Raw genomic sequence first — 71,145 nt, forward strand, 5'->3', positions numbered from 1 at the left:
ATTTTCATCATACAACACATGCTAATGCGTTGGCCGACTATGCTCCGGGAGAGTTCAGTTATATTGGATAAAGTTAAACAAGTAATGTTTTACTGTTGATGTTGGCTAGGTTTTTTTGGGGGTCTTATTTTGTTTGAATATGAAACTTATGTCTTGTTGTTGATGTTGATGCTTGTTGTGCAATCCTCCTGGTCGGTCATAATGTTTACGTAATACAAAGAAAGTCGAATTAGATACAATTAAATTAAAAATATAATAAGAAAAATAGAATTTAAAAAAAATAGAAAATACCGGAAATTTCAAATATTTTAAAATTTCTGGTACTGGATAAAATACCTGAAATTTCATAATTTACGGTATTTTGAAGAATTTATAAAGTTACCGGAAATTTTAAAATTTCAGGTACAAAATGCCGTAAATTTCAAAATTTCCGGTAAAAAGTACCAGAAATATCCTAAAAATACCGGAAACTTACAAGTATTCGCGAAAATTCTGGTAAGTTTCTCAAATTTTCGATATCCTCCAAGAATTTGAAAAAACTGAGATTTTGAAAGAAAAAAAGTGTTAAATGATTTTGGATGGACATTTGGGTTTTTTCATGCTTTATGGGGGTGCCAAGGATAATTTGGAGGGTGATAAGACAAATTCTCCCAGTAAAGGTGATGAGGGTGCAACCCAAATGAAGGGATACTTAATATATTTTTAAAAATAAACAATTACAAATGGATATGTACAGACGGTGGAAAATAATTTTATATTGTCATCTAATAAAAAATTATCAATCTGCCATGTCATTAAAATATTTTTGAAACAAAAAGTGATTTAATTAAATATGTGGTTGTAATTGGTTAACAATATAAAATTATTTTATAATATCAGTGCAACATCCCTTTTTCTCTATAATTTATATACTTAGATAAAATTAAAAATTAATCTTTTTAACAAAATAATTTAAATAAAAACTAGTAAATTACTTAGATTGGAATAAATTTATCATGCCTAAAAAGGATGGTTCATGATTAAAGTAAGGGGAGCAATATTGGCCTGGACGCCCAAATTGGGATTGGTTATCCTAATTGGGCATGGGTGTCATAATCCATAATTATTCATCCATTTCAGCATGTACGTGGCTTGAGTTATAATTTTTCGACATACTAGGCATTTTGATTAAGGTGGTGAATTTGAATCGTTATTAGTTGTTTTGAAATTCAGTGTATTCTTGAATACAAGGATTAGATAACTCAGAGTCCATTAAGCCTAATTTGGAGGAATCTCAAGAATATATCCACAAGATTAGGATGGAGGAATCTCAGGAACAAATCTACAAGATTAAAATCACTCTCTCTTCAAAACATGTTCAGAATCTCAAAAAGGGTTGCAGTGATTTAGTTTATCCGACAAGGACAATTAGAAAACTTGGAGATGTTTTTTATATAAGCATTTAAGATATTAAAAGAGCAGTTTTCGACCCGTGCAACAGTTTAGAGGTAGTTCAAAGACTATGGACATGTGGAAGCAAAGCAGAGACAAATGGCCACATAATAGGATGAATGTCGAGTTCTAGGGTAGTAATTGTTATCTACGATTATTGATGTATGTAGTATATAAGTCAATTTTAGTTATGGAATAAAGGTTCACATGTTTTATTAATAATATCTATGGAACTTGAATATCCAAGTCACAGAGAGAATAGAGTTTGTGAGAAAACATGTATGAATTTAAGTCCTTTTTTCTAAATCTTTAATTAAAGCACTTTATTTTCTTTTTACTTTATTTGTGTTCTTTGTTTACTTGATCCCTTCACACAATTCTACATTGTCCGTATTGAAAGATTTTTCTAATTTATCCATATTCAAACACCAAAATTCAAGCACAAACTTTTTTTTTCAAACTAATTTACACAAATTGTCCTTAGAATTTAACTAAAACTTATGATTTATTTATTGGAAATACTTGTAACCACTATGCAAGAAAGATCTCTTGCCAATGGGCATGCTGAAATCAGCCAAAAAATCAGCCATAACCTGTAACTTAATGCTTCAACTTCCCAAAATACCATTCTTCCGGCCAAATTTGGCTTCTTGAGGACCTGACATACACGATAGTATGTCTTTTCCAATATTTTATGTCCTTGAAAATAAGGCCTGAGCTTCCTTGGAGTCACTGCTACCGCTAACGCACGCCATTCTATCATCTAATAACGGGCCTCATCATCCCTAAACACTTTGCTATCAGAATAGACAGATTGCCTAACCTTATATGTTTCTTGGACGAGTACTAAGTTTAACGCCAGGTCAATAATAGACAAGTAGAGATGTAAGATGAACTTACTACTTTGCATGTTAGAATGGGCGGGGACACTAAGAACTCCTTCAACTTTAAAGACGCCTGGTCACATTCATCTGTTTATTCAAACCTGTCATTTTTCTTCAACATGGCAAAAAAGTGGAAAGCCTTGTCTATTCTATCATCTAATAACGGGCCTCATCATCCCTAAACACTTTGCTATCAGAATAGACAGATCGCCTAACCTTATATGTTTCTTGGACGAGTACTAAGTTTAACGCCAGGTCAATAATAGACAAGTAGAGATGTAAGATGAACTTACTACTTTGCATGTTAGAATGGGCGGGGACACTAAGAACTCCTTCAACTTTAAAGACGCCTGGTCACATTCATCTGTTTATTCAAACCTGTCATTTTTCTTCAACATGGCAAAAAAGTGGAAAGCCTTGTCACCTACATAGGAAAGAAAATAATAAAGTGCGACTAAACACCCAATTAGCTATTGAATCTATCGAAAATTTAAATGGCTCGTCTATGATGGCTTGACATTTGTATGTGTTCGTCTTTATGCCCTTTTTGGTGAGCATGAAACCCAAGTAATTGCCTATTTGTATGTGAAATGAGTGCTTGGCTAGATTCAGGCGTATCTTGCGATTCCTGACCGACCTCAAGTTATCTTCTAAGTTTGTCTCATAACTCTCCCTTTCTAATGTCTTCACGATCAGTCATCAATGTAGACCTCCAGGTTCTGTCTTTTTTTCTTTAAGAAAACTGCGTTCATTAGCCTCTAATAGGTGGCTCGGCATTATTAAGCCCAAAAGGCATAATATTGTAGTTGTAGTTACCATGGTTGAACATGAATTTCGTCATGGGCGCATCAATGGGATCCATATTAATCTAGTTATACCCTAATGATTCATCTATCATCCATGAAACTCAATGTTTGGTAACCAAATGATTCATCTATCATGCAATCTATGTTGGGGAAAAGGTATAAATATTTGAGACATGCATCATTGAGGTCAGTGATATCAACGCGCATACGCCACTTGTTCTACACCTTTATTACCAAAACCTTGTTACCCAACCACAAAGGGTATTTGGCTTCTTTTATGAACTTGACGCCTGTCAGCTTATGAACTTTCTCGTCAATGGTGATTCTATTCTCTTTGCTAAACCTGTGTTTTCTTTGACATATTGGCTTAACTAAAGGATCTAATGTTATTGAGGTCCAGTTGAAGCCCCTGGAAGACGCTATAGAACAGGATGTATGTCGAATTGCCAAAGTCAATTAATACTCGTTTCACGTCCCAATTGACGTATTGAATCCTGATGACCATGAGGTCATTGTTGTGGGGGCATATTTTGATTGCATATTCTCTTGAAAAGTGATTTTAGGCTCCTAGTCCCTACTGGATGCACTGAGATCTTTTATAGTGTGGTGTTTGTTGTTAACACATGTGGGGCGTACCTCCTACAAGAGTAGCTAGATCCCCTACCTTGGAAAAACCCCTGACAATGTTGTTAGTGGTCGGTCTTCTTAGAATTGTGCTCTAACATCATCGTAAAAATACGGTAGAAAAAATTGTGAGTAAATGATAGGTGTGACTCATGTTTGTTTTATCAGGGGCGCACATGGCGACAATTGTACTCGCTAAAAGTAAAAATGTGTGACAACCCCTAGTAGATAAGGGTTCTTAGAGGCTTTAGGGTTGTTATTGAAGGATAGAAAAACACTTAGAAAGGGGGGGGTTTGAATAAGTGTAGCTTTAAAAACTTGACAGATAAAAATAAATTGCACAGTTATTTTTATCCTGGTTCGTTGTTAACTAAACTACTCCAGTCCACCCCCGCATAGATGATTTACCTCAACTGAGGATTTAATCCACTAATCGCACGGATTACAATGGTTCTCCACTTAGTCAGCAACTAAGTCTTCCAGAGTCTTCTGATCACACACTGATCACTCCAGGAACAACTGCTTAGATACCCTCTAAGACTTTTCTAGAGTATTCTGATCCACACGATCACTCTAGTTACAACCTGCTTAGATAACCTCTAAGACTTCCTAGAGTATTCTGATCCACACGATCACTCTAGTTCCTTACAACTTAATGTAATCAATTCTAAGAGTATTACAATTGCTTCTTAAAAGCTATAATCACAAACTGTGATATTTCTCTTAACGTTTAAGCTTAATCTCACTAATATATTACAACAGCAATGTAGTGAGCTTTGATGAAGATGAAGATTCTGAGCTTTGAATAGAACAGAGTTTCAGCAAGTTAATATGAGTTGTTTTGTGCAGAATCGTTAACCTTGCTTCTCATCAGAACTTCATATTTATAGGCGTTGGAGAAGATGACCGTTGAGTGCATTTAATGCTTTGCGTGTTCCGTACAGCATCGCATTTAATGTTATACGCTTTTGTCAACTACCTCGAGCCTTGTTCACGCTGTGTCTACTGACGTTGCCTATTATAGCTTTTAACGTTCCTTTTGTCAGTCAGCGTAGCTTGCCACTTGTACTTCCTTCTGATCTGATGTTTGTGAATACAACGTTTGAATATCATCAGAGTCAAACAGCTTGGTGCAAAGCATCTTCTGATCTTCTGACCTTGAAGTGCTTCTGAGCGTGATACCATCAGAACTTCAGTGCTTCTGATCTCATGTTCTTCTGATGCTTCCACAGACCCATGTTCTAATTCTGCTTCGACCATCTTCTGATGTCTTGCCAGACCATGTTCTGATGTTGCATGCTGAACCCTTTGAGACAAAGCTTCTGAGCGCTGAATTATGCTTACTCTTTATATATTTCCTGAAAAGGAAATTGCATTGGATTAGAGTACCATATTATCTTAAGCAAAATTCATATTATTGTTATCATCAAAACTAAGATAATTGATCAGAACAAATCTTGTTCTAACAATCTCCCCCTTTTTGATGATGACAAAAACATATATAAATGATATGAATTTGCGATCAGAAAGAGCAGACGGCAAAAGACAAATTACACAGCTATAGCATAAGCATATGAATATGTCTCCCCCTGAGATTAACAATCTCCCCCTGAGATAAATAATCTCCCCCTGAAATAAATACTCGAAGAACTTTAATAAAAGACTTCCCTGATTATTTCGGTAGAGACGATCACATAAGCTTCTGTCTTCAGAGAATTCATAGCTTCTGACTCCTGCTTCCATTGGACAGCTTCAGAACTAGAATTTCTTTAGATCCCTAAAACACTCACAGCTTCTGATTCCTGCTTCCATCTAGGACAGCTTCAGAACTTGAATTTCTTTGATCTTCAGAACATTCACAGCTTCTGATTTCTGCTTCCATTTAGGACAGCTTCAGAACTTGAATTTCTTTGATCTTCAGAACATTCACAGCTTCTGATTTCTGCTTCCATTTAGGACAGCTTCAGAACTTGAGTTTTCTGGATCTTTAGAACATTCACAGCTTCTGATTTCTGCTTCCCTCGGATAGCTTCAGAGCTTGAATTTCTACCAACATCACTTCATGCTAGATTTGTATCAGAACATTGTTGAATGTACCAGAGCATCATCAGAGCATCTCTACATCCTGAAATGTTACAGAACAAAAACTAAACGACAAAAGTCAGCATGAACGAGTCAGAACATAAAATGTATATGAGAACACATGATATGTATCAGAGCCATATAGGCTAAAATAATGTATCAGAGCAAATAGAATTTTGTCAGAGCAAATAGACAAATATGGATCAAATTCTATTATCAGTGCTTCTGATTCATTCTTCTTTCTTGCTTCTGATTTCTGAAGCTTGATAGCACTCAGTTTGCTTCAGTTTCCATGAGTTTATTCTTTTTACAGAATAACACTTCTTATGGTTTTGCTTCTTGTGTTTGCTTTGAAGATTCTCTTCACTTCTTTATACCTGCAAAACACTTAAACCATATAGAACTTGCAGTTCTTGTTAGTAAATGTGTGGGAGCTTTACCCAGCAACTGATAGATTAATCAAATCATTTATCATTTATCTTCTCCCCCTTTTTGTCATATCATCAAAAAAACAAAAAAGATTCAGAGACAAACAAAACGAAACACACGGAGGAAGAAGATGATTTCATTTGAAGTTCAAACAGCAGGTACAGAAGTACATGAAGATAAGTAAGATCAGATGCACAAAAAAAACAGATGCAACGAAAAGAAAGAAACAACACAGACTCAATCTAAGATGGCCCTAGTCTTGACAAGATCTTGGCCAGCATCTCTTGAACCTCATTGTTGTGTCCATCTTGCCTCACCATGAAAGCTCTATACTCAGCATTGAGTGAGCTTTGCTCATCCTGTCTCCTCTGAATTTCTTCCAGAGTCCTTGCAAGACGAGAAGATTCATCAGAAGAAGCTTCACCGCTTTCAACTACAGGAATAGCAACTTGATCTGTAGCTTCCATGGATAGATCATTTGCAGGGATTTCCTCAACAGGATCTGATTCAGCAACATGATCTTCAACATCTGCTTCTTGCATAGAAGCATCTCCATATTCTGCAGCAGGAATTTCCGAGTCTCCATTCTCAAGTGCCTGAAGAATGGCAGCTAGATTCCTGGGAGCAGAAGGACCTTCAACTTCTGGTGGGTCAACAACTTCTGGAATAACCAAGCTTGGGTCTTTCTCAGAAGGGTTTTCCCTCAGATAGTCAAAGAGAGTCTTGAAGTCTCCGAGCAGAACAGGATAATCAGGAATAAAGATAACAATATCCCTGCATGGATTTGCTTCCATTTCAGCAGCCAGTCTTGCTACTTCCAATTCATCCACAAAGGGCTTCTCCTCAGCAGCAACACAATTTCTGAGAGGATGGTAGTATATACCATTATCATCCTCCAGAAGGTAACCAGGGTAACCAGGGGCAGCAGCCACTAGTCTTTTCTGTACTCCCATTGCTTCTACTTGAAAATCCTTGCGAAATCTTCTCCAGAGATTTCTTGTAGAAACATCATCCAGACCATTTAGAAATGCATCCTTCAGAAGGTCTAGACTGCTAATCACCTCATGTCTGAAAAGTTCCAGGTAGGTATAGGGTTCAGGTTCAGGCGGATTGAAGGTGAATTTGTAGTCAGGGTAGAGAAGACAGTAAGGTTTGGATTTTCTGGTAGGTAAGGGATGGGATATAGAAGGTGGAGGTGCGGTGGATGAGGAAGAAGGGATATCTGAGAGAATGATTGATGAGGATGGAATATCAGAAATGATAGATTGAGACGAGGATGGAGTATTTGTAAAGGGAATTGGTGAGAAAGATTTATCAGAAGGAGTTGGGGGAAGAATACTCAAAGGTGTGGGGTTTAGAATGGGAGAGGAGAAGGATGATGGAGAAGGATTTGGTAAGGTGAAGTTTATTTTTGGTTCAGACGGAGGTGATTGGAAAGATGGTTTAGGGACAGAAGGAGGTGGAGTAAAAACCTGTCTGGAGATTTGTACAGAAGAAGAAGATCTGGTTCTGCGAAAGGAATCTCTAATCCTTTTCTCCCTTCGTTCTTCAGAGTCCACCTTGTCAGGATCAAAGGTGACTCTCAACTTCTTGGCCTTCTTAGCCTCATCTTCTCGGGCTTTTCTTTTAATCCTAGCCTTTTGTTCCTTCTGATCCTTCTTCAAAAGGTCAGCCTTGGACGGAAGTACTCTGCCACGGATCCAAGCAGGATCAATATCTGATTGCTTCCTAACACAATCTTCCAGGTAAGACTTGACAACCTGATGCAGTTCTTCTTGAAACAGGGAGGCAAAACCTTCAACAACAACTCTTCTTGAGAGAATGTCAGGAAAGCTTGGGCACACAGACGGTACATTTTTAATGAGTTATAATCTGAACAAATCCACACCATTAAAAATGGGACCTTGAACTACTCCAAGCAAATGGGATGCATTGAGTTTTCTGATGGAGTCCAGCACTTTGCTTTCAGTAAGAATGTCTGAAATCATTCTTCCAAACGGAATAGTCGTTCTTGAAAGATGAGGGTACTTCGCCCTTTCCTCTTCTCTTGACTCAAGGATTGAAGTCTTTAGATTCTCAAACAGAATGTGAGAAATGTTGATCTCAGTCTTTTTGCCAATGCAGAAAAGAGTGTGCTTGTGATCTGGACTGATGTAAGAAGAGGAGAGCATCCTTTTTCTGTGGTGAAGAGAACCCAGAATAATCTCAGCTCATACTCTATAAAATGGCCTCAAGGTGCCTGTGTTATTCGAGTCAATCCCAGAAGACTTAGAGATTTGTTTTTCAACTATCGACCAATCAACAGATGCATGTCGAAAACCAGACCAACCTTCTTCATCATTCAGATTGTATAGCTTCCTGATCAGTTTTTCAGAGATAACCACTTCATGCCCTAGCACGAATGAAATGATGGCCGTTGGGGTAACCGTTGCATGTACCCAGAAATCCTTCACAAGATCAGGATAAATTGGACCAACCAATCTATTAAGGTACTTGGACCATCCTTGCTCAAGGATTCTTGCATCACACTTAAAGCCATTCGCTTTAAGATTGTTTAAGTCCACAGCAGTTTCACATAAAACCTCCAAGTCCTTCGTGGGTATCAAGCAAGTTTTCAAAGGAGCATATTCATAATTTCGTAGAAGGATTTGTGAAGAAGTAAGTCTTTCTTTTGAGGAAGATGAACAAGAGGAAGAGTTCATGATGATTATGTCGTAAGATTAGAACAAAGACTAGGGTTTGAAAAAGACAAACAGATGCAGCGAAAAAAATGTACAGCAAAATAGAGAGAAGGAGAAAAGAATGAAGTTGAAGCGGGCTATTTAAAAGTTTTGAAAATAATTTAAATCATTTTGCATTAAATGTGAAATGACATTAGGAGAGATAGCATGGTAAATGAAATGATTTAATACAGTTACCTAGGTCGGCGTCTTTTCAACTGCACGCTTCGTACTGACCATAGAGACACGTGTTCATCATCAGATAATGGATGACAGGTGTGAAATATTCAATAGGCTTTACGCCTTCTGATTCCGATCACTGCTTCTGAATTGATCAAGTTTCTCTTCTGGAGACACTCCTTCTGAAGTGTGCTGATATAAATCTGAATGATCTTCTGATCCATTACTTCTGATATACACAGCTTCTGGAGATTCACTTCTTTGTTCTGCAGCTTCTGATAAGACAAAACTGTATCTGCAGAAATTCTTAAGCTGCTTTGTTTCATCAGAAACAAGTTTATCATCAAACCAGATATTTATTGATTCGTCCACAATCAATGTTTCAATATAGTATATTCTGTAGCATTTAGAGCATTCAGAATACTTAAGAACGAAACATCATTGCTTTTAGAAACAAACAAAACAGATGGTTCCAAGACTAATAAACTTTCTTTACTGATCTCCTGCGAATATAGTTTCTTCCACAGATTTAAGTACCAGAACTTGGAAGACAGTCCTTCTTCCCTTCAAGTGTTGAGACCAACTTGAGTCCAAGTGACATGTCATGTTGACTTTTATCTTCTTTGTCGCCAAGAGAATATGCAAAAGAAATAGTCTTTTTCTTTGGTACCCACATCTTCTTGGGTCCTTTCTTGTTAGATTTTCTCAAGTTCTGATTGAACTTGGGTTTAACATTGTAAGCAATAGGAGGAACAACATGATAATTTTTAATGTGAGTTTCATGATATTTCCTAGGTTGTGTCACATGCTTTTTGGTGTGTGTTATGTGAAAACTTTGAGCATGTGAAGTGTGCCTAATATCATGGGAGTGGCCATACTTGAACTGATCATACAATGGCTTGTATGTGAATTTCATTTCATCAACAGGTTCAAGTTTGTATGGGGTTTCACCCTCAAAACCAATGCCGACTCTTTTGTTTCCAGACACAGCATATATCATAGAAGCTAGCTGACTTCTGCCAATACTTCTAGATAAGAACTTCCTGAAACTTAAATCATATTCTTTCAGAATATGGTTTAGACTAGGAGTGGATTTTTCTGAATCAGAAGGAGATCCAACATTATTGGATAATTTTAAAAGTTTTTCTTTTAATTCAGAATTTTCCAACTCAAGCTTCTTTGTTTCAGATTCAAATAGCTTTTTCAGCTTTTTGTATTTGAGACTAATCTGAGACTTGAATTCCAGAAGTTCTGTTAGACCGGAAACTAACTCATCTCTAGTAAGTTCAGAAAATACCTCTTCAGAATCTGATTCTGATGTAGATTCTGATCCGTCATCTTCTGTCGCCATCAGCGCACAGTTAGCCTGCTCATCTTCAGAGTCTGAATCATCTTCTGACTCATCCCAGGTTGCCATAAGACCTTTCTTCTTATGAAACTTCTTCTTGGGATTTTCCTTCTGAAGTTTTGGACATTCATTCTTGAAGTGTCCAGGCTCATTGCATTCATAGCACATGACCTTCTTCTTGTCAAATCTTCTGTCATCAGAAGATTCTCCACGTTCAAATTTCTTTGAACTTCAGAGGCCTCTGAACTTCCTTTGCTTGTTCTTCCAGAGTTGATTTAGCCTTCTGGAGATCAAGGACAGTTCATCTTCTTCTTCAGATTCTGATTCTTCAGGATCTTCTTCTCTAGCCTGAAAAGCGTTAGTGCATTTCTTGATATTGGATTTTAATGCAATAGACTTACCTTTCTTTTGAGGCTCATTTGCGTCCAGCTCTATTTCATGGCTTCTCAAGGCACTGATAAGCTCTTCCAGAGAAACTTCATTCAGATTCTTTGCAATCTTGAATGCAGTCACCATAGGACCCCATCTTCTGGGTAAGCTTCTGATGATCTTCTTTACGTGATCAGCCTTGGTGTATCCCTTGTCAAGAACTCTCAATCCAGCAGTAAGAGTTTGAAATCTTGAAAACATCTTTTCAATGTCTTCATCATCCTCCATCTTGAAGGCTTCATACTTCTGGATTAAAGCGAGAGCTTTAGTCTCCTTGACTTGAGCATTTCCTTCATGAGTCATTTTCAAGGACTCATATATGTCATAGGCCGTTTCCCTGTTAGATATCTTCTCATACTCAGCATGAGAGATAGCATTCAGCAAAACAGTTCTGCATTTATGATGATTCCTGAAAAGCTTCTTCTGATCATCATTCATTTCTTGCCTTGTCAGCTTTACGCCACTGGCATTTACTGGATGTTTGTAACCATCCATTAGAAGATCCCATAGATCACCATCTAGACCAAGAAAGTAACTTTCCAGTTTATCTTTCCAGTATTCAAAGTTTTCACCATCAAATACCAGCGGTCTAGTATAACCGTTGTTACCGTTGTGTTGCTCAGCAGAGCCAGATGTAGATGCAGGTGTAGACTTTGCAGTTTCATCAGCCATCTTTTACTGAAGCGTTTTTCTCTTCCTGAATCTTTTCTAAACACGGTTAAGTGCTTGCACCTTAGAACCGGCGCTCTGATGCCAATTGAAGGATAGAAAAACACTTAGAAAGGGGGGGTTTGAATAAGTGTAGCTTTAAAAACTTGACAGATAAAAATAAATTGCACAGTTATTTTTATCCTGGTTCGTTGTTAACTAAACTACTCCAGTCCACCCCCGCAGAGATGATTTACCTCAACTGAGGATTTAATCCACTAATCGCACGGATTACAATGGTTCTCCACTTAGTCAGCAACTAAGTCTTCCAGAGTCTTCTGATCACACACTGATCACTCCAGGAACAACTGCTTAGATACCCTCTAAGACTTTTCTAGAGTATTCTGATCCACACGATCACTCTAGTTACAACCTGCTTAGATAACCTCTAAGACTTCCTAGAGTATTCTGATCCACACGATCACTCTAGTTCCTTACAACTTAATGTAATCAATTCTAAGAGTATTACAATTGCTTCTTAAAAGCTATAATCACAAACTGTGATATTTCTCTTAACGTTTAAGCTTAATCTCACTAATATATTACAACAGCAATGTAGTGAGCTTTGATGAAGATGAAGATTCTGAGCTTTGAATAGAACAGAGTTTCAGCAAGTTAATATGAGTTGTTTTGTGCAGAATCGTTAACCTTGCTTCTCATCAGAACTTCATATTTATAGGCGTTGGAGAAGATGACCGTTGAGTGCATTTAATGCTTTGCGTGTTCCGTACAGCATCGCATTTAATGTTATACGCTTTTGTCAACTACCTCGAGTCTTGTTCACGCTGTGTCTACTGACGTTGCCTATTATAGCTTTTAACGTTCCTTTTGTCAGTCAGCGTAGCTTGCCACTTGTACTTCCTTCTGATCTGATGTTTGTGAATACAACGTTTGAATATCATCAGAGTCAAACAGCTTGGTGCAAAGCATCTTCTGATCTTCTGACCTTGAAGTGCTTCTGAGCGTGATACCATCAGAACTTCAGTGCTTCTGATCTCATGTTCTTCTGATGCTTCCATAGACCCATGTTCTGATTCTGCTTCGACCATCTTCTGATGTCTTGCCAGACCATGTTCTGATGTTGCATGCTGAACCCTTTGAGACAAAGCTTCTGAGCGCTGAATTATGCTTACTCTTTATATATTTCCTGAAAAGGAAATTGCATTGGATTAGAGTACCATATTATCTTAAGCAAAATTCATATTATTGTTATCATCAAAACTAAGATAATTGATCAGAACAAATCTTGTTCTAACAGTTATCGTATTGATAGCTTGCTCGTGTAAGGTGAGAAGTTATTGTATATTGTCATACCCCAATTTTTGACCTAAGATACCACCTCATATCATTGCATATGCATCATTTGCATCTCTAACAAACTGCATAGCTTGTGTTTGCTACTTGTGACTCAGCAGGATTTAATCAGGAAATCACTCATCAGTGCAAATAACAATCAATTAGGGTTTTGTTCTCCCTTCATCTCAAAAGAACTATCTTCATCAACAATCAACATTTGGTCCTCAGAGATCCATTTCAACAAGCTCAACAGCTTTGAGTCGACTGAATTAGGGTTTTGACTGAAGACAGCACACCCCTGACTTTTGCTCAGAATTTGACCTAATGGCTTGGGACATGACCTCAAGGCCCCAAGTACATCACTTTGACCTAATCCATTGGCTCATAACATCTCCTACACAAAGATTGATCAGACAAATCCTCAGATCAGGGTTTTGAACTATCAGGGACTGAAATCAGGGATCACATTTGGGAAACCATAAAAACCCCCAGGAAGTCAATCAAAGGTTTCAATCATCCTCAAATAATCCCTATGACAATATCCCATGGAAATTACATCTCAATTCAAGATCCACAGTCATCAATTTCATCAGGTCGACAATTAGGGTTTTTGACCTAATCCACTGAACCACTGACTTTTTAATCAGGACATGGTGTCACAACTCAAACCATGGCTCAATATCCTCTAATGCTTCAATGTGATCCATTCATACCATTCATTTGATGAGGATAGCCTGTTTCATTTGAAATCTCCAGAAACGCGATTCGTCTGAAAAAGTCAACTGTACAAGATCACCATTGACTTTTGGGAAATTTTGGTCAACCATGACTTTTGAAGTTTTAAATCATCAATATATGATATGAGAAGTCATTTGATCAAGAAAAATCAAGAAAATCAATCAAGAATCAAAAAGTCAAAGTTTGACTTTCATACTTAGAAAATTTTTCTAAGTGTTTTTCATGGTTTTTTCCAAACTTTGAAAGGGATTTTCTCAAAATTTCACCTACAAACTGAAAAAAACTTCCAACATGAAAGTTGTAGATTTTGATCCAATAAACAACTTTGACACATATAAATTTTTTCCATAAGATCAACCATTTAAGAGATATGGTGCTTCAAAGTTGGTACTTTTTGAAAACTTCACTTGAAATCTCATTTTTCTCAAAGTTCATGGATCTTTTTCACCCATTTCCTTAAAGAGTTTGAAGAAACTTTCAACTAGGGTTTTGAAGTATGCAACATGAGCTTTCTAAAATGTCCAAGAGCATGAAAAAATATGGAGTGTAGCTATGGTTTTGAATTTTGCCATTAGTGAACTTTTCACTTGAAATTTCAAGCCATTTTTGCAAAGTTATGAACCAATTTGCCAAATGGTCCAAGTAATGATGCATAGAAGCAATGATTGAATGATATTTTTCTGATTTGAGATCAGAATGGAAAGAGATAAGAAGCTTAGAGTTTTAACCATGGTTTGGTCACTTTAACCATTTTGCATTAATGTAAAAGATTCCTTTCTATCCCTTAAGCCAAATCATCAAACTTTGAAGCAACTTGCAAAGGTCTGAGTTCAGAACTCTTGGCCTATAAATAGAGGTCATTTCCACTCTTCAATTCACACCAAAACCTCACAATTATAGGTTTTCTCTCTTCTTTCTTGAATTACAAGTCATGTGTTTCAAAGTGAGGTAGAAAACTCAACCTCCATCTCTTGCAAGTTCTGACCAAAGTGATGCTTCCCACAAACCACAAACATCATATGGGATGTGTTTGATCCATCCATACACCCCAAATCACCCTAAATCTCAGAATCACTCTTCAACCACCATATTTGCATAAAATGAGCCTTAACATATCAATTCTCATACCAGGCCATATCTGTCCAAGTTAATCATCTAAACACACTCCATATACTTCACATGAACTGTTCCAACCATCATACATGATCTGAAACATCAAAATCAACTAGCTTGATCCTCACTTGAGCTAAACTGCAGTTCGGGTACCACAAGGTGATCAAGAGGGTTCCAGTTCATTCCAGGCATTCAAACACATCACATAAGGTCCATTGAAGCTATCCAGATTGATACAAAGCATCTGTAACACCTCCAGGCACGATTTCAATTTCCAGTTTGGCCGTTTTTGAGGTAAGTGCTCATGAACTTCAAACTCCATCATACATGCATCATAAATGAAAAATGAACATGCCATCTTGTTTCTGCACCTATGAGGACCATTAACCCTCAATCAATTGCATCATAACTTGCACATACACGATTTCACATTGAATTTCAGTTTTAGGGTTCTTCATGTTCATGCGAAAATTGACCCCCTTAGAGTGAAAATAAATGAAATTAAAGACCACCATCATGTTCGTCATGAAAAACCAAGTGGAATAGACCCTTTACCTGATCAAAACAACACAGATTTGAAGAAATTCAAAATTCAGTTAGGGTTGTGTTCTTGGCGCGTTTTTTGGTTTGGAAATTTCAAATATTTGTTTTAAAATATAATTCCTTGGAAGCGTATGAATAACAAGCTGCACGCGCAGCTCGCTTGGTTCATGTTTTGAGTAGTAAGCACAAGGGCGTGGGTTCAAGCCCTTTGGAAGACAAAACCAATTTTTTGACACTATTTTTCTCTATTTTCTTTACAACTTTAACCCATTAATTAACCAATCAAATTAATTTATTTTCTCTTCATTTTTTTTACACTCTTTATTTAATATATATATTTTAAGAATATCAAAAAAAATCATCAAAAAATATTTATTTGATACATTTTTAATTGGTTTTAAAATGACTTGTTTTTAAGTAATTTTAATACTTTTAAATATTATTTTTCATTTGATTTTCAAATTTAATCACTTGTAAATATTTTTTGAAGCAAACCCTAATCATCTAAATGTTATTTGAAGACAATCTTCTTGTTTATCTTGATTAAATTGATTTCTTTCAAAATTCAAATCGTTTTAAAAACGAGCGATCACGATTCTTTTCAAAAACGGTAAACCATTTCTTTTTGATTTTCAAAGGAAACTATTGATTAAATCTTTTTAATTGATCAATTGATTTTCAAAACGATGTGGGGCCTCTCGAATATTAGAGAGTATAAGTCCCTTTCGTCTTTCTTTGTACAGTTTTTGTTTTAACAGAAAACTTTTTTCCAAATAAACTTCCAAACAGTTTTTTTAACAAACAAATCTTTCAACTCTTTTTTTAAACCATCCACCATGTTTTATGAAAATAAAACAGGGGCCTCTCGAATATTAGAGAGTATAAGTCCCTTTCGTCTTTCTTTGTACAGTTTTTCTTTGTACAGAAAACTCTTTCAAAACAAATCTTCAAACAGTTTTTCAAAAGCGAAACCTCGCGTCTGTAAATAAACAATCAACCATGTTTTGTAAATAACGCCATGGGCCTCCATGTAGGTATAAGTCCCAAGCCCTTTTGTACATACCCACTCTAGTACATGAAATTAGGTATTTCATTGTACGCCTTTTGTACATATCTCAATCAATGTGTTTTTTAACTTTGAATAACAAACCAAAAATGAAGGTTTTCTTTAAATCTTCCCGAAAATATACCATGGGCCTCCATGTAGGTATAAGTCCCGAGCCCCTTTGTAAATACCTGTTTACATAGCTGTTGAATAAATTCAAATGGACTTCTCCCCGAGTGTGAGTCCCAAACCCTGTGTATACAAATGGATCATGCTTACAGGTATATTTCCTTCATAAACTCCATTATATACACACACTTTGTCATATATGTATAACTGTTCATATCTGTTCATGTACTTGTTCATATTTGTTCGTACTTGTTCATACTTGTGATTGTGTTATATGCTTGTTCAACTTAGTACAACACTAGGTTCCCCATAGCCTCCTATTGGGCTTCGTGCAAAGAATCTCCCTAGTTTAGGTTAGGACATAGAGTATGGTTTCCCGGTGAAATCGCTCTAAGAGCTCAAACCAACTATACCATGCCTCCCCTTGGGCTTTGTACAAACGAGTGACCCTCCCATAGCCTCCTCTTGGGCTTACAATGCAAGGACCCTCGATTGTCCCTCCCATAGCCTCCTCTTGGGCTTACAATGCAAGGACCCTCGGATAGCCTCCTCTTGGGCTTCGTACAAGGACCCACGGGCTTCTTATAAGCATCCCCAATATCCAAATCAAATACCCTAGGAGATTAGACATTTTTCATCTCTATGCTAGGAGTATCTCTTATATATCATCACAAATAATCAATCAATCAAACTTTTTTGCCACAAGGCTGGCTAATCAATCAAATTTCTTTTTGCCACAAGGCTGGCTAATCAATCAAACTGTTTTACCACCGTACTGGATGATTAATCAAAGTTTTTGTCACAAGGCTGACTTCATTGAAACTTTTGCCACGAGGCTGGCTGATTAATTAAAACTTTTTGTCACAAGGCTGACTTCATTGAAAGTTTTTGCCACAAGGCTGGTTAAACAAAAACATCTTTGTCATTCTAAGCACCCTAAGTGGCATGGCCCCGGGCTTATAATGAAAAGATTTTTAAACAAAATCAAACAGATGTATGTGATGATATAGATTAGATACATCTAGCATTTAGACAACATTTGTCTATTTTTCTTTGCTTCCACTAGCATAAGTGGGAACTACGATTGCTCTGACTTTCTCAACATCCCTTTGAGAATACGTAGGCACAAGGTCGATCCTTGGCGAGCAAAACAAAACAAAAAAAAACCATTCAAACCTTAGCACCCGTAGACCCCGAGCTACAGATGCTCTGATTCCCTTTAGGGGATATGTATGCAGAGGATCGCGATGATCTTTGCGAGCATAATCAAACAAACACCTTAGGTCCCACCTCTTTTTCACAAGAACCTCCACCACAACAAGAATGGAATAAAACATAACAAAGAAACCTATAGAGTACTATAGATACGTTGGGTGCTAATACCTTCCCTTCGTATAACCAACCCTCTTACCCAAAGATCTCTTCCCCCCACTTTTAAGGTTATTGCAACTTTTTTCCTTTTCCTCCTTTGGAAATAATAAAAAGTTTGGTCGATACAAAAGAAAAATCATTTTTTTGAGCACTCGAGCCCAAAGAAGGCATCAGGTGTCTCATCCACAAAAAAGAGGAACAAAAAACGATTTTTCGCCCGCGACATATATGTGTAATTTTGTGTTGTTATTAGGTTGTCCTTAAGTATCACGATGTTGATGTATTTATAATCCTAAGGGTCTAAACCCGAATCTTCCTAGAATATAGCAATCACTCTAGGAATGAGTGGTTGATTTCTTGAAATCTAAGGAGTGTAGTTAAGTTTCACGACTTCCCATAAAACATTTGTTGACCCAGTATACACTTTAGGCACGATCATACAATATGAATAAAGTCGTTAGAGGTATGAGCGACGTATCTGCAGAAGGGGCGTTTTAACCAAATAAAAGGCGGCATGATAGGAAGATAGAGCATGTGTATACCTCTCGCCTTTCCCCAAAGTCCCTTCCAATTATACCACCAGAATCCTTATTCACATGTCAAAATTAGCATAAACTTCAGTCATTCATGTAGTAGAAAACTTGTTTGTATTACTCCACCCAGTACAATTTTATGCATAGTTGGATTTTGAATTCATCCTTATATCAAGCTCCACATCTATAACCTATTTTCATCAAGCAGTTCTGCAAATTAGGTTTATTTTAAAGGTTATGAAATTTGTAAGTTTAAATCCTTTAACCTCAGCCAATATTAATTAGGAGTGGCAATTGAATCCATTAAGCTAAAATTCATCTAATCCATCCACCAAAAATCCATCCACCGCATAAAAAATAAGTTAATGGATGGATTGAATCCATCCATTTATATACATGGATAGATCCAATCTATCCAACACATTTTGATAATCCAATGGATTATTTTTATTTTATACTTTAAATTATTTTTTTCAAAAATAACTAAAATAGTTTTTTTATTTTAAATAGAAAATTTTGAAAATACAAAAAATCGAATTTCTTCATAAAATTTAAATATCGAGTTTTTTTTTTCAAAAAAACAAAAAATTAAGTTATTTTTTTTAAAAAAGGAGGTTTTTTGAAAAAACAAAAATCGAGTATTTTTCGAAAAAACAAAAAAATTGAGTTTTTTTTTGAAAAACGAAAAAGTCGAGCTTATTTCGAAAAACAAAAAAATCGAGTTTTTTTAGGAAAAACGAAAAGTCAAGTTTATTTCAGAAAAATGAAAAGTCGAGTTTTTTAGGAAAAACGAAAAGTCGAGTTTTTTGGGAAAAACGAAAAAAATCGAGTTTTTTTCGGAAAAATGAAAAGTCATTTTTTTCAGAAATAAAGAAAAATTCGAGTTTTTTCGAAAAAACGAAAAGTCGAGTTTTTTCAGAAAAATGAAAAGTCGAGTTTTTTTCGAAAAAAATGAAAACATCGAGTCTTTTTCGGAAAAACGAAAAAAAAACGAGTTTTTTTTAGAAACACGAAAAATCGGGTTTTTTTTCTCCAGAAAAACGAAAAAGTTGAGTTTTTTTCCGGAAAAACGAAAAAATCGAGTTTTTTTTGGAAAACGAAAAAATCGAGTTTTTTTTGGAAAACGAAAAAATCGAGTTTTTTCGGAAAAACGGAAAATCGAGTCTCCACCTGCCAATTATGTTATAATATCCGGAGACGGTGATTTTTCGTATGCGGTTCATAATCTTAGAATGATGAGATACAAGGTACTTCTTATTCAACCAAAGGTAGCTGCAGATACTTTAGTAGCGTCTACGCAGGCGTTTTGGAAATGGAACGAATTTGTAGATAGAGTACATAAGTTGGTGAATCCTATGAACCTGAAAACACCACCATCTCTCGATCGGACTTATGACATTAAAGACCTTGAATACACCACATCACCTATTTTTATCTTTGGGGATGTTGGAAGCTTCCCTGTTCCGGATAATCTAAATCCATAGGATGTATCACTCAACATTGACTTGGCACTTTCCAGAATCCAGTTAAAAGGCCGTGTATATTTCCACTGTTACGGTTGTTCTGATTCTACTACGTATGATCGTCGTCAAATTCTTTTGAATACAGGAATTGAAGAACATGAAATTTTTGAAGGTTAATTTTAATTTTAATTTTAATGTGTTTTTATTTTCATTTATATTGATTATGCTATAAATTGATATTTTCATTTATACTAATTATGCTATAAATTGATATAGATCTTAAAACCGCTGATAAGATAAGTTTTACGAAACTGCTTTTGTGGTCTTTGGACCACCATCCACCCGCAAGCTATGCAGTGATTTCAAATGATCTAGATTTGTGGATTGCATTCTCGAGATTAAAAGAAAAAGGCTATAATATTATGGCCGTTCAAGATCAACAACCTTGTCCGCTGCTGGTAAGCAAATTTGCTACAAAAATATGGGAGTGGTCTGTCCTCTGTAAGGGAGGAGTCCCTTTAACCAAGGAAGAAGTTGCAAGCCAACACCCAAAGCCAAAAACCCAAGTGTCCAAGAAACAAAATGTAGGAGATTCTTCTTTTGGGTTGCAAGACAATAGTTTCTGTAGTTATTTAGTGATCCACTTTCTTGCTTTTGCTTATTTTTCGTTTGGATATTGAATGATATGGAATTACAATTTTCAAGGTTGAGATATAACTCTGCAAATCTTGCCATGCATACTTTTGGTGTTATACACCATTCTGCATCACTCTTTTGCAATATATGTTCACTGTTATAATAGTTGATGATGAGAAAATCAGTGTTATAATTATTTTAACAGTAAATTTTATGCAATGAGTTCACTCTAGTCTTAAATTAATTCAAGAGTAGCTGAATTTATTTCGCTTAAAAAAGCAAATGATTGAATAGAAAGAAAACAGTGTATAATGAACAAGTGTTATTGCATATGCCAGAACACATGTCTTAACAAGTATCCAGTGCTATTTACTTGTTAGTTAAGGTAGGAGTTAGTGAGCAGTTTATATTTTTGTTAATTTATTAGATTTTTAGCTCATCTTTTTGCATATATGCATGCATTCCTGAATTTTTGGATGAGTTTTAACAATCGCTTTCCAAAGATTTGAATTGGAGCTCTTAGCCTTCAAATTACCTTACGTATCATCAACCTTATACTTACCTCTCAAGATGTTGCACCAAAGATCATCATCACCATTTATAACCTAACAACCTAAATTCATAATGCACACTTGATTCATAACAATGAGATCACGCAGCCCTAAACCACCATCACACTTGGCCAACTTTCTCCTAGCTAACAGCATGAAACTTCTTGATATCGATATTGAAAAGTCGAGTTTTTTTGAAAAACGAAAAAAAATGAAATCATCGAGTTTTTTAGAAAAACGAAAAAAATCGAGTCTTTTTCGGAAAAACGAAAATATCGAGTTTTTTTTGGAAAACGAAAAAAATCGAGTTTTTTCGAAAAAAATGAAAGGTCGAGTTTTTATTTGGAAAAACGAAAAAATCAAGTTTTTTTTCGAAAAAACGAAAAAGTTGAGTTTTTTTAAGAAAAACGAAAAAATCGAGTTTTTTTTAGGAAAACGAAAAAAATCGGGTTTTTTTTTTAAAAACGAAAAAAAAAGTCGAGTTTTTCCGAAAAACAAAAAAACGGGTTTTTTTGAAAAAACGAAAAAAAATCGAGTTTTTCCGAAAAACAAAAAAATCGGGTTTTTTTTAAAAACGAAAAAAAGTCGAGTTTTTCCGAAAAAACAAAAAAGTCGGGTTTTTTCGGAAAAATGGAAAATCGAGTTTCTTTTTTAAAAATGAAAAAATCGAGTTTTTTACGGAAAAAACGAAAAAAATCGAGTTTTTTCGGAAAGACTGAAAAAAAAATGAGTTTTTTTAGAAAAACGAAAAGTCGAGTTTTTAAAAAAAAAAAGAAAAGTCGAGTTTTTTTTCCGAAAAAATATTTTTTTTTGGAAAAATATAAATTCAACTTTTTTCGGAAGAACGAAAAAAATATTTTAAAATATTTAAATTATTATTTTTTTATGAATTTTTTATTTATCTTTTGGATGGATGGATATTCATCCATTAAAAATAGGTTAATGGATAGATTGGATGGATTTATTCTGTAATGGATGAATTGGATTGGATTTTTATTAAGAAAGTTTAATGGATTGGTAATGAATTAATGGATTGATTTGGTCCATCCATTAACCATTCAATCCATATTGATCCAATTCATCCATTTTGCCACCCCTAATATTAATTCATATATTGTAACAAAAAGCCACACTTTTTCTATTTCCGATAAACCAAAGGCGCACTTTAACGTTAGCCAATACTAATTTGTGAAGACAAATCATAAATATAAATAATTAAAGTAAATACACAAGATGAAATATAAAATTATCATGCAATTAATATTTATAAATGCTCATGAGTCAAAAATTAGTTGATTATTTCTTATTACAGAAAACAATGATAACAAAGAGATGAATTAATCACAAATGTCTTATGAATGAAGACATCTTTACTCAATTCACACGAACTGAGTCTAGAATGAAAGAACTTTTCTACTACAATACTAGTTGTGATCAAACAGAAGCCATAAAGAAGAAAAAAATTCAAAATTCTAGTGCAACTAGAATTTTTAAAATATCAAAATGAATGACTATCAATTCTATTTATAAACCCACTTATGCACACTATATTATATGATGGATCATATTTTTCTAATTTGCGTGGGTGCATTATAAGCACACCTTACTACCTCATTAGTGAATATATTCCTTTAATTAGTCTTATATAAAAAAAAAAACACCCAACTTCTTATTTACCTTTTCTTTTTTTTTTTAATCTTCTAAGAAAAATATTTAGGTATACGAGTAACCACCATTGGATACATAGATATGCTTATATCAACTTATACCTAAAGTCACCCTCCATGTAAAAGAAAAGACAGTTGATAAATAAAAAATATTTTGTATTATCAAGCAAATATAAAAAAGTCTTCCTCTATGTCTCTTAACAGCCTTCTCTTCCTTCCATTAGCTAGTTGCTTTTTTTTCAAAGGTCACTCCTTTCCTCCAAGCTTGCAAATAAGACTTTAAAATATTAAAATAATATGGACCAAAATCACACACCATCGAAATTACATATGCCAAAAATATAGCCTTGAGTAGATAATATATTTTTTAACTATCAATTTCTCTATTCCTTTAGTGTCACAAATGGATAACACAAACCACTTTTAATTTATTTTATCAAAAAAATCATTTTCTCATTTGTCTAATGAAATGATAATGGGAGTTATTAATCTAATAAGAATAACACACTTAAACAAATAAGAGTGATAAGTATCACCTAATTAAACAACAACCAAAAAACTTGTAACTTGAAAATATTTAAAGTAAATATTTGTCACAAGTGTGATTTACCAAAATATCAAGATTTTAAGCCCACAACTACCCCCTCACATAGTCACATACCGACATCAATGTTGAAAAACAAAAAAGTTTAAGATAAGAGTAGTGGCTACAAATTAAGACCCTACGTGGTTCCAAAAACAATATAATGACGCAATGCTCTTGAATTATCTCCTATAGACACATTTCCATGACCCACCATTATTTTAATTCTTTAGTTCAACAAGAAAGGAAGCAATCAAAAAAAGCATGATAGTTTGGAAGCTAACAGGTATGGAAACAAATAATAATAATAACAACACATTTATGACATTTATTTATCATCATTAATTTATGCAAACTCAATCACAATATTAATATTTACTATGTTTTAGAAATTTCATGTTTGATGAAGAAGAAGCATAATTGAGTTGAAAGTGTGAAACTTTAACCAACCAAAGAGGTTTTGGAAAAATGGGTTCATCTTGTTTTTTCTTAATATGTGTTCTTCATTCAACAATAGCTTTAACATGTGGATCATTGATGGTTTTTTACTCCAAGGAGATACATGTCTTAGGACATGGATCAAAGACAGCAATTAACCTTCAAGGGTCAACTCCACATGATCAGTTGTTGATTCAAACATCAGATTCCTTCTCTGGATTGTTGTTGTTCACTATTGGATTTCTTGTGTTCATGGTTGCTTGTGTTAAGGACATGGAGTTTCAGAGTTTCTTTGCTAAAGGGTGTGTGTTGCTTCATATTTCTATGGCTGTTTGGAGATTTTACTTTGTAGGTAAGGTTGAAGATCTTGCTTGTGATTGTTTAAGACATGTTGTTGGGGATATTGCTTTGGCTATTTCTTGGGTTTTTTTTCTTGTTTATGTATGGAGGGAGAAATATGATTAGTAGTAGTTAGTTACTTAAAGTGAAATGTAAATTTTGTGGGGTGGTTTATAGAAATAACATATGAGTACAATTTTAGTGTAAATTTTTGTTGTGCTTTGCATCCATAGTATTGATCAAATGTGTTTGTTTGCTTATGATTTTTGAGTAATGTTTCAAGAAGCTAAATTTTTAAACTTTTTATATTATCATGTACATTATTTGATTATTTGATGTTATAATTTTATGTTTATATTTAGATTCTTCAATTCAACTATTCTATATATAAAAGAAAAATACTTTTTTTCATCTCAAATGAATCCGGCCATCTTTATTTTAGATTGTAAAAAAAGACCTCAATATGGAATGGAATAAAAGTACAAGTTCCTATTCTCCTTATTCTTTTACCAGAATCTTTTTACCATGCCAGATTGCCACTTGTTTGTCTTTTATAATTCTAAAGCAATTTAAATTATTCAATTGAAATTTATTTATTTTTAAACTATTTTATTTGAAAAAATATTAAGATAATTCATTGTTAAATTTTTTAGGTCAATTTTTATAAAATTAATTTTTTTGGACCAAAATAAAAAATTAAAAAATAGGGACCAATTTTCAATTTTTGAAAATTTGAAGGATTAAATTGTAAATTTTATAAATTATTAAAGACCAATTTGCAATTTTTTGGAGTCGATTTAGTAATTTTGGAAAATATGAGGACCAATTTCCAAAATTTTGAAGAAATAATAGTAACAAATAAATTCAATAGAGTATGAGAGAAATTTCAAATTCTTTGATCTTTGGTGTCATTTCAAAATGATTAAATTTAACTTAGATAAAATACTCCATAAATTTCTATCATATTAACAATTCTTCATTTTTGTATCCAAACAATAAATTTTGTACAAATCATTTTAAATTCCTTCAAAACATTACATTACCTCGATAAAATGCTTCATCCAAACACACTATTATAGTTTGTGAAGATGAAGAATTGTGGATTCTGTTGCTTATGTTAGGTAAAATTCAAAAATTAGTTGTGGAAATTACCTAATGTTCCAATTTTAAGTGTAAAGATCATGACTTTCCATATGTCATATATAGAGCTGTCAAATGGGTCGGTCCAGTGGGCCAAGACGTTTAAATGGGCTGGCCCGGGCCAGCCCGGTTGTTTAATGGGCTACAGAAAATGAGCTCGACCCGTTTTTCAAAAGCCCGTGAAGCCCGATGGGCCATCCTGGCCCGTATTTCAATATTATAGTTTTAATTTTATGAAAAAGGATGTAATAGATAAAAGCTACATAACATAAGTAGAGAGTGATCATAGATTTAGTTAAATGATATTTAAAATATTCATCAAATTAACATCCATATATATATATATATATATATATATATATATATATATATATATATATATATATATGAATACCACAAAAACATCCATGAAAAGTACAAATCAACTTAATATTATCACAAATACCTATCAAATTTTCTCTTCATCTCACAACTATTTCCTTGATCACATCATCTTAAAAATATATTTTCATCCTCTTTAACTTTTCTTTATCACTTGGAAACACATTTATGCAATCATATCTTATCTCAATCTTTTTTTCCCAAAATCTTTTTTTAATGGGCCAGCTCAAAGCCCGCTTGGCCCGACCCAACCCATGAAAAACATAGGGCCGATGGACTGGCCCAAAAAGATAGGGTCGTGTTCTTTTAAGGTATTTTATGGCCTGACCCGCGCTAAATTATTGGGCTTGTGGGCCGGACCGATGGGCCGGACCCATTTTTACAGCTCTAGTCATATATCATATAGTTTAACTAATTGGTAACTGTCAAATTTACGTTCAATATGTCACATTGATTTATTTTGTAAGAAATTGTTACGAAATATCTCGACTTATCTATGAAAAGTAAAGAAACAAATGTTTAGCCTTTTCTTGCATGCGTTTATAAAAAAATAGGTGAAAAGAACCAAAAAACCACGAATCAACACAAAGAAAATAGACAAATGCATAACCCTGAAGAAACAAGTCTCGCTAGGCCCATACTACATGCGAACTAGGCGTAGAGTAGGATTAGATGGCAGCACTAGGTGCAAGTACTTCTTGGTGAAATAAGTGTTAGTGCGCTAGTCGGAGGGGTGGTGCGTTAGGAGAGCAGAGGCGGCCAATGACACATGGAAGACATACAAGTACTGATTTCTAAAGAAGAAAAATTGATTGGTTAAAGTCTCAGAGCAGGGTAAGCGCGTTTGGCGTAAGGGAGGTACGCCAAGTGAAATCCTTAAAGTTTTATCTATAAATAGAAGTTTTTCAGTTCAGTGTAAAGGGAGTTTTGGTGGATCGGAAGGAGTACATAATTAGAGTATGTTCACTCAAGTCAATAACATGAGAATAAGAAACGGAGTCTGAAGGCGAAATTGCTGCTTAGGTGACAGGGCATATCCCACTTCCGAAGTCAACTTCTCTGAAAAGGCCAACTATTACGCTAATCATGTGTAAGTGTAACTAAAATTTCTATTCTTGGGGTTAAATGCAGTCATCATGTTCATGTAATAAATATGTCATGCCATTCTATGTAAATCTACATAATGTAATATTGGTGACTCTTTAATCTTAATGCTTGTTTTAGCTTTGCAACTTAAAATATGTTTTCATGGTGTGACATGACATCTAAAGTTGCTTGTCATTGCTAGATCTAATATAATCATATATTAAGTACTAAGCCTAGAATGAGTATAAGTTCAATATTCACGTGTATTGTAGCAGGATTCGTGTGGAGTCTTACTACTCTACGATTGTTGGAACTTAATACTTTGTGATGGTTAATAGTAATACATATCATTTTATGGGGAAACACATTAATCTCACGACAAGGAGACTGAAAGGAGATACGAATGAGAGTGACAAGTGGTAGTATTATATGCTGAGTAGATGAGCATATTACTGACCTGTGGATGTGCATGATAGATATGTAATAATGAAATATACCCCCAACAAGCATTCTTATTATTAACATCGATGTTGGAAATCTTGTTGTGAATTACGACAAAATTCAATATCAATTTGTGAGGCAAATAATAATAGCATCCAAAATATGGTGTACAATAATAATAATCCGTACACTGATAATATAACAGAGTAAAGCGAGAAAAAAGATGAAAATTTGTTTACCCAGTTCGATCAAACGATCTACTCTGAGGGAGAGAATAACTCTCCAATTTACTATACTCAGAAAGTTGTTACAAAAGATTACAGATGAGTTACAAGAAAATAGTCTTCACAGTTCCTAAAGAACAAACTTTTACCTAAGTGTTTCCCAACCTCTCTAACTCTCAATATAAGAATCACTCAAACCCAAGGTGTTTAGAAGTATTTCTCAATCCCCTTAGATAACTCCAAAGGTTTCCCAAAAACATTTGTCTTTCTAAGTTTTCCCTTGAAATTTCCTAAACCCTTATTCTCCCTTTTTCTCTAAAGCTCTAAAACTGTCACACTATAATAACAGAAGAGATACATATTTATAATAGGCAACATCCAACAAATTCATAACAAATCTAAAAACATATTTCCTTAATTGTTAGAATAAAAGATATTATTATATTATAATATCTCTCAAATATTATAAATATCTTATAATATCTCTTAGACTTTATAAATATATATCTTATAATATCTTATAGAATACGGTGACCTATATATTTATAGGTGCGTTTTTATACATTATAAATAGGGTGACATATATATATATATATATATATATATATATATATATATATATATATATATATATATATATATATATATATATATATATATATATATATATATATATATATATATATATATATATATATATATATATATATATATATATATATATATATATATACACACACACATATATAGAGAGAGGAATGTTATATTTACTCCAAGAGTAAGTTATTATAACTTACTCCAAATATAGACCATTGATTCTTTTCAATCTAGTGGTTAAAAATAATAAGTAATAATTTTCTCTCTCCACATTTAATTACTTATTATTTTTAACCACTAGATTGAAAAGAATCAATGGTCTAGATTTGGAGTAAATTATAATAACTTACCTTACTCCTGGAGTAAATATAACCCTCCTCATATATATATATATATATATATATATATATATATATATATATATATATATATATATATATATATATATATATATATATATATATATATATATGGGGACGTATCAAATGAGAACTTTGGCTATAATGAGAACTGAGAAATATATATATATATATATATATATATATATATATGGGGACGTATCAAATGAGAACTTTGGCTATAATGAGAACTGAGAAATATATATATATATATATATATATATATATATATATATATATATATATATATATATATATATATATATATATATATATATATATATATGGGGACGTATCAAATGAGAACTTTGGCTATAATGAGAACTGAGAAATTTTAATAATAACCGTATGATTAAAAATCAATGCTCAGATTTGTTTTAATGTGATATGTATTTAAACAGAATCTATCTATTAATTACTGTCTCTTAAAATTTAAGTAAAATCTGAGTCATTGATTTTAAATCATACGGTTATTATTAAAAGTTCTCATAATAACTAAAGTTCTTATTTGATATGTCCCCTAGAGAGAGAGCTGTCAAAATGGACTACCCGACGCTAAATAGGCTGGCCTTAGTGGGCTTGAGCTTTTTAGGGTTGGGCCAATTAAACCTGTTGTAATATGGGCTAAAAAATTACTACCCGAGTCTGGTCCTAGAAGGACTTCGGGCTACCCGACTGTAAATGAGCTTTTTTTAATTAAAAATTAAAATAATAACCCCATAATATTTATTATAGATAAAATTAAAACTTATATTCTTTTAAACATAATATTTTTTTAAGTATTATATTATTTTTTATAAATAATATAATGTGTTTCTAAATATAGTACAGGTCTAAATTGTATACAATGATATTCAAATATTTAGCAAAAGTGAAACTAATCGAATTCGAGGAAAAAATATTGATTGTATTAATTTATAATATTTAAAAGGGAAATATTTAACAGAATAAATATGAAATTTAGTGAAAGGAGAAAAATCAATGTGATATTTTAGAACATCAGTATTAATATAATTTTTTTATAAAAAAATTACAGGAGATAAATCAGACATAACATATATGACAATAAAGTAAAATGACATATATGACAATAAAGTAAAATGGTAATATAGCTTATTTCTATCCTATTCGACCATTAAACCATTTTTAAAAGTAGTTAACTATTTAATTGAATTTCGTAAATGAAACTAATTATTAAATATTAATTACGAAAGAGTACGTCCAATCAAAATTTCTTAAATAGATTTAAATGGTCTCAAAGTGTCAAAGTTATGGTAAAAAATAAAACATCTTTAACATTTTTTATATTTTGTTCCATTCCCTTTTAATATTGTTACAAGTTACAACCCCTTACTTTCTAACAATTAAAAAAAGTGGAGTAATGGGCACGCCAAACTTGAATAGAAAAAGATTTAAGAGTTTCTTCAACCCAAACGCAACAAACCCTGCCGTTTCGTCTTTCTAATACACGTTCTTACGCGATCAAAAAGGAAAAGGTTCCCCAAACCCTTCATGTTCTCTTAATTCTTCACTCTCTAAATCCACTTTTCATTTCAAAATTTCTGCATCAATTCTTATTTACTTGTTAATTTTATTCTTGTTAGCAGAACATTTTATGGGTGCCGCGCAAGTGCAAAACGGCGTCGTCGCCCCTTCCTCCGCTTCGAACCAAGCAACAGCCACTGCAACAACAACAGCAACACACGCCGTCGCCGCTTCTTCCCCTGCTTTGAACCAAGCAACAGCACCTGCAACAACAACAGCGGCAACAGAAACAGCGTGTGAAGTGTCGAAGGCGCCGAAGAAGAAGAAAATCTGTTGTGCTTGTCCTGACACGAAGAGGATTCGGGATGAGTGCATAGTGGAGCACGGAGAAGACGCTTGTGCGAAGTGGATCGAAGCTCATCGACTTTGCCTCCGTGCCGAGGGATTCAATGTTTGAGAAGAACTACAGGATCATGATAAGTCAGGTTTTTTGTTGTTGAAATTAGAGAATAGGTCAAAATAAAATTTCAAGGGATTTAGGGTTTATCATATTTTGCTTAAAATTCTTATGGTTTTTATGATTCATATACGGCCTGTATGCAGGAAATTGTGATTTTTAGACCTAATACACCATATTGTATCAAAATTCAAAATGTTGGTCCATTTGATTTGATTTAACCACTGATATTCATCCTTCTTTATTTACCAGTAAGTTTTATAATCATAGATTATTCGAACAATTAAACTCTATTGAAGTTTAATTTTAATTCAAACCGAAATAATGAATAGTTGTTTCAACCTGGGTCTTGGTTATTTGGATCCACTCTACAAACATGTGTGAATTGTATGGGTCTTTATATGAATGGAACGATATGAATATGAAGGAATTATGAAGGAATTATCAGGTAACTCAGCCAGTAATAAATTGGTCTTTTCTCTCAGTATGTTAATGGCTTCAAATTAAGTGTTTCTAATTTCATCCTCCCAGCCCTGTTACATAATGCAAGCAGTTACAGGTCTGTCAATTTGAAATCAGATTAAATGGTGTGTTTGGAACTGTGTTTATAGTGTCATTCTCGTGTCACAAGTTGTATCTTCTGGTAGATGTAAGGTGATGTATAACATATATTCCACCCTCAATTATCACACGCTCTAAAACGGTATTAACCGTTCATCCGAGACCAGAAAGTTGAAACTGAAAACTGCATGGGTGCATATACATGCCGAATCCAAATTGGCCCCTAAGAGCTGTTTTAAAATTAGTGTGGAAGATCTTTTGTTTAGGATCAACTAGCATTGCTTGTGGAGATCTCATTAGAAACTGATATGGATCCTCTGCAGTGGTTAAATGGTTTTGCTCAAATCACAACCATTCATTTTAGGGTTTAATGATAAATTGATACTTAGTAATTAGTAATCGTGTTTGGGTAACAACTAGAATCAGTTTGGTAATCAAATAGTTGCCATTATTGTGATGCACGTTGAAAAAAATATTAGATTAATAACTTTAAAGATTTAGTATTTTTTTAAACATTAAAAATATTTATGTCAGAATTTAATAATTAACTAATAGATTTTTATTACTAGAGGTTGTGCATCTTCTAGTTTTCCCCTGTAGGCTTAAGATTTGTACTCAGGCTTGTTACCACATAACTTCTTTAATCAGGATCTTCACCGGTGAATCTATTCTAATATTGTATGTGTTCGTAGAATGGATGGGGATATTATATGGGTAATGTAACCTGGTTATGTCATATCTACAATTTGGTTTGAAAGGAATCGTGTGGTTTTTAATAATGGTAATCACGCAAAAAATTTATTGGGAAGATAGCTAAGACAAATGTTGTGGAATCGATGCAAGCAGAGGATTGTGACTCGGTTAGTTTCATGACATGGGTCAATCTCATACAGCAGGTCAAGTGCAATATCGAAGAGTCGATGCTAGAGCAGGGTTGTTGGATTACGGTGCTAGTGTGTTTAGTGGCTAGATAAGTCAAAGTCACCTTTAATGCCGTCCCAACACAGACAAAATTCAAGCAGACTTAAAACTAAGGCTGTCTTAGCACATAAGTTTTGAATATAACTCACTGTCACTAAATTAATACATATCGGAAATGATATTAGATTAAGACTTAGAAACTAAAATGATCCAAAGCTCACATTGTTGTTATGCCAATACCTATATAACAAAACTACTCATACTGAATTGATGTGTTGGTTGTTGCCGAAATGAATCTAAAACCATATCACAAAACACCTATGTCACACTAATATTAAGATCATGAATAGTTTTTATTGCAGAGTTAAAAGGTTAATTATGAGTCTTGAAGTTGGTTGGAGCAAAGGATTTTATAAGGTCCTTATTCATTGGGATTCTCACTAAGTTGTTCAACTTGCAACATTTGAGTTGTAATTTTGTTTTGAAATTGTTTTACAAACTATTTGTTAGAGGTTTGTTAGTGGTTATTTTGATTAGCTAATATTAGTAATAGTTAACTCAATCGTTCAATTTCATTTCACTTTGTTAGTAAATTCAGCTTTCCATTTTGTTCACTGTTACTTTTTAATTGCAATAGTTTGGTTCACTCGTAACGCAACTCTTCCTTCTTCCATTTGGCATTAATCTCAAATTGTTCCTTCAAAATTGGTATAACATAGCACAGTTTGTCCACAACAGTCAGGGAGGGAGAGATACACAACATAGTATCATTGTACTGTCCTGGCAACAGAAACAGCGTGTGAAGTGTCGAAGGCGCAGAAGAAGAAAATCTGTTGTGGTTGTCTGACACGAAGAGGATTCGGGATGAGTCTATAGTGGAGCACGGAGAAGACACTTGTGCCAAGTGGATCGAAGCTCATCAACTTTGCCTCCGTGAAGAGGGATTCAATGTTTGAGATTCGGTATTTTATTGGAATGATAAGAACTATAGGATCATGATAAAAAAATTGTTGATGAAATTAGAGAATAGGTCAAAATAAAATTATATGGGTTTATTGTATTTTGCTTAAATTTCTTCTTATGATTACAGCCTGAAATCAAGGAATTGTGATTTTCAGACCTAATACACCATATTGTAGGGGCATTTGATTTAATGGTTAAATCCTTCATTCATTTCCCCAACCTTTTACTCTTTAGTTCTTTTTCACTTACTGTTGATTATACTCTTAACGATAATACTTTATTTTTCTTGACATGTTATTGAAATACTTAAGATATGCATTATTATTTACAATAGTCTAGTATTTATTTCTTCATACAAAACATACATTGTAAAAACATGTTGCAATGAGCTCTCCTACTGTTTCTGAAAACGTTACTAGGGCTTCTGGTTGCTTGATGCCGAAAGAGGTTGACCAATTGGAGGGGAATAAAAAGGAAGCAGAGATGAATGATGAGGAATGAATACATAGTGAGAGATGGAAAGGACCTTTGCATTTTGCAGAGCCCTGGTGCAAAATGAAAATCAGGTTTCGAGCTAGATTTGTAAGAGTTGAGATCCTCTTATTTTTTTAAAGATTTTTTAAAAGAAATTGAGAACATAATTACTTAAAGTATTGGTGTATAATTGCATATGTTTTTGAAATATGTGATATATATATATATATATATATATATATATATATATATATATATATATATATATAATTTGATTTGTATGCAATTAAAATATTATTAATGGTATTCTCCATTTCTTTTGAGAAATAGAGAGGAACCTTACTCATCCAGCATCACATTTCTTATAAAAAGATTCCTCTAATGCATTATTATATACTTTTTGAAATTTTGGTATAAAAAATGTAATGTCAAATGAGATGTCACGTCACAAATATCTGTGTATCTGTGGACTATACACGATGGAGTAAGACAATAAACAGTAGTAAAAGCAGTGCAGAAAAATAAAAGACACAAGGATGTGTTTACTCAGTTCGGAACCAGTGTTGTTAATATCGGATCGCGAAAAATATCGGATCACCAAAACCCGATATGAGAAATATCGGATATCGTAACGGGTAAATAGCGGAAACCATAAAGACGGTTAAAATAAATATTTATATATAAAATAAAATATGAAACACATGTGAAAGCTACTAATAAAAACAATTATTAAAAAAGTTTTGATGTTTCACCGCCACTTTCCATACTATAACAAATGTATAAAAACCGAGGGTTTAAGGACTTGAAAACAGAGAACCCAATGGAATGAAAAGAAACTAGTTTGAAAAAACTAGAAGAAATGAAACCAAAAAACAAAATTGAGAAGAATATAGAAAACAAATAAGAACTACCTGGACGAGATGAATGACGAGGAAGAATGAATGTGAAGAAAGAAAATAGTGAAGAGAAATTTATGGTGATGGACTATGACTCCTATTAGTCCTATATATAATCACACCAATTAATATGCCTCTTCACATTCACTTTTATTTTCGAGACTACCAAAATTATGTTAATATCCATACAACTCTCCACTTTATTACTCCATCCGTCTCACAATAGTTGTCCTCTTTGCAATTTTGAGACGGATGGAGTATTACTTTACCTCTTCACATTTTCACTTGATTAGTCTGCACCTCTTCACCTCTTCACACTTCATAGCCTACTTACTAATTATTACTGGCCACCTCTCCACCTCTTCGTAGCCTACTTTTTCCTTCCACCTCTTCACATTCAATATTTCAATTATTTTTTAATATAACTTATTAAAAAAAATGATCAGAAAAATATAAATTCTGATATGATCTTCAAAACCGGTATACTGGTATACTAGAAAACGGCCTAAATGCGGAGCGTCGCGAAATTGAAACGGAATATCGGATAGGCAAATTCCGATATAAAAAAATGGTATATCGGCGATATAACTGATATTTAACAACATTGTTCGGAACAACCTTCCTATTCTGGGGCTACCAAGCCATAAATGAAATCAACATGCGATAATATCAATTCAAAGCTAAACTCTCCCGTTTACAACTTCTCACTTAATCACTACCCTTCCTATGACTTCTACCTAAGACTCACCTAGGTATGAGGCCCTCCTCAAATCTCCTCAGTCACAACCAATGACAAACAACACAAACGATCAAATGTAGAAGACACTCTTCAAAGACTCACAATTCTCAATGCTTAAAAGCTTATGAGAACTGACACTTACTCATTACTTAACAGCTTCGGAGATCAAACATTCAACACCTACAGATTTGTGAATAAACAAATATGAAACTTACAACACAACCAAATAAAAATTCCTAGAACCCTAACAAAATACAAATATCAGTCCCAATTAAAACTAGGATTAGGCTAGTCTATTTATAAGTTTTAATTTGATAAGTTAGTAGTCAATGTGACACCCCTTGATAAAGAATTATGAGTCATAGAAAATCATTGGAATACTCATTCAATTATTTATAATTAAAAAAACACATAAATGCCTAATTGTTTATTATTATACTAGCTTCTCTAAACACATTTTCTTTTTGGAATTTGAATCTATTGTGATCACTACCTTCTCGTAGTCAAGATTCTACTAATCGTCATATTTTAATTTGATAACTAGAACAGCAGGATTTTATAATGTCAAAAATAATAAACTTAAATCAAGATTGTTCGATGCTAATCCGACAATGACTACTACATGACTATGTGATTGCGTGCGATTGCGTGCTTTATATGACTAATATTGTGATGCAATATTATTTGACAATTTAAATCTAAACAAATACTATAGAAGATAAAGGCAATAAAATTCAATCACCAAATGCACGGTGTGAAGCTTAAATATAGGAATTAGAACACAGGGGTATTTTTTATATAAAAAAACTTATATACATATGGAAGAATAATGTCAGAAGTAGGGGTGCTCGCGGTGCGGTTTGGGCGGTTTTGACGAAAAAAATCATCCGAACCGCAAGAGAAAAAAATAGTGCGGTTTGGTTTGGTTCGGTTGGCTTTTAAAAAAAATCCGAACCAAACCAAACCAAACTAATGCGGTTTGGTTCGGTTCGGTTGGTTCGGTTTTTTACAAATATTTTATTGGGTCATACATACACATATAGATGATAACATAATTTTGTATTTATACATTCATACACTATCAAATAACAACAAAACTCGTCATATTTTGACAACAATTATTCATTTAATATGTAAAAATTAAATTAGACAAAAATAGAATATTAAACATAAAATAATAGCATAAAACAATATAAAAATTATTATAACGAAACAAAAAAATAGAAGAGACGAAAGATTAGTGAAAGTGAAAAAGAAAAAAAGTGTTGAGAGATTAGAGAAGAAGATATGCGATAAAAACGAATCTGAAATACGAAACATTTACATAAAAATGAGAAGGTGAAAAAGAAAGAATATAAGAGAGTAGAGATTATAGAAGAAGAGAGAAGATATATGTGGCAAAGAAGGTGCGATAATGTTATTAGAGATTTTAGAAGATCGGGACTGAAATTATATGTGTAAGGATGGGAAAATTGTTCGTAATCACAACGCTAATGTATAATAAGTTTAAGTTTGAGTTGGATGTGAGTTAGTAAAATTTAGGTTGTAACATAATGCGGTTTGATTCGGTTTGGTTCGGTTTACAAAATACAAACCGCAAACCGAACCGAACCGTGCGGTTTTGTAAAAACTGACCCAAACTAATCCGAACCAAATGCGGTTTTTTGCGGTTTCGGTTTGGTTTGGTTTGGTTTGCGGTTTTCTTTTGGGTTGGTTTGGTTTTGATCACCCCTAGTCAGAAGTGTATTTTTCACCTTAAAATTTGACAAAGTGGACATGAATAGAAACGACAAAACATAATATCCCTCATTGATGAAATTCAAATTTTACCCTTTATTTGTCTTGGTTCAGAAATTAGTTACAAACAGTAAAAAGGTAATTTGTCTTTTCTGCACGCATTTCCCATTCTTTTCTTTCTTCATGTACAAGATTGGTTTTGTGAAGTTGCACAAACCATGCCAATATTTTTCACACTCTCACTCTCTATCGTTACTTTTTGAAGAATACTGTCAAACCCATGATGGATGAACAACCATGCGAAGATACTATCATGGAGATGAAAGAAGATTTCATGCTATCACCTACTGGTGATAGTAAACCAACTTTCAGAAAAGCCCATTTTCTCAAACCTATTTCAAACTCCATTGATGAACCACCTCTTAAGTTTAACCCATTTTCATCACCATCTTCTGTTTCTGAAGCAGTGGAATATCCTTTGACAATCCATTTTGATGGGTGGCGTCATCCACAGATGAAATGGTTTAGATGGGTTGATCAACTTAAGCTCAAATACGAATCACTTTGGAAAAAACTTGGCATCTTTGAGGCAATAATGGGCACCTGCGCCAGGTGCCGCATAAAGAAAAATCAAGACTTGCTTTATGGGGTTGTTGAGAAATGGTGCTGTGAGACAAATACCTTTGTGTTTCCCTTTGGTGAAGCAACCATCACTTTGGAGGACATCATGGTTTTAGGGGGTTACCCTATTCTTGGTGATCCTGTTTTCACCTTACTTGAAGACCAACAAATGAAAGAGGTTGAAGAGAAGCTCGTCATTGCAAGTCAGCAACTTAAACAACAAGCAGGTAAGCCTAGAGCACCATTATGGATGGATATTTTCATTGATAAAGGTAGTGAAATTGAACATGAAGCATTCCTTGCTGCTTGGTTGTCTGTTTTTGTTTTTCCTCACAAAACTATAGTGAAAAGTTGTTTCTTTCCTATTGCTGTTCAACTTGCTAGAGGAAATCCAATTGCTTTGGCTCCTGCTGTTTTGGCTACCATATATAAAGATTTAAGTTTGTTTAAGAAAACAATTGTTGGCTTGAAAAAATATCGTGTTGGTGGTGAAAGGTTTCCTTTGGAGGTTACTCTTGAATCACCCTTTTACTTGGTTCAAATTTGGGTTTGGGAGAGATTCAAAAATTTACAACCACAATCACAAACCATGATGATCAACCATGGAGAGCCTGTATTGTTTAGGTGGCGTAAGGTTAAGGCTCCGAAAATAGACAATGTTAGGTTGGCAATAGACTTGGCTATCGATGATTTTCTTTGGCGTCCATATGTTAAATATGCTGATAAGTGTGGATTGTTTTATCCAAATGATGAAACTTCGGTACCATTTCAGAAAGTTTTGGTGGATAGACAAATGCTCTCATTTGTTATATGCATGAGAGTTTCTGAGCTAGTGGGATTTGACTCTATAGAGCAGTATCTTCCTCATAGAGTTGCTATGCAATTTGGAATGGATCAAGATGTTCCAAGTTATGTGCCTAGATTCAACGAGACTAAAGATATTGCTTGGAAAAACTACTACAGGCCCATATCCGATAAAAATTTGAATTTCCCTTCAAGATTTTTTGAGGCAGATGTAACAGCCCGTTATGCAAAATGGTGGAAGCAGTCCATATTGGGGAAAGGCGATTTTGTTAAGAAAATTGTGCAGCGGAAGAGAAGTGCAAGTACAAGAAAACATAGAACTCATGTCGGAAAAGCCAACATAAGAGGTAATGATATTGATGTTCCACCTGGTTTTCCTCCCAATCTTGTTGACACTATTACTTTCAGAAAGTTTTGTAATAATGGTTCAAAAACTAAAACTAGGAAGTTTGATGATCTGTATGAGGATGTTCCATATGAAAGTTCTGGTCATAATCGTTTGAAAACCGATAAGAACATTGATGCTGATGTTTCTTATAAGACACGAGGTGAAAGCCAAAGCAAAAGGTTTTCTGTCAGAAAAAAAGTCTCTTCTTCTCATTATATGGCTGCTCATGCAGAAGCTAAAGATACCGTCTGTGAAAAAGCAAGAGATGATGAAGTTATGGTTTTGTTAAAAGAGCAAAACTTGAAGAATCAAGAGGAACTCGCGCGTCTGGCAATGCAACAGGAAGAGATGTTACGGTTAATGGCTTTGAGGGAGAAGAGAGATGAAGAGTTGAGGCAACTACTCACTAGTTTTTTAAGGAATCAAAAACCACCACCACAATCATCTTCTTAAAACTATTTTGTTTTAAGGTCTCTTTATCAGACTTATGACAGTGATGTTATTTTCATACACTCCATTTAGTTGATAACAGTACTACTGGTTTAGATGAGTTATTTATTATATATGTTTTTTTAATCTGCTATGAATGTGCTTGTGTTACTTATCTTTAGTAATATGATATGATCAACACATATATTTTATAATCTGTTATGCATGTGCTTGTGTTACTTATGACTGTATAATCTTTGAAGTTAATTCTTCCCAATGGTTCCAACTGACACCACTGCCGAATTTGCATTACCAGTTGATTCTGAACACAAATCCAAAGTTTTCAAACTCTTTTCATTAGCCAATCCACACATGAGAACCTTCCATTTATCATGGATATTTTTCTTCACCTGTTTCGTCTCCACATTCGCTGCAGCGCCGTCAGTCCCTATCATCCGCGACAATCTTAATCTCACAACAGCTGAAGTTGGTAACGCCGATGTTGCTTCAATTTCAGGTAGTATTTTCTCAAGGCTTACAATGGGTGCAGTTTGTGAGGTGTTAGGTCCACTTTATGGTTGTGCTTTTCTTAATCTGTTAACAGCACCAACAGTGTTCTGAATCTTATTTGTTGAAGATGCTACTGTACAGTCTGTACTGGTTACATAGCAGTTAGGTTTATGATTGGTTTTTCATTGGCAACATTTGGACGAGTACTATGTTGTTATAAGGAGCTGTTAGGAACCCAAAACACTCCAACTAATGTTACATTGTTTCCTATCCCAAGCCTTAACAGCTTATTAAAACAGAACCCTAACCTATACATCATAGGCCATAGCTAATTCAAACTCATCACGAAGCATCTGAAGCATTTTTCTTACACCAGCTTCACCATCAGTAGCCAGTGAGAACACCACTGGTCTTCCAATCTGATATAGTACAGAGATACGAAATCTAAACGATGGAAAATGCTTCAGTAAGGAAAAAAGGCCATAGTATAATTTTATATCTCTAGCTGAAGTTTAATTTTGCTATCATGGTAGTAAAATAATCATATACTTACAAATTTGGAAAACCGGAAAACATCTTTCCCTCTACGAACTCCGCCATATTGGAAACAATGATTCCAGCAACTCGATCTTGTATAGCTAACTTTGCTACATTATTAGCATAGAAAATTATGGATAAGGAATCATAACATCAGAATATATTTGTTACTATGTAATAAGCCTACTGTGTTCAGCCCTAAGTACACCCTTCACTAAAATTGGCAATGGGGTTTGAAGCCATTTCACATCCGGCAATAAGGTTTATCATACGATTAATTACTTCCATATGCAATATTGTCATAGGCAAGGAGGTTTAATCTGTACTTGAAAGATACAAGTTACCTTCCAGCTGAGTGATAGGTCAATTGGACTAGCAACATAAGATGCTAGACCGGAATCATTAGTCTGCAAATGGAGAAAGTGAGATGATTAGTAGTTTAAAAAGGCAGGTGTTTGAAGTAAAAAAGATAATATAAATAAAATGGAATAATATATACATTACCTTAAATGCCTTATTTGTTATACTATATGGAATAGTAATATACATTACCTTAAATGTCTTACAGTAATAATATTCGACAATCCCATTTAAATTTGAAAAAAGTCACTTCAAACGTTGACAACGAAAGATAAAATTCTTCTTAAGCTTAAATAAAGTTGACAACATTCTGACCAAGGACATTCTTGTTGTCCCTTCTCGATCAATCAAACAAGTCAACAAATAGTAAGAAATATGTGAATTCATATAAAACACTTAGTGCATGTTTGGATTGGCTTCTACAAGCTCCAAAAGCACTTCTGGTCCACTTCAACTTGATAATTGATTTTTTTTCTTGTTTGGATACTTTTTCAAAATCAATTCTCCTCCTCCAAAAGCAATTCTAGTAGAAGCTACAATTCCTAGCTTTTGAGTTTAGTAGAATCAATTCTACATTTATTATATATTATTTATTACAACTCTTTTAAATTTTCCTACTTTACCCTCTTTAATTTTCATCAATTACTTCTTTTCTTTTTGATTTGTACTAGAATTTATTACCATTTTGGTAATTATACAATTCAAAATCAATTTTGTTAAAACTAGCCAAACAACATTAATTGATAACAATCACTTCTATATCATTGTATCCAAACATAAATCAATTCTTGTAAACTCAATTCTATTAAAATCAATTTTACCAAACTCAATTCTCTCAGAATCAATTCTATCCACCACCAATCCAAACACACCCTTAATATTGTTAAAGATAAATCTGCTGCACAAATTAACGTAGACTATTTACAACTCAAAAATAAATGGGCTTAAAAAAAAATTATTTCTACGAAATCTCACTTTCAATTCCGCCAACAATTTTCTATTGAGATGCTTAGACTTTTAATAATTTTTTTTTTCTTGTTACAAACACCCCTACTTTTTATTAAAAGTGACTTTTTTTTTCTCAAAAATTAATAAAGTTTAATTACCAAAACCCTCTAAATATTTAGGCGGGAAAAAACATTACTTTACAGGGTTCTGAATTTAATTTCCACCACACTAACGCCCAAACCCGCTTGCAGATCTACTTCCCAGTTTCCGCCGCCGTGCGGCTTCACCAACGTCGTCGTGTTCCTCCCGTCGTTTAAATCGCCGCTCTTCCTGGTCAGTATCTCCGGTAAGAAATTTTCTAACTTTACTACTCTTCCCCTCTCTCCACATCTCTCTGAATCTTAACCCTTAAATATCTTTGCATGACTAATTTATGAATTGATCTTTTTTTTTAACGAATCATCTATTCCATTGATTATTTTCTTTCAATTTCGCGCGTGTGTTCCAATTTTAAGTACATGAACACGAATATCAGTAATTAGTTGAATTGAATAAATTTTTGGTAGCTATTGGTTAGTGGAATCGAAAAACTTCAACAACCAACCACACTTTAATCTTTACTTTACCAAGTTCTGTGAATTTTTCAATTTCCTTTTTTATTTTGTTTCAGTTTAAAGGTGTGGTTAGGATATGATCTATCCCACTTGCATCACAACATTCAAGTCACTGTAAGACCCCTATGCTTCTTTTAGAACTTAAATTAAACCTGGGTTGTTAAAAAATAATATTTTTAAAATTAGATTGTGTTTTTTATTTTATTTTTCCACTTAATTTAATATTATTATCATTATTTGTTATACTATGGCTGAACTTTGAATTTACTCGACCTATATTATGTGTTTTTTCCACTTTGAATTTAAGGAAATCTGTTAATGACTGGTTTTACTTTTGCAGGAGCTCCAGAGCACTAGTTTTGCGCACTTCATTGAATTTTCAAGCAAAGTTATCCTCTAGGTGTTCTCCTAGGCGGATAAGAATGGAAACTAATCTTAGTTGTAGCACGGAGGGCAACAACAAGGAGGCTAGAGGTGCCTTGGTTGTCCTAGAAGGACTGGATCGTTCAGGGAAGTCTTCTCAGTGTAGTAGACTAGTGTCCTACTTGGAGGGACAAGGGCTTTCTGCTGAGCTATGGAGGTTTCCTGATAGAACTACAAATGTTGGCCAAATGATATCTGCTTATCTTACAAACGCGTCACAGTTGGATGATCATACTATTCATCTTCTCTTCAGTGCTAATCGTTGGGAAAAGAGGTTTCTACGCTTTTATTATTGTTTTCCTATCAGTTATGTTATTAGTTGTCAATGTCATGTGTACAATTCTGGGCGTTAGCTTGTGAAATTTAGGTCATAGGAACCATGGTTATCTCTGAGTTGTAACATGTGAAGGACAAGTTAAGTTCTTTATTCATGGTTTGGATGTTTCATACGTGCCCATGAAACCACTGTCTAGCTATTAAGTCAAAACTCTAGTTTCCATAATGATTTTAGAAGGAAGCTATAAACCCTAGTCAAATAGGCAATATCTTCTGATCTACATTTGGACATTTTTGCTGGTACATGCTCATGGAAAGTGAAATTCCAAGATTTATTTGGTAAAGCTGTATTATGTATGCAGGTCATTGATGGAAGAAAAATTGAAAAGTGGAACAACCCTCATTGTTGATCGTTATTCTTATTCTGGAGTGGCTTTCTCTTCTGCTAAGGGACTAGATATTGAATGGTGTAAGGTAAAAGATTCACAACGACTTCCCAGGACGTCTTCTATTCTAGTTTAGTTTAGAATTTAAACAATTGCTTACATTCTCTCTGATAGTTAGCAGTGAATTTTAAATTTTGCAGGCCCCGGAGATTGGATTGCTGGCTCCAGATCTGGTAGCATACCTTGACATATCACCAGATGTAAGCAACACTGGCTATGTGGCCAATGAATAGTGATTTGTTGGGTTAGGTTTTGAGACATGATTTCAAAGCTGCTTTATTTATCATAACCACAGTTTAAGGGTCAATATTTACTACCCATTAATTTTATGTTTTTCATGCTGTAAAATATTTTTGTTCTCAAAACAATACTTATTTTCTATCATTTCGTTGCTCGCTTTATGTTCAACGGTGTTGGGATCTAAAGTTTGCTCCCTCTATATACAGAAGTTAAATGAGTTCTGCTCTCTTGCTGCTAAACCTCGTCCACCTTGACCTTCCGATTTTTTTCACTATCGATTGCCTAGCTTGTTTATGCTTGGTTCGGGCATATTTCCCTGTTTTGCTTATTTATATTCTTTGCACATTTATATCAGAAAGCTGCAGAAAGAGGAGGGTATGGTGATGAGAGATATGAGAAGCTGGAGTTTCAGAAGAAAGTTGCTGAACATTACAAAGTTCTTCATGATGCCTCCTGGAAGGTAAATAACTGTTTTTTCTGGCATTTCTTCTTTAAATTGACGGTTATTTAACTAGTATTTTGTTGTCATATGTCTGTCTGGCAAAGTGATAATCATCTTTTCTAAAATCACCTTTTTTTTGTTTCTCAAATCTCCACATATCTGTCTTGTTGCTATTTAGTATACTACTGCATTGTGCTAAACCTTTTTCTTGTTCTCGTTTTCCTTTTTCTTTCCACTCGCTTGATGCAGATTGTAGACGCTTCCCAACCCATAGAAGACGTGGAGAAACAGTTGCAAGAAATCGTACTCGCTACTGTCACAGAATGCCAAAAGGGAAAGTCCCTCGCCTCCTTGTGGTCGACATAGACATGCACTCTTGAAAGGGATGTCATGTATGAACAAATATGCCTTATAAATTATGTACACTAAACCCCATCATAATTTAAAATTTGTTTGCCAAGTGATTTGAAGATAGCTTGGAGAATTTTTAATATGCTCAACATGGAAGGAATGTACCATTCCTGATTCAACAAATGTTGAAGCCTTCTATACCCAAATTACATCAAGACTGGCATCTGGACTGCCTCAAGAGTGTTTTATGTTTGTGTTACCACCGAAAGATGGTATTATGGGAAAAAGCCGAATCGGTCCGAAGATTATTTATTAATCGATCAAAAGTTACCTCTGTTTATTTGCCTTGATAGCTGCTTGTTTTTTAATTAAATTCTCTTTATGTTGTTAACATTATATAAGTTTGCAAATAGTAAGGATTCACTTGACCTGAACCTAGCTCATTATTTGTCTGAGTTTTATGACCGAAACAAGATCAGGTTTGCTTGGTTATAGTAAAAATTTTAAGCTCAGTAGTTGTGAAATAAACAAGACAAAAATTTAAGATAATTTAATTTAATAGAATTTTTTGAAGAAGCCTGAAACCCCGAGTAAAACTTATCAAATATTGAACATCATAGTTTTTTTTTTTTTTGATAAGCAGTATTGAAGATTATATTAGATGCGAGTACTAGGGGTACTCGAAACCCGATACAAAAATTACTTAATGGATTTTAAAGCCACTAAGGGGGCTTGATACCAACAATAGAAAGATATGAAAGCTTTCCTTGCACCAATCGATAGCCAAATCCAAGAAAACCATCTTAATGTTTGCCACCACTTCATCTAAGACAATAGTTGTATTGTTAAAGATGAAGTTATTTCTTGATTTCCAAAGTGACCATACAGTAGCCAACCAAATAATGCACCCCTGTTGTTTCTTAATACTTCCCTGAATCTCTTGAAGAACATAGAAGAGGTGGGCAGGACCACACAAATTAACCGCCAGCCTAATACCTAACCAAACACAAACCGATTCCCAAACCTTTACGGCAAAAGAACATGAAAAACCCAAGTGTGCTAAATTTTCGTGTTCCTCCATACAAAAAACACAGACTTTATCCTCCTCCCTAGTGATGATATCCCTTCTCTGTAATTGATCTTTTGATGGAAGTCGGTTTAGTAAGAACCGCCAACCAAACACCTTAATTTTGGACGGAACCATAGTACCCCAAATTCTTTTAATCGCCTCCAAAGTGTTTGCTTCGACCGAATCCTCAGCATTACGATCCCTCAAACGTTCATAACAACTACTTACCGAAAAACGACCTTCCACACTTGGCCACCATTTTATTGAGTCTGTACCTCCGAAAACCGGTTTGATGCCTCCTAAAATTTCTAACAGTTCCAGCGCTTCCTAAAGGGCCACCGGATTGTCCAGCACCGAACTCGGATCTACTTGAAGATCCCAGGACCATAACTCCCCACTCCAGCTTCCCATGTCTTTAACCATTGCCTGTGGATTGTTGGACAGAGAAAAAAGCACAGGAAAGAGATTCTTGAAGGGAGTTCCACCTAACCAACTAGCATGCCAAAATAGAATATTGACACCACCGCCTAACCCGAAAGAAACAGCACCTGCAAAACAATCAGAATGGTTAGAGAAAGACGAGCCAGCCCCCAACAAATCCTTCCACCACACCGAATCATTCCTCTTCTGTTTGGTGTCTGCACCCATGATCGCTGCCTTTTGCACATCTCCGTAACGATCTTGTAGAATGTTCTTCCAAATTGAGTCACCCTCAGTGAGCAGTCTCCATCTCCACTTTAACAATAATGCTCTGTTGAAGCAACCGATATGCTTTATCCCCAAACCACCTTCTTCTTTTGATCTACAAACATTAGCCCAACTAATCCAAGTAATTCCCTTCCTCTCCTCATTCCCACACCATAAGAACCGACTCTGAATACGGATAATATCTTTGATTACTTTAATAGGAGCCTTGTAAAATGACATGGGATAGATCGGGATCGAGGAAAGAACCGAGTTAAGAAGAGTTACGCGTCCACCCATGGATAGTGTCCTGGATTTCCACAGAGAAAGTCTATGCTTCAAATTGCTTATCACCGAACACCACGCATCGCATCTCCTTGGATTTAAACCCACTTGAATGCCCAAAAATTTGAATGGTAAGGCTTCCCTGTTGCAGCGCAAGAACTGAGATGCAGCCTCCAAAACCGGATCCTCCACATTCACACCCAACACTTTGCTTTTGAGGAAGTTGACTTTCAAACCCGATAACAATTCAAACCCTCTGAAAATTGATTTTATTGACCACAAATTTTTCCAAGAAGTCTTCCCTACGATCACCGTATCGTCAGCAAATTGAAGGAGATTTATGGCCTCCCCACCCTTCAAACTATAACCTTCAAAGGAACCATTCATTGAAGCGGACTTGAACATAACAGACAGTGCTTCAGCCACCAAAGTAAAGAGGAAGGGAGATAGGGGATCTCCCTGTCTGAGGCCCCTGGCTACAACAAAATCATCCGTCGGACACCCATTAACTAAAATTGACATAGAACTAGAAAACACGCATGCTTCCATCCATCTACACCAATTACAACCAAACCCGAACTTGACCAACATAGCTCTCAAGAATTGCCAGCTAACACAGTCATAAGCTTGTTGAAAGTCCACTTTAAAAATGAAGCATTCTTTCTTCCCTTTTTTCGCGTGATCTATGATCTCGTTTAAAGCTAACACCCCATCCAGAATTTGCCTCCCAGGAACAAAAGCAGATTGTGTTGAGGAGATTAAAGAATTTAAAACCAACTTGATTCTATTAGCCAGAATTTTCGATATGATCTTGTACAAACATCCGATCAGACAAATAGGCCGATACTCTTTGAGGCTTTGAGGGTTGACGCTTTTTGGAATCAAAGCTATAAAAGAAGCTGTGATAGCCTTTGGAAGGGATGCAGATTTGTGAAAATCCATAACAAGTTTGTAAATGTCCTCCTGCATGAACTTCCAGCACTTTTGAATAAAACCAAGATTGAAACCGTCGGGGCCCGGACATTTCTCACCATCTGATTCCCACACTGCAGTTTTGATTTCTTCTCTGGAAAATTCAACCTCTAAAGATCTTTGTTCTTCCACTGACAGTTTATTGAATGCATCATTTTCCAATATTGGTCTAATGGGCAAGGATTCTTTGAATCTGCCCTGGAACTCCAGAAATATCTCTTTTCTAATACCATCCACATCCTCAATCAAAGAGCCGTCCTCGAGTTGCACAGCTACGATGTTGTTTCTCCTCCTTCTTTCTTTGATTACCTGATGAAAATATCTTGTATTTAGATCCCCCCTTCAGCCATTTCTGTCTGGATTTTTGGCGCATAAGGCTTTCTTTGAGATGCAAATTTTTCCACAAATCATCCTTGGCCTCTCTACGCCCCTGATGATCACCATCCCTCCTGTTAATTTTGTTGGACGCTGCTCGAATGTTCAGATCCAACCAACCAAACCTCTCTTTGTTCCAAACCCTTAGAATGTTTCTGAAAATTTTAAGTTTTTCTTTTATTACATATGATTGATTCCCAGTCACCTGAATGTTGTTCCACGAACTTTCTGCAAATGTTATGAACTCCTTATCTTCAAACCAACAATTGATCACGCGGAAAGGTTTGGGCCCCCAGTCCTTATCGTTTACAGATAACCAAATTGGGGCGTGATCTGAGATGTCCCATTCACCCACCTTCTGCCCACCAATCTTCCATTCATCGATCAAGTCTGCTGACAACAAAAACCTGTCCAGCCTACTCATGACACTACCCTCCTTATTGGAACAGGTAAACATCTTTCCAATAACAGAGACATCCACCAGACCTAACTCATCAATGAAGTCATTAAATTCATGAGAAGCACTACTATTGAATCTGCCACTCCCAGACCTTTCACTGAGACTTCTAGTTGCATTGAAATCACCCCCCACAACCCACCAACCTGCCGGTAGTTTTTGTTTCAGATCCACCAACTCAGCCCAAAGGAGACGCTTACCGGCAATATGACAAGAAGAGTATATATTGACAAAATAGAAAACATGTCCTTGGAACTCTGCTCCAATACCCACAGATCCCTCTGTTTTGAAGCTGAACAGGGGAGTAATTATGCCTTTCTTCCAAATAATGATCATGCCCCCAGAAGCACCGACCGAATGTTTGCAGGACCAATCACAATCAGCATCCCCCCAGAAGCACCGACCGAATGTTTGCAGGACCAATCATAGTGAATGCGTCCCTGATCACTTTTGTTTGATCTAATACAAACTCTTGTTAGATAAATGATCCAAAAGGTATATGTTTGATTGTGGCTAAGTTCATTCTTAAAATTTGGGTTGGCTACACACCCTCAAATTAGAAATGTAATTTGAGTGATTTTGAGTGATTTCATATCGAGTACATTTTTTCCAAACTCTAGAAAATTAAAAGGCAATTTTTAATTGCTCTCAATTTTTAATTTTGAAATTTTTAATTTTGAAATTTCTAAAATATTTTTTTTCCAGACACATCAAATCTCCATTTTAACCAGTTAATTCAAAAATGTATTTTTGAAAGACCTTATAGGGTGTGTTTGGAGGTGTATCTCTAATATTTTTTTAAATTCAAAAAATTAATTCGGAGATGCATCTCCGAACTAGGTGAACATATTTAAAGCTTATGCAAGACCTTCCTTTTTCTCTTTCTTTATTTTTTAGAAAATCAAAAGTTTCTCTCAACCTCACTCTACCCATTTTCAGTTTCCACTCAAGGTCAGGTTTTGAAACAACATTTACTTGTATCTTGCTATTTCTAACTCCCTCTGACTAAGGGTGGAAAAACGGGACGTGGCCCGCCGGGCCGGCCCGCGCACCCGCCAAAAAATGGCGGGTTGGGTTGGGATTTTAGGCCCGCAGCTCGCCAAAGCCCGCCCCGCCGAAATCCGCCGCCCGCCATAGCCCGCCTCGCCAATGCCCGCCGTCCGCCAAAGCCCGCCCCTCCTCCAAAATTCCCTCTTTTTTAGTTAATTCTAGTAATTCCAATTCTTGATGGTTTATTTTATAAATATTTGTAAATATATGTAATATTTTTTTAAGTAAAATTTGTTAAAAAGTTGCTTTTATAAAAAATTGTTTTAAAAAATAAGTAAAAAATTTAATTAAAAGGTAAAAAAAAAATATTAGTCTATTAAAAAAATGAAAAAAAATATAAATAAAAATAGGCGGACATGATTTTTATGCCCATTTCACTTGGCGGGCATGTCCGCCCCGCTCGTTTTTTGGCGGGCTTAAGGCGGGGCGGGCAACCCGTTTTGCCACCCCTACCTCTGACTACTCCATTCAACATCCTAGCACTTTACACCTTCATCAATACCTTTTTTTAGTAAGTTTCTAATTTAACTTATTTTGATTTTTGATTAATGTATTAGCTCAAATAAGTTAGTTTTAATGCATTATATAACATTAACATTTCAAATAGTTTATGTATAGACTCTGTTTATATGACTTGGAGGTGTTTAGATGGTTGCAGAACCACTTCTGTCATTGAAACTGAACAAAGCTTTTTTCAGAGATGTATCTCCGAAGTGTCCTGCTTCACATTTTCAGAGACACATCTCCGAACTTTTTCTTTCCGCACATACTAATCTCGTTTGTTAATTTTTTCTAGGGTTGTGGCTAAAAACAACGAAAGGTTGTGATTCGAACAACCCACCTTAATCGCGCCTGCTCGTCGCGAGAGGGCTCGTTAGCATGAACAAGCTAGAGTCGCCCCCCTTACCTCACGATACAGAGGCGTCGGCCTCTAGGAGTCGACTATCAAGGGTTTCAGGATCCCAAAGTCGTGCGTACCATGATGAGGATGTCATAGCTCTTTACTTATATACTTTGGAGAGCATGTGACTTCACATGTATGGGACAAAGAAGTATATTTTGGAACAATGCTATTTTTTATTTTGTAATCAAACTCAACTCGGTTGAGACTGTTTTATTTTATTTCCAACATGAACGAGAATGTCTGAAGTCTATGAACCATGCAAGAAAGATTCACCATCTTTATCAGTCTGAGGATGAGTGGTTCTAAAATGCACTCCAGAACTTCAGGTTTGCAGGTGTTTGTGCTTTCGGGTACACCACTATCAACCATGGTATGAAGGTTGCGTTTGTTGAGAGATGGCGTAGTGAAACATCATCTTTCCACCCATCCATCGACGAGATGACTATTACATTGGATGATGTAGCTTGCCTCTTACACCTTCCTATTAGAGGAAGGTTGCTTGATTATTCTAAGATTAGTAGGACTGATGCAGTTGATATGATGGTGGCTTATTTGGGAGCTGACCTAGAGGAAGCAGTTGAGCAGTGTATAAGCACCAGGGGTGCACATGCCAAGTTTTCTTGGTTGGATGAGTTGTATGGAGATAGCCGAAAACTCAGACGCCGATGATCGTTGGGTTTCCTACCATAGGGAGCGTTCCTTGAGGTGCTACTTCATGTTCTTGATTGGCACATTCATGTTTGTGGACAAAAGTGCAACCTACATGAATGTGGCTTACCTCAAATATTTCATCGACTTGGAGTTCATTCATGAGTGAAATTGAAGTGCCGCATTCTTGATTTACCCGTACTCCAATCTGAGCTAAGGTTGTAAATGGATGACAAAGCAAATGAAAGGCTCATGCACCCTGCTTACGGTAATTTCCAAATCCCACTATTAAGTTACAAACAACTTTATTTTGACACTTGTTACTAATATTTTTTCTTATTCGTTTTCAGGGATGGGTCCTTACCCACTATCACCGCATTCACGGGTTTGGACGTGACCCTCCATATACCGAGGATTATCCAGTTGCTTGCTGGTTCATCCCTAGCAGAGGTGATAGACATTTTCTCAATTGGAAAGTTAGGCTTCCAAGTAAGAATTTAGTAGCTGCTTATCGATTGGTGTTTATGAATTTCAATTAAGGGTGTGCAAAATATCCGGTTTTGATGTCCAAATCCATAACTAAACCTAAACCACTTTTAAATATCAGGATATAATTGAATGGTTATTAACCGGTTTAGTTATTAGTGGTTTGGTTATCCATTCATATAATCCGAATATAATTAAATGGTTATTAACCGGTTAAATTATTTTGGATTCGGTTATAATCCGGTTATTATCCAAATCCAAATATTTTAATTCTCAAAATATTAATTTTTTAAAAAAAAAAAAAACATTTTCGGAAAAAATAATTTTCAAAACTTGATTTTTTTAAAAAACCGGTTATATAATCATAACCAAATTTATAACCGGTTTTATAACCAGTTTTGATTAAAATGTGGTTATGGTTATAAATCCAAACCATTTAAATGGTTTTAAAATAGTTATGGTTTGGTTTTTGAAAATAACCAACCATGCACACCCCTAATTTCAATAATATATGTTCACAATTGTAAAGTATGAAAATATGCAATGTTTTTATTGTAGTTATTTCCAAAGATTGAATCGTTGTTTGCTAGATTGCACATGGGAGATCTATCAAAAAATATGGACAATACTAAACAACCAAGGTATTCATCATACTTTAGTTTATAAAAAAAAATAAGGATCAACCACTTGTACTTAATGGTTGGAAGGATTTGGAAAATTATTACTCACTACTAGGTAAAGTTGTTGTTTCTTTCGGTTACTATGACAACAATTTTGGGATATCTGGCTTTAATGAGATATCTGCATTAGAGGAATTACTGACATTTCATAGCAGGTATCTCTACCACGAAGGGATATAAGCATTTGATATCGACCTGACACCAATAACTGTGACCACACCCAAATTAGTTGAGTTTTATTTATACCAGTTACTTATCAACATTCTCTTAAATTGGATTATGTAGTTACTCATTTGACTCAGTATTTGTTGGCAATATATATGTAGAAACTGCAATCAGAATTTGCAAGTGTTTTGAGGGAAAAAAATTACGAAGACTTGACACTGTACGGTGACAACGGAATGACAAAAATGCTTTCCTTGTAGAACATTGATGATTCATACCGGACAAAATTAGGTTATGAATGGATGCGTTTTGCAAGTCAAACCAGTTCAAAGACAAAGACATAATTAGATTCCGATTGGACGTGAGTGCTGCCAACAAAATATGTCACGTCTATAAGATTTGGCATATGTAAGTCATAAATACAGTGTTATAGTTTACTTGCTTGTAATTTGAAAATAACTACTTGATTTTCCACATGGTGGGTTGAAATATGCTATCTTGCTTTGTTTATTTGATCTTATGAAACACTTTGAGTTTTAAAAAGCTAACACGCCGTAATCTAAATGACATAGTTGGCTGCATCTGTAGTTTCATTACAACATAAAAACAGCATGACCTCGTGTATGGATTCTCTAACTTCCATTTCTCTATCTTTCTCTAACTTTCTCTCTATCTCTCTCTCTCTCTTAATCTACTTTCTCTCACATATTTTTCCCTCCAAAATCAACGCCACTATTTCGTTTATTTCACTTAAAATATGCCTAAAGTCACCCTAACTTTTCCACCAAAAAGGTAGAGAATCCTTATCCCCAACCAATACCATAAGACATTTACTCTAAGTTGTTCAAAGATACATATTCCACTCAATGTATACAATTATAAGGTAACATGTCGAGTACAAGACGGACTGTTAAACGTTGTTGAAAACCTCTTTGTAAACAACGTTTTTTTTAGTAATTTTGGCAGTGTTGTTTTCATCGTGTACCAAGACTTTGATTCCTTTCTTGATGGTAATCCTTGAAAGTGAGACATAAATTTGTCCATGAGTAAATACGTCACGAGGAATTTAAAGCCCCGTCTAATCCAACGACTTACCTTGTGACTTTTTAATTGTCATCGCATAGGAGACAATGATTAGAAATTGTCTCTGTCTTTGTTTGAAAGGCCATCGAGATTGAGAAGGGAAAATGTGCATCCTGGGAATGTAGACGATGTTGCTATGTTGTTTGCCCCCCATAATATGGGTCTCAAGTACGTGTGTAGTCATCTTAATCACTATTAGGTGTGTACAGGGCCGGTCCTTTGAATTTGGGTGCCTTGGGCGAATCAAAAGAGTGGTGCCCCTATAATTTTTTAACAATAAATACATAAGAATAAAAGAAATAATTGGATAAAAAACACATTTTCATTTGACATTGTGCAAAAAGAATAGAAATATAGATCTTTGAATCAATGTTTATACTACATCAAAACATAAACCACTATAAAGAGACTTATTATTCTTCTTCTTCTTGATCCTGTCTTTTTTCCTATAAAAAATTGATCAAACCTTTAAAATTATTTAAACATCATCCTCTTAGCATTTTTTGTTGCAAAATCGTTAATAATTTGTTCATAATCAAGGTTCTTCAAAAAATTATTTTCAATTGAAATCAACGCAAGACTATTTAATCTATCTTGTGACATAGTAGAACTCAAATAAGATTTTAATAATTTTAATTTGGAAAAACTTCTTTTAGCAGATGCAACACTGATAGAAATAATCAATATTACTCTATAATTTATGCGTGCATTAGAAAAACAATTAAAAGTCTTTAAAGAACTCAATATCATATAGCTTGATTTTGATTCAACTGTTAAAACTTCTCTAATAACTTTCAATTCTTCAAACAAAATTTCATCATCAAGATCAAGAGAATCGTCATGTTTTAAACAAGTTTCAAGATGTTTACAACATGCTTTCAAGTTCCCATCAAATAACGATCTAAGCCTTTTCAATACTAAACAAGAATCCTAAAATATTTTTATATGTGCTATACTGCTCAAATCTTCCATCAAGTGAACCAATTGTTTGATCTACAAGAAATACTGATTTCGAAAAGACTCTTCAGTAGACTCAAGATTCAGTTGTGTGGGTTGAGATGGATTTTCATCATAATGTTGTTTTCTACTAATTTGACATTTTTGAATTAACACACATTCAATCTTTATTTGATTCTCAATCTTTTCAGCACTGGCCTTAGCATTTACAAATCCAAATTCTCTATATTTTTTCAAATACTTGATCAACCCTTTTACTAGTTCTATAGCCACATCAATACACATGTCTTTTTTTGTTGTTGCAAACTTTTGCTAATTTCATTAACAACAGTTAACAATTCAAACCAAATAATCATAGCTACTAAAAATTCAAAGTTCTCAATTTCATGAGTTGCTAAAGATTCGACTTCACTCTTATTTTAGGGATCATTATCTTGTTCAGCTAGTTGAAGTAGTACTTCACTCTTAATTTTAGGATCAATAATATAAAATATTTTCTATATCATTGTTTTAATTTTAGTGTCTCAATTAAACTCTTTAGTTGCTAAAATTATGGATATATTAATTGATTTTATTATAGAGAAATTAATGATTTTATTCTACTCTATATTTTATTTATGAGAAGTTACATTCTTTTATTAAGTAGTGGCCCTATAATTTTGTTAACCAGTATTTAAAAAAATAATTAGCAAGTATTTTTGTAATAGAAAATTCTCTTTTAATATATATAGGGGTAACAAAATTTTTTTGGTGCCCCTAAAATTATGGGGCCCTGGGCTCCCGCCCTGCGAGCCCGTGCTGAGGGCCACCCCTGGGTGTGTACCATTACACAACCCTTCCGACTGATCGATGTTCCGCATCAACATTGGGTGTCCCGATCTTAAGCTTGATATGAGGGTTAGGCAAACCAGAAGTTTTTAATGAGCTGAGAAATTTTGGAGTGAGAACATCAAACAAGTACCTATCATGTATCTCTGATTGATCAACCGAGTTACAACTATAGTAATCCCTCAAGTCACCTACATCCAAACCATGAGACATAAATAAAGAACAATAAATTGCACACACGCATGATAATCAATTGTTAGGAAGTAACATTACTTGACATTATGGCCAACACATGATCATTTATTTTATCAATCATATCAATGGTGGATACTAAGATAGCCCTACTCTTGAGGTAGTTGAAGTCTTGAAAATTTGTGAGAAAATCAGAATACGTACCGGTCACGATGGCGACCACATGATCATCAATTATGCATTCTAAACAACAATTTTATCTTAATTATGCATTCAATTTTCCCCAAATATTCAGATGAAATAGGGACAATTCCGGGTATCACACTATTACCCAACACACGAGTATTCCACTAGTTGCTTAAAAAAACAAGGAAAAAAAGCCATGTATAGGGGTGGGAATAGGCCAGGCCGACTAATAGGGGCCTACATAGGCCAAGGCCAGGCCAGGCTTTTTACATAAATAGAAAAGACTTAGGCTTTTTTATAAGCCTATTTAGCTAAAAAGGCTAGGCCACAGGCCATATAAAAAGCCTTTTAAGCCTATGAAGTCGGCCTATTTAAATAAATTTGAATGATTTTATTAATATTATATTGTATTCTGTATTTTGAATTAAAATATAAAAATAAATATTAGTTATCTTAAAGAAATAATGAAAATAAGATGAAAAAAAATCTTATGAACAATGTCATAAGTTACTTCCATAAGTTTTTTCAAATAAATAGTATCACAAAATTTATACTACTAGGTAAACTCAAATAAGTCAATGCAAACAAACATTTAATCTCATTGATCTTTTAATTTGTTAGTCTATATAAAGTTGAGTTGAATGACTTATTTACAAATGTTCAAATGAAATAGGCTTTTAAGTAGGCTAACAGGCCAATCAGGCCTTCTAAAAGGCCAGACTCAGGCCAAAAAAATAAACCTACTATAGGCTACAGGCCAGGCTTAGGCTTTGAATTTTTTAGCAGGCCAGGCTCAGGCTTGGCAAAGCCTAGCTCGGCCCAGCCTATTCCCACCCCTAGCCATGTATAAGTGTGAACACTTAGCAATAGGGTATATTGATCTTAAATAATACTCTGGAGTATATATATTGTTTTTATATGTATAAAGAAATCTATTCCAAAAATATAGTGACTTTCTATTTCTGTTGTGTATCTTGAAGAGTATATCTATTCCCAAAATTGAAAACCCCGCTTAAAACGATCACTCTTTCCCTACTCATTCTCTCACACACACCTAAGGGTTTCATTTCATCACAGTTTTCAATTCATGGATCCTCATGCTGTCCAAATTCCTCCTCCAATCTTCAAAAAGCAGAAACAGGTTCCTATCTATCTTCTATTCTCAAACTCTTATCAGGCTTTGTTTCTTTAGGTTTTCTTTTATTCTATCTATTCAAAGTTTTCATCTTTATTTTAATTCTTTATCTGGGTTTTCATTTTACACTCTAGATAAAAATCACTGTTTTTGCTACTTCATATTGTTACTTCTCTTACGATCACGATCACCGTTGCTTCATGTGATCTTTGTTAGAACTAGAATCTGTTTAGCCCTAATCTTCTGATTGCAACATTTATAAATTTTTTTTGGTTCTTTGTTTAATATACTGAATAGTGGTTTTTCTGTTTTATGTTCTTATGAGAAAAGGGGTATAATCCTTTGGATTAATTGTTTGTGCATTCTGGTTTAAATTTATACAGATACTGAATTTGTTTCTAAAAGTTTTCTTTTTCTTTACCCGCAAATAATCTTTGTATGTTTTTTTTTTGTAGTCCATTGTCCATGATGTGATTGACATTGTCGAAGATAATAAGAATGACGATGATGATTTGATGATACTTGATGAAATAACTCGTAAACATAACAAGGGGAAGGTACCTGAAGCCCTTCACGAGGGTTATGGTGATAAGTCTCGTCGGTTTATGAAATATGTCCGCAGTAAAGTGAAGTCTGCTTTTTTTGGTTCAAAGAAGCATGGTTTGGCTGGCAATCCAGATGCGATGAAGCCGCCATATTTGGGGCAATTTGGAAGTGCTAAGCCGGGAGCTGGAAGTAGCAGTTCGTTCCATTCAGATCTTGTTGGAGAGAATGGATCATTGCATCCTTCTGGAGTAGAGTCAGGAAACCTTTGGTCGAAGAGTTCTTATAGTTTCGTTGCCACTCCTAAGCATGTACATGGTTCCACTAGTGCTCTCAAATCTGCAAGAGATGTGCATAAAGCTGAAAATGAAACTCTGAGGAAACTTCGAAGTTTTAAGCAATTTGATATTGTCATTGACACTTCGGATCATCACTTTATTAAGCATAATTCCTCCACAAAGCAGGTTAGCTTCTCTTTTTTCTTTCTTAAAGACTCTGTTTCAGTCTTATTCTTAATTATATGAATATACATATTTACCTATTTCATGAGCAGAATCCAAAGAGTTGGGCTAAAAAAATCCAGGAAGAGTGGAAGATTTTGGAGAAGCATTTGCCGGGTGAGTTTAGTATTCCGAATACTAAATATCCTGTAATTTTCTATGGCATATTGCTCAATCTGACCATTTGTTCGACTTTTTCTTTATTGCTCATTAGATACAATATTTGTGAGAGTCTACGAATCAAGGATGGATCTCATGAGGGCTGTGATTATTGGAGCAGAAGGGACTCCTTACCACGACGGTCTTTTCTTTTTTGATATTTTCTTTCCCAGTAGCTATCCCAATGTACCCCCGGTACGCGGTTGAGGATACTATAACTGACTCACATTATTTTCTTTATCACTCTTTTTAGTTCAATTCTGACTAAAAAGTCTTTTTTTTCCTCGCGGCAGAAAGTCCATTACCACTCTGGAGGTCTTCGGATCAACCCGAATTTGTATAGCTGTGGCAGAGTATGTCTCAGTCTACTTAACACCTGGTCTGGCAGCACGAAAGAGAAATGGACTAAAGGTGTTTCAACAATACTACAAGTTCTAGTCTCCATACAAGGGCTAATCTTGAACACACAGCCTTACTTCAACGAACCTGGATATGAACATTCGAGAGGTACACCAAACGGTGAAAAGCAGGCCCAGCAGTATAACGAAAAAAGATTCATTCTATCGTTGAGGACAATGATGTATACGATAAGAAAGCCTCCAAAGGTTTTGTTCTACTCTTGGTTCATTTCTTGTATATCTCTAGCGTTTACTTGTAGCACATAAGTTTATTTTCTTTTCTTGGGGTTCAAGCAACTGATTTAGGTTATTCTTTGGTTTTCAGAATTTCGAAGACTTAGTTGTAGGGCATTTCTACAGCCGAGCACATGATATTCTGGCGTCTTGTAAAGCATACATGAATGGTGTTCAAGTTGGTTGTTTGGTCAAAGGCGGGGTTCAAGATGTTAATGGGAGTGAAGGAAAACAATCCTCAGCTCATTTTATATCTGGTTTAGCTGAATGCATGCCTTCTCTTGTCCAAGAGTTCGAAAAAGTTGGAGTTAACGACTGTAAGATATTTACGTCTCCTCCGGTACCACGCAGTACCCCTCGCAGAAAATTGTTTTGCTTGACTACATGAGTGTGATCATAGAACATTTTTTTTTCAAAACTCAATGGTGAGGATGATACTAAAGAGGCTTATTACATCAACTTCAAGTTGGTTTTTGTTTTTTCTTTATCATCTATTGTTTCTTGCTCTAAAAGAAAAGCAAGCAAATCTAGTTTTTAGTTTTCATCATCATTTGTAATTATTGAAATTTGATGTTAATTAATTTTTAAGTAGTTTCATCCTGTTTTTTTACGCATAATTACATGTATTTTGTGTAAAACTCTATCTATATAACCATTTACTAGTAGAAGACCCGTGCGTCCGCACGGGTAATTTAAATCTTAATGCGAATAATATAGTACAAACGAAATGAGCACATATACTAAAATGTTTCTTAGGAATATACTTAGAAATGTTAATGTGAAAATCATCCTTACTGATAACTATAAATATGTACAAATATTTTATTGAATAAAATAAAAAAAGTATTGTGGTGATAGTGACCCGTGAAAATAGTGAGTTTCAGTGTGAAAATTCAGAGTTGGTAAAATTTACAAATATCGCTCTCATTGTTTCTCTAGAAATAAAGATTTTGTCTCTCAAATTAAAATAATTATTAATAAAAATAAAATAGATATTACGTTGGTAGTGACCCGTAAAATTTTTTAAAAAAAAGTTAATTATTTGTACATCTATTGAATATTATGCAATTTATTAAATTAAATTATTAATTTTATTTAAATTAAGAAAAAATAGTGAGTTTCAGTGAGAAAATTCAGAGTTGGTAAAATTTACAAATATCGCTCTCATTGTTTCTCTAGAAATAAAGATTTTGTCTCTCAAACTAAAATAATTATTAATAAAAATAAAATAGATATTACGTTGGTAGTGACCCGTAAAATTAAAAAAAAAATTAATTATTTGTACATCTATTGATTATTATGCAATTTATTAAATTAAATTATTAATTTTATTTAAATTAAGAAAAAATAGTGAGTTTCAGTGAGAAAATTCAGAGTTGGTAAAATTTACAAATATCGCTCTCATTGTTTCTCTAGAGCAGTATTTATAAAACAAAAATTAATCAATTATTTAGAGTTTAAACAAAAATTCATGGCAAAAAAAAGTTCACATTAAAAAATTAGAAAAGAAATTGAATATGAGGAAAGATTGAGAAACATTTAGCAAAACTCACTGCGAGAGCAGTAGCTCCATCAGTTGGATCTGAAAAAATACAACGGAGTAAGCAAAAACCTGAATCTGAAAATTTACAACCGAGTAACGAAAATTTTCACACCAAAAAGATGAAGAAAACCTAAAAAACTAACATGAAAACAAATATATTGATGAAAAAGAAAAAAAATCTGCGAATCACATCTTATTTCGGCGGAACACTAAAAAAACAACAAACCCATACAAAAAACATCCAGTGAAATAGATATGTCGACAAAAAAAAAGCATGTCACTGGGTTTTTATATCAATCAAATTGTTGAAAATGCAATGAACTATTTTAAAAGAAAAATTACTTAAATCAAACACTGTTGAATATTTTTTAATTATTTTGATCGAGCTACTCTAAAACTGTTTTATCAAAGTTTCTCTTGTAAAAAAATATTAGTTTTATATTTGAAAAGTTTAAAAACTATTCATGCATTTATTATTGAGATATATTCATATTGAATGATAATTATTACAAATATTAAAATGACTCACAATACAAAAAGAAACTATAGCAATTAGGAAACAATAAATCTTTAACAATAGTGCATTTGAATCTATTCCTTTAACTTAGGTTTATACCATTAACAACAAATCTTTCGCAATAAATGGATATTATTATAACAATTAGCTGTAACAAATCTTTCACCAATCAAACCTTCTGTCATTAAGTCCATGAGTAAAAAATCAGTCTCATTCTCCCATGGCAAAAAAATTAGTCTTTGATTTATCTTGATGCATATTCTATCATTAAGCAACTATTTGCAACTAATGCAACTAAAATTTGAGTGTGAACTGTGGTCCATATCAGGAAGGTTAATGCATTTTTCTCTGCAAAAACAGATACCAATGCAAAAACATAGAGAGTAGCAATGCAAAAACATAGAGAATAGCAATGAGTCTTTGAGCTGTGTTGTTTCTCGATCAAGTGTCAAAATCTCCAACTCCCGTGTTGCAACGACCAATTCCATGTCTTTCACCTATCTCATTGAGACATGTTAGATTGAATCTAAGACTTTAGACAACAGTGAGTTAATAGTGATTACCTTTATCTCCTTTAGAAGAAGCTCAACAATCTCATTTTTATGGTCCATGGCTGTATCAATAAGGTGAAATGAATTATACATAACATGGTGAGAAAATAATTATGGAGACAATTTATAAAAGATAGGATGAGAAACACTATAATTAGTTCATCTAAATTGTGAATTTAAGTATTCCAAAAATGATCTAGATAAGAATTGTTTTGTTTAGGTGTGATTGAGCAGACTCTATACTGGACTGATATGGTATTAGCAATAATCTCACTGCAATGCCATTTATAATGGCTGGTATTTTTAAGTATATTTTTATATACACAATCAACTAACTAATATTTAATTATTATATAATACTATACACCTTTCTTTCAATAAATTTAGAATAATCAGCATCAAAAATAAAAACACAATCAAAGAGAGATAGATAGAGATATTGGGATAAACATTTTTACCTTTACCATGGATTTTGTCTGCAAAGTTACACAACACAACAACTGGCATCATCAGAAAAGCATCCACCATAGTAATAGCTACACAATAGGAAAAAAACACAGAGAATAAGATCAAATCTTCTTAAGGATCTTTTCCTACTCCAAATGAAACATCATTGTTTATGTTCCAAGAAAGGAAAATGACAAATACATTCAGCAAGAAAAATATAAAAATCACAAAGATTCACAACCATGATTGTATTTGTAAAGAAAAGCCTCCAAATAAACTCAGTGAAATGAGATTCTGAAATATAATGTGGGATTCTGGAACTCCTTTTTGAATGAGTAGTTCAATTGCTTGGTTAGCTGAGTTACCTGCAGTAAAATTATTGATATTAATTATAATTATTCATTCATCAACGGTGTAGAATAATGGATTCAGTAAAGCATAAGAATAATGGATTCAATAAAGCATAAGTTGAGCATTATTCAAACGAATCACCCGTCCTTGCTTTCAGCTTTTACCTGATTATGTGGTATCTAGCTAGATATGATTCAAACAAACCATGATTCAAAGAAATGTAGTTTCCTTGGTAATCCATTAAAAATCTCCCTATTGAATGATAACTCTATCATCACAGACCCATTTTGAAGCATCTGTAACAACAAAACCAAAAGACATTATTCAGCCATATTGAATACATATATCTATTTGAAAGACATGATTCACATGTTTATGGTTTTTTTATGACAAATCCTAAAATCAAAAATCATAACAAACAAAATTTGGAACACAAACCCTGAAATTAGTGTTCAAATTAGTGTCTTGCAGCCCTTGACATCCTGCTTAGTTTTGGGTTTAGCACAAAAAAAGCATTTTAGGTTACAGAACATCAAAACTGGTTATAGACCAAAAAATTAAAGGTGATATATAATTACTTTGGCATCAAAACTAAGGCATGAATACTTTGTACAAATCTACTAAATTATGCATAAAAACAATGTAAGCAAAAAAGAGAAATCCAAGCATACACATCAATAATCCGACCTTGAAATCAATAGAGAAATCCAAGCATACACATCAATAATCCGACCTTGAAATCAATAGAGAAATCCAAGCATACACATCAATACAGATTTCGGCTCTGTTAAGATTACCCGTTAAACAAATTAGCAAAAAAAACCCAGATGAATAAAGTGAGAGATTTGGAAGGGATGAAGATGAGTTTCTACCACCATAGAATCAGAGACAAGGATTTTAGTGGGTATGATTTTTTGGCATTTGCGAGTTCGTCTTTCACGGCGCTAGGTATTCATAGCAAAGAGACAAAATGGAGAGAGAGAGAGAGAGAGAGAGATTTTCACCGTAACAACACAACCAGCAAATATTGCAAAAGAAACTGAAACAAAATAATAAGAGAAAAGAAGAATGCATACCTAAAATTGTTTACAAATTTCATATGCTTATGAGAGTGAGAAGAAATTGTGATTTGTTTATTGAAGATTGGGAGGAGAAAACGGCAGCGGCGAAGGTAGGGTTTGAGGGGGAAGAGAGAAGACCAAAGGTAGGGTTTGGGAAAAGAGGCCAGAGAACAGGAAAGAGAGAAAGAAAAGGTTTGTGCGCAAGAGAGAAAGAGGAAACACAAAGATGAAAAGAAGTTCTGCAGAGAATGGGTATAAAATATTTTGAGTTTGTCCAATAAAAAACACACAAATGGCAAAGTTGAATTTTTAATTTGTTAATTACTTAGATAGCCTTTTGATAGTGTAATTTTTTTTGGAAGGAAGGGTATATTAGTCAGTTTGGACAACATTATAGTATTGGGTAGATAGTTGATTAAGAAATACAGCTTCTAATATTGAGTAAACTAGTAAATTACCCGTGCTGCCGCACGGGTACATTTATTTGATATTATATATATAGTTTGTTTAGATATTTAGAATATTGAATGATAAATATAATTATATAAAAAATTAGATATTCATGAGTTTGTATAAGTTAAAATAATTTTGTATAGTTAATTTGTATTCAAATGCATATTGAAAGCAATTTTTATCAAAAAAAATTTTGTGTGAATTTAACTAATCGTGTTCCGTTACAAATAAGAATTGTTAATTAAAATAAAATGGTTATTTAATTGATAGTGCCCCGTGAGAAAAATAGAAAATTTTGACATTTGAAAATAAGAATTTTGTGTCTCAAATAAGTATGATGTCAACTAAAACAAAATATGTATTTTGTTCATAGTGATCCGTGTGAAAAGTAGAAATTTTGACATGTGAAAATAATTTTTTTAATAATTATGAATAATTTTGACATTTGAAAATAATTTTTTTTAATAATTATGTTAATTCAATTTATTAAAATTGTGAGCGAAAAAATAATTTGTATAAAAAATTAATGATATTCATGAGTTTGTATAGGTTAAAATAATTTTGTATAGTAAATTTGTATTCAAATGCATATTGAAAGCAATATTTATCAAAAAAAAAAAATTGCGTAAATTTAACTGATCGTGTCCTGTTACAAATTTATTTAATACGATATAGATTTTATTTAAATATACATCTAAATTTGAAATGAATTATTTAATTATAAAATGAATAATAATAATTTAAATTTAATTTGAATATTTGAAAATAAAAATTTTGTGTCTCAAATAAAGATAATTATTAATTAAAATAAAATGATTATTTTATTGATAGTGCCCCGTGAGAAAAATAGAAAATTTTGACATTTGAAAATAAGAATTTTGTGTCTCAAATAAGTATAATGTCAACTAAAACAAAAGGTTTGTGCGCAAGAGAGAAAGAGGAAACACAAAGATGAAAAGAAGTTCTGCAGAGAATGGGTATAAAATATTTTGAGTTTGTCCAATAAAAAACACACAAATGGCAAAGTTGAATTTTTAATTTGTTAATTACTTAGATAGCCTTTTGATAGTGTAATTTTTTTTGGAAGGAAGGGTATATTAGTCAGTTTGGACAACATTATAGTATTGGGTAGATAGTTGATTAAGAAATACAACTTCTAATATTGAGTAGAAGTGCAAAAGTTTGTGGATATAATTATCATTCTAACCTCACATGTTCAATCATTTAAAATTTGGATTTCAGTTCCAAGTTCCGACAAAAAGGTTAAAATACCTATAGAAAATTGGACTGTTTAAATGTTAGATTTTTTTATTTAGGTATAATAATAATAATGTAAAAAATTAATTGAAATTCTGCTTGTTTAGATTGAAAAGGTTGTTTTTAGATAAAATGGTTTATTATTCTTTAGAATTTGAAAATAGTAAGTGAAACTTATTGGGAGCCATCTCAAAAGTTTAATCTAACCGTTGATTTGATTATACATTATAAATTAATAAATTAATTTATTCGTTTAGATTATTAAATATTACAATAAAGAAAAATTGCAGTACAATTCAACTTGCTGCAAAAGCCTTTTTAGATTTGCACTTTTTTTTCTTTTCTATAAGGCCGAAGTTTTACAAAGTGTTTTTTTTTTTTGAGAGAGCTTAAGGATGATCTATATTGTTTGCCACAATCCTATTCTAGACTCTAAATTCCTAAAGGATTTTACAAATCATTCCATCTACTTTCTGTTAATTTTTTTTTTAAGCGAGAGATTTTAATAAATAGAGAGTATTAGGGGTACTCAAACCCTCTTATAAAAATCGGAACCAAACCGACAACAAGCAATATTACATAACAATTGACATCTAACTTAAGCAGTGCAAAGGATCTTTGCAAAAAACGTAAAAGTTACAATTGCCATACGTAATATCGTCGTGAAAGGACCATTTCCAAATCAACCCTTTAATCCTCCAAACTATATCCGACACACTCCAACCAACATTCGCGAAGATATGATTATTCCTCATGCTCCATAACCCCCAACAAACCGCTATCCACACCACACTTTCCAAACCTTTCTTCACTTTCGTCCTTCTAAAACAACTAAAAGTCGAGAGGAAATTTTCCCAAATTAAAGGAGGCAATATCAAATCCACCCCTAACCACCCTAGAATAGAGTAGGGGTGGCAAACGGGCATGCCCGCGCCCGTTTAGCCCGCCCCGCAAAAGCCCGCAAATAAACGGGGCGGGGCGGGGCGGGCATAGTTGAAGATGCGGGCCTAAAACCTAACCCCGCCCCGCAAAAAAGTGAGGGCGGGGCGGGCAAAGCCCGCGGGCATTGCACCTTTTAAGCCTAAAAACATAAAAATTTATGAAAATGCACATGCCCGCAAAAGCCCGCGTTGAAAACGGGGCGGGGCGGGGCGGTCACATTAGAGGGTGAGGGCCTAAAACCTTGGCCCGCCCCGCACTAAAGTGCGGGTAAAACGGGCATGCCCAACGGGCCGGGCCCGTTTTGCCACCCCTAGAATAGAGCTCCAAGCTAACTTTGCAATGTCACAAGAAAAGAGAAGGTGCACTATGCTTTCCTCTCTATCTTTACAAAAAACACAAAGAAGATCTAGAGAAGAAGAAAAAACACCTCTAACAAAAAGATTAGTTTTAGAGGGTAATCTATCTATTAAAATCCTCCAAGCAAACGCTTTAAATCTAAAAGGAATTAAAGCTTTCCAAACCAGCCCCAACGCCTTTTCTCTATCCGGAACAAAAATAGAAGAAGGAAGATATTCCGAAATATAAACATAACAAGATCTTACCGAAAAAACCCCATCTTCGGAAGGAATCCACCACGCGACATCCTCCACCGAGAGATCCGGAGCGGCATTAACAAGCAGCCCCTTTAGAGCTTCTACCCGAAGTAAAACCAAAGGACTAGCATTTGCGTCGACACCCATATTTCCCCACCTCCAACAGCCCTCAACCCAATCTCCCATACCCTCCACCACCTCATATTTGAGATCCGAAAGTGAGTACAAGTCCGGAAAAGCCGTCTTAAGATTGAACTCCCCCATCCAATTAAATAACCAAAATAAAATGGAATTTCCCTTCCCAAGCTTGAATTTACAACTGTCAAGAAATTCTCCCTCCGTGTGCCTTTTTTCCAAACTCACACCAATAGGACGCTAACCTGTAAGAAACACCAGAGAGACCAAGCAAAACACTTTCATGACCATATCTAGCTCTTAAAATCTTAAGCCAAAGCACTTCACCACCTTTGATTAGCCTCCATTTCCATTTAGACAATAAAGACACATTGAACTCTTCCACTAATTTCATGCCAAGACCTCCTTTCTCCTTGGGAAGGTTTAATAATGTCAATATTTTTCAATTGAATTAGAATATTAATTTCTATTAAATATTGGAAATAAATAAATAGATACATCATTTAATGTTTTTATAGATATTCTTTTATATGAATACTACTTTCATATTCACCTAATAATTTATAGAATTTCAAAATTTTCAAAAAATTGAGTGACTTTCTATTTTCCAAAAAATTGAGTATAACGTCTTGTGTGTGTCTTGAAGAGAATATTTATTCTCAAAATTGAAAACCCCGCTCAAAACGTTCACTCTTTCTTTTCCTACTCATCATTCTCAGTTTCTCACACACAACACAACGCAAGGGTTTCATTTTATTACAGTTTTGGAATCATGGACCCTGATGTTGTCGAAGTTCCTCCTTCAATGTTCCAACATACTCCCAGGTTCAAAAAACACAAACAGGTTTTTTCTCTCAAATCTTTAACATGGTTTTGTTTCTTTAGGATTTCTTATATCGTATCTATTCAAAGTTTTCATCTTTATTTAAATTCTTCATCTGGGTTTTCATTTTTCACTCTAGATTAATTGTTTATTCATTCTAATTGTAGTCCATTTTCCATGACGTGATTGACATTGTTGACGACGATGAGAATGACGATGATGATTTGATGATACTTGGTGAAATAAATCGTAAACATAACAAGGGGAAGTCACCTGAAGCTCTTCATGAGGGTTATGGTGATAATCATCAAGTTGCGGTTTGTATAACATGTTCTATGTTGTTTCTTGCTATAAATTGGGCCTTTTAAGAATTTGTTTTATTTTATTTATTGGCAGTGTGGCATGGAAAAAAGTGGAACAATTAGTGGGATTGAGTCTTGTAATCGTCAACCTTCAGTATCACATAGTGTAATCAATGTTGACTACCTTGATTTGAGTTCAGATGAATGTACCTTATTACAGGCACACTTTGATAATTTTGATCTACCAACCGGAATCGAGGCACCTTTTACGTTTCAGCCCAATAACTCTACAACCCGAGGATTTAAAATCGGTAGTTCTAGTTTGCAATCTTGTGGAACACAATTGTCTTCGAAAGCTGCAGCTAGTAAGAAGAATTTATTGGGAGTAGAGTCATATAATCTAAGTCTCGGCGGTTTATGAAATCTGTCCGCAGCAAAGGGAAGCATGGTTTGGCTGACAATCCAGATGTGATGAAGCCGCCATATTTGGGGCGATTTGAATGTGCTAAGGTGGGAGCTGGGAGTAGCAGTTCGTTCCATTCAGATTTTGTTGGACAGAACGGATCATTGCGTCCTTGTGGAGTAGAATCAGGAAAATTTTGGTCGAAGAGTTCTTGTAGTTTCGTTGCCACTCCTAAGTATGTGCATGGTTCCACTAGTGCTCTCAAATCTGCAAGAGATGTGCATAAAGCTGAAAATGTAACTCTGAGGAAACTTCGAAGTTTTAAGCAATTTGATACTGTCATCGACACTTCGGATCATCACTTTATTAATGATAATTCCTCCTCAAAGCAGGTTAGCTTCTCTTTTTTCTTTGTTTTAATGACACACTTTGTTTCAGTCTTATTCTTAATTTTATGGATATACATATTAACCTATTTCATGAGCAGAATCCAAAGAGTTGGGCTAAACAAATCCTGAAAGAGTGGAAGATTTTGGAGAAGCATTTGCCGGGTGAGTATAGTATTCCAAATACTAAATAGCCTGTAATATTTTCTCTGTCATATCACAAATCACATTTAGTATTCAATTTACTTTTTTGTGCTGATGGAGTTTACCATATGGGTTGTATTGTATCCAGTCAGTGTTAAGTTTTCTCCCGAAATCAGTTCATGTCTTATCGACAGGGTCTTGGCTTGTTTTCTTTATACTACATCCTTATTGAAAGGTTGCCTAGTGTTTGCGGAAGTGCTGCTATACATAATACACTCCGTCCAGATATTTATTCTGATGTTGGAATTGATAATTCATAAACTCTATAGTGTGAAACCTTCTTCTGGCATATCGCTCAATCTGACCATATGTTTGACTTTTTCCTTTATTGCTCATTAGATACAATATTTGTGAGAGTATATGAATCAAGGATGGATCTCATGAGGGCTGTGATTATTGGAGCAGAAGGGACTCCTTACCATAACGGTCTTTTCTTTTTTGATATTCACTTTCCCAGTGGCTATCCCGATGTACCCCCGGTACGCAGTTGAGAACACTAACTGACTGACATTATTTTCTTATCACTATTCTTAATTCAATTCTGACATAAAAGTCTTTTTTTTTCCCTCGTGGCAGAACGTCCATTACCACTCTGGAGGTCTTGAGATCAACCCGAATTTGTATGACTGCGGCACAGTATGTCTCAGTCTACTTAACACCTGGTCTGGCAGCAAAGAAGAGATGTGGACTAAAGGTGTTTCAACAATGCTACAAGTTCTAGTCTCCATACAAGGGCTAATCTTGAACGCAAAGCCTTACTTCAACGAACCTGAATGTGAAGATTCGATGGGTACACCAGACGGTGAAATGGATGCCCAGGAGTATAATCAAAGTACATTCATTCTATCGTTGAGGACAATGATGTATACGATAAGAAAGCCTCCAAAGGTTTGGTTCATTTCTTGTATATCTCTATCATGTTTGATTTACCACCGCGTTCACCAGAGCACGTAAGTTTATTTTTTTCCTTGATATAAAAAGTTTTACAGAGACGCATGATTATATTTCAACGCAGTGTTATGTCATAATATTATTTTCTGAATACCAACGAGATGTCTGCAAAAAAAAAAAATCTGTTATTGGAAATAATTGATTTATTTTCTTTTCTTGGGGTTCAAGAAACTGATTTAAGTCATTTTTGGTTTTTAGAATTTCGAAGACTTAGTTGCTGGACATTTCTACAGCCGAGCACATGATATTCTGGCATCATGTAAAGCATACATAGGAGGTGTTGAAGTTGGTTGTTTGGTCAAAGAGTTCGAAAATATTGGAGTAGACTGTAAGAAATTTAGAAGACATTTCCGCCTATAATTTGTTGATTTAGGGGTATTTTATCAATCCAATCTATATTAATATATAAAAATCAATTACTACCAAATTCCCTTAATTACCCTAATCACAATCAATTAAACATGGTTTTACATACCCCTGAGCGTCATTTTACATCTAATCATGATTACATTCCAACATCCAATTTAATGCAAAACTTCTTTATTGGAACACGCTTTTTTATTGCATCGGTGCATTCTCATTGGGTCATGCAGACATAGAGCCAAGTGAAGTCTGCATAATTTCAAATTTGCATACCCTTTTCCATTCCTCTCATTCAATTTTGTTTGCCTCTATAATCCTATAATAACTACATAATGCATCTCTCATCCACAAGTTCAATCTCTCCTTCAACCCTAAACCCATTTGCTTTATTCTATACACAACAGTCCATTCTAAGTTCTACATATTCTTCTTCTTTCTCCATTACTGCAAGGAGAAGTTTTCTTTAAATCTTTCTTCCATCCTTTTTTCGTCTCCACCCTTTTGGCCAGAATTTTTCTTCTTTCTTCTGCTGTCATCGTGTTTATGTTTCATCTTTTATATAATTTTTCCTAATGCGGTGCTTTCATTTATTAGTTTGTGTGTTTCTGTTAAACACATAATGGGCTGAATTTTTTCGTTGATTATTTGTTTAGTTGTTGTTATCGCTTAGAAGATGGAAAAAAACAAGATTCAAATTTTTGCTAACAAATTGTTGTTGTTTGTTGTTATGCTTAGATTGAGAGATGAGGGGATTGTTTTTACATGAGGATAGAAGCAGAGTTGGAAGAGGGAGGAAGTTAGCGCAACCCAGTGGAGAAAGTGAGAATAGATGAGAAATTAAAGTTAATCGATGAAAAATTTAAGTTGAGAGAATGTGATAGTGCTGATTGTTTTTTTTCAAATTATGCTTTTTAATTGGTTTGTTAATTGTTATTATTTTAATTTAATGTGAACTTTTTGTAAAGCTATATGCATTTTATTATTGTGTTATATTTTTCACGTGATTGATGCCAATGTAATGAATACATTTTCCTTTATTCCAATTAAAAAAATTAAATTGATTGATATTTTAATTGTATATATAGCGTAATTTTATTTTTAACATTTCATTGGTCTCTTAAAAATTATATGCAATTATTTTGAAGAATTTATTTTTGAATTTATGATTGAAATCTTCGTATACGGTTAAATATTGAAATCAAAATAAAATATTTTATTTTGGGTTTAATGGATATGCACGGTCAGTGTAAATCACAACCATTTACAAATATTATTTTATAAATAAATAAAATAAAAGTCAAAATTCAATAAATATTTAATATAATAAAATTGAATACCACTAAATTTATAATCATGGCTTACATTAATTGCTTAACTTAATTAATTATTACACTTATTTTTACAATGTTTTAACGTGTAGAATTTCAAAAGACTCAAATTTGCATTGGAAACATTCTACCCTTTCTCATTATTTTACAAGGTAATTAATTTTTTATTAAAGACAAATTTGCATTGAATGGTATTGAATACCAATTAATATAACCATTTGATTTCTAACCAATAAATATATTTGATCACTTATTTGTCTACATTATTAATCTTCTTTTATATGAATTCTACTAAAGATACACACACCATAAAGAAACGCATGAGATATCTAATAATAATTATGAAATTATTTCTTATAACAATCATAGAAAATAGAGGAATAGAATTAAACAATATGAATAATTTTTCAAATTATACTAAAATAGTAGAGATAAGTGAATTATATTAAAGTCAATTATAGATAAAATATTCTTTTTCAACAGCAAATCAAATCAGCTAGCTTATTAGATTTTTTGTAATAAAAAATATTAAAAATTTAATTTTTATTATTTATTTTAAATCAATTAAAA

At 34.0% G+C, this 71,145-nt stretch overlaps 8 protein-coding genes across 18 annotated transcripts; 6 read left to right on the plus strand and 2 right to left on the minus strand.

Moving 5' to 3' along the window:
- The first annotated feature begins 23,440 nt into the window (after positions 1-23,440).
- LOC131627977 (uncharacterized) lies at positions 23,441-24,385 on the plus strand. Its single transcript, XM_058898833.1, has 2 exons — positions 23,441-23,595; positions 23,699-24,385. Exon 2 carries the CDS (start codon positions 23,778-23,780, stop codon positions 24,210-24,212), a length of 435 nt encoding a protein of 144 aa, XP_058754816.1. The 5' UTR covers positions 23,441-23,595; positions 23,699-23,777; the 3' UTR covers positions 24,213-24,385.
- Positions 24,386-29,728: 5,343 nt separating this feature from the next.
- LOC131627978 (cytochrome c oxidase copper chaperone 1-like) lies at positions 29,729-32,303 on the plus strand. The gene is made up of 2 exons (XM_058898834.1): positions 29,729-29,849; positions 29,961-32,303. Exon 2 carries the CDS (start codon positions 29,969-29,971, stop codon positions 30,293-30,295), a length of 327 nt encoding a protein of 108 aa, XP_058754817.1. The 5' UTR covers positions 29,729-29,849; positions 29,961-29,968; the 3' UTR covers positions 30,296-32,303.
- Positions 32,304-36,869: 4,566 nt separating this feature from the next.
- On the plus strand, positions 36,870-38,852 carry LOC131628008 (uncharacterized). Its single transcript, XM_058898875.1, has one exon. The coding sequence runs from the start codon at positions 36,870-36,872 to the stop codon at positions 38,850-38,852; it is 1,983 nt and encodes a 660-aa protein (XP_058754858.1).
- Positions 38,853-39,646: 794 nt separating this feature from the next.
- LOC131628009 (glycolate oxidase 3-like) lies at positions 39,647-41,573 on the minus strand. The gene is made up of 6 exons (XM_058898877.1): positions 41,425-41,573; positions 40,380-40,401; positions 40,221-40,282; positions 40,063-40,127; positions 39,913-39,985; positions 39,647-39,839 (listed from the first exon to the last, which is right to left on the minus strand). Exons 1-6 carry the CDS (start codon positions 41,571-41,573, stop codon positions 39,647-39,649), a joined length of 564 nt encoding a protein of 187 aa, XP_058754860.1.
- LOC131627979 (thymidylate kinase-like) lies at positions 41,373-44,409 on the plus strand. Of its 2 annotated transcripts, XM_058898835.1 has the most exons (7): positions 41,377-41,529; positions 41,854-41,911; positions 42,138-42,494; positions 42,859-42,970; positions 43,083-43,142; positions 43,538-43,642; positions 43,874-44,409. In XM_058898835.1, exons 2-7 carry the CDS (start codon positions 41,874-41,876, stop codon positions 43,988-43,990), a joined length of 789 nt encoding a protein of 262 aa, XP_058754818.1. In that variant the 5' UTR covers positions 41,377-41,529; positions 41,854-41,873; the 3' UTR covers positions 43,991-44,409. The 2 variants fall into 2 exon arrangements, with proteins under 2 accessions (XP_058754819.1, XP_058754818.1); XM_058898836.1 differs by lacking the exon at positions 41,854-41,911 and having other exon boundaries at positions 41,373-41,529.
- An 11,531-nt stretch (positions 44,410-55,940) lies between these two features.
- LOC131628000 (putative ubiquitin-conjugating enzyme E2 38) lies at positions 55,941-58,853 on the plus strand. Its single transcript, XM_058898866.1, has 6 exons — positions 55,941-56,137; positions 56,587-57,138; positions 57,228-57,291; positions 57,389-57,528; positions 57,627-57,938; positions 58,057-58,853. Exons 1-6 carry the CDS (start codon positions 56,084-56,086, stop codon positions 58,351-58,353), a joined length of 1,419 nt encoding a protein of 472 aa, XP_058754849.1. The 5' UTR covers positions 55,941-56,083; the 3' UTR covers positions 58,354-58,853.
- A 1,218-nt stretch (positions 58,854-60,071) lies between these two features.
- Positions 60,072-62,694, minus strand: LOC131628001 (uncharacterized). 10 transcript variants are annotated; one of them, XR_009291648.1, is made up of 8 exons: positions 62,451-62,694; positions 62,062-62,158; positions 61,813-61,856; positions 61,539-61,670; positions 61,265-61,388; positions 61,035-61,112; positions 60,589-60,638; positions 60,072-60,522 (listed from the first exon to the last, which is right to left on the minus strand). XR_009291648.1 is itself a non-coding variant. In XM_058898867.1 (4 exons), exons 2-4 carry the CDS (start codon positions 61,102-61,104, stop codon positions 60,301-60,303), a joined length of 342 nt encoding a protein of 113 aa, XP_058754850.1. In that variant the 5' UTR covers positions 61,105-61,112; positions 61,265-61,532; the 3' UTR covers positions 60,072-60,300. The 10 variants fall into 10 exon arrangements, 3 of the variants coding, with proteins under 3 accessions (XP_058754850.1, XP_058754852.1, XP_058754851.1); XR_009291647.1 differs by having other exon boundaries at positions 62,247-62,694; XR_009291651.1 differs by lacking the exon at positions 62,062-62,158.
- Positions 62,695-67,357: 4,663 nt separating this feature from the next.
- On the plus strand, positions 67,358-69,244 carry LOC131628010 (putative ubiquitin-conjugating enzyme E2 38). The gene is made up of 5 exons (XM_058898878.1): positions 67,358-67,735; positions 67,831-67,894; positions 68,273-68,412; positions 68,510-68,821; positions 69,083-69,244. Exons 1-5 carry the CDS (start codon positions 67,358-67,360, stop codon positions 69,242-69,244), a joined length of 1,056 nt encoding a protein of 351 aa, XP_058754861.1.
- Positions 69,245-71,145: the final 1,901 nt, after the last annotated feature.

The sequence above is a fragment of the Vicia villosa genome, unplaced genomic scaffold, assembly GCF_029867415.1.
Source record: "Vicia villosa cultivar HV-30 ecotype Madison, WI unplaced genomic scaffold, Vvil1.0 ctg.000418F_1_1, whole genome shotgun sequence".
In the NCBI taxonomy this organism is placed as follows: domain Eukaryota; kingdom Viridiplantae; phylum Streptophyta; class Magnoliopsida; order Fabales; family Fabaceae; genus Vicia; species Vicia villosa.

Bases quoted from the DNA above. Each gene is read 5' to 3' on its own strand.
- LOC131627979 (XM_058898835.1), top strand. From the start codon at position 41,874: ATGATCTATCCCACTTGCATCACAACATTCAAGTCACT. The intron at 42,971-43,082 runs GTAAAAGATTCA...TAAATTTTGCAG, and splicing joins TAGATATTGAATGGTGTAAG to GCCCCGGAGATTGGATTGCT. The intron at 43,143-43,537 runs GTAAGCAACACT...CATTTATATCAG, and splicing joins ACCTTGACATATCACCAGAT to AAAGCTGCAGAAAGAGGAGG.
- LOC131628008 (XM_058898875.1), top strand. From the start codon at position 36,870: ATGGATGAACAACCATGCGAAGATACTATCATGGAGATGAAAGAAGAT.
- LOC131628000 (XM_058898866.1), top strand. From the start codon at position 56,084: ATGGATCCTCATGCTGTCCAAATTCCTCCTCCAATCTTCAAAAAGCAG. The intron at 57,139-57,227 runs GTTAGCTTCTCT...TTTCATGAGCAG, and splicing joins ATAATTCCTCCACAAAGCAG to AATCCAAAGAGTTGGGCTAA. The intron at 57,529-57,626 runs GTACGCGGTTGA...TCCTCGCGGCAG, and splicing joins GCTATCCCAATGTACCCCCG to AAAGTCCATTACCACTCTGG.
- LOC131628009 (XM_058898877.1), bottom strand. From the start codon at position 41,573: ATGTGGAGAGAGGGGAAGAGTAGTAAAGTTAGAAAATTTCTTACCGGA. The intron at 40,283-40,379 runs GTAATGTATATA...CTCCATTTGCAG, and splicing joins TAACAAATAAGGCATTTAAG to ACTAATGATTCCGGTCTAGC. The intron at 40,128-40,220 runs GGTAACTTGTAT...AACCTTATTGCC, and splicing joins GACCTATCACTCAGCTGGAA to GGATGTGAAATGGCTTCAAA.
- LOC131628001 (XM_058898867.1), bottom strand. From the start codon at position 61,104: ATGGTGGATGCTTTTCTGATGATGCCAGTTGTTGTGTTGTGTAACTTT. The intron at 60,639-61,034 runs GTAAAAATGTTT...TTATTGATACAG, and splicing joins AGACAAAATCCATGGTAAAG to CCATGGACCATAAAAATGAG. The intron at 60,523-60,588 runs GTAATCACTATT...TCAATGAGATAG, and splicing joins TTCTTCTAAAGGAGATAAAG to GTGAAAGACATGGAATTGGT.
- LOC131628010 (XM_058898878.1), top strand. From the start codon at position 67,358: ATGAAATCTGTCCGCAGCAAAGGGAAGCATGGTTTGGCTGACAATCCA. The intron at 67,736-67,830 runs GTTAGCTTCTCT...TTTCATGAGCAG, and splicing joins ATAATTCCTCCTCAAAGCAG to AATCCAAAGAGTTGGGCTAA. The intron at 68,413-68,509 runs GTACGCAGTTGA...CCCTCGTGGCAG, and splicing joins GCTATCCCGATGTACCCCCG to AACGTCCATTACCACTCTGG.
- LOC131627978 (XM_058898834.1), top strand. From the start codon at position 29,969: ATGGGTGCCGCGCAAGTGCAAAACGGCGTCGTCGCCCCTTCCTCCGCT.
- LOC131627977 (XM_058898833.1), top strand. From the start codon at position 23,778: ATGGGTTCATCTTGTTTTTTCTTAATATGTGTTCTTCATTCAACAATA.